A 72,089-nucleotide genomic window follows, 5' to 3' on the forward strand; every position below is an offset into this window, starting at 1 on the left:
ACCTTGAAATTTTAATTTTTTAAACACTCAAAAAGATACCTACGGTATGATGCCAACTATACAAAATTCAGGAAAAGATAAAACTACTATCACTGGTGTCCACTGTTTAGGGAGAAGGGATGGATGAATAAGCAGAGCATAGAGGATTTTTAAGGGAGTGAAAGGATGGTATATGATACTGTAATGGGGCATACATGTCATCATACATTTGTCAAAACCCATAGAATATACAACAGCAAGAGTGAACGTTAATGTAAACTATGGACTTTTGTTGATACACCGCTCTATTACAGGATGTAAAATGAGCGAGACTGTTTGTGTAGGGGATGTGGAGGTTATGGGAACTCTCTGTACTTTCCACTCAATATTGCTGTGAACCTAAAACTCATCTAAAAGCTAAGAATTATGAAGTTTTCTTTAAAAATAGGTATTTGCTGAAACTACTATTAGCATATATCAACATAGTAATGCTATTTTCAAGACATAGTCACCTTAGAAATTAATATAAAGATCCAAGTATCAGAATATGGGTATTGAAAGATGTAGTAGCATGGAACAGACCTTCAAACTACAGAGGGAAGGCTAGGAAGGGTGAAGGGGAGGCCTAGGAGATGAACCAGAGGACTTGTATGCATGCATATACATAACCAATGAACACGGACAGTAGGGTATGAGAGCATGTGATGGGGGCAGAAGCAGGCAGGGAGAGATCAAGGGGAAAAAAGGAGACATATGTAATACTTTCAACAATAAAGAATTTTAAAAAGAATAAGGGTATTATCCCCACAATAAAGTGAAGCATATGGAAAGACATAAATAAAGCCAATAATTTTAATTGTATACTAGGGCAAGAAAATAACTGATAAATATGGTTGAATATCTTGTTTTATCATTATAAGTGGGGAGTTAATGCAATATCAACTGAATCATCCATTTAATTAAATGACACTTTTTATTCTAATTTTAATACAGAAATTGTCATACAGATTTTATCTAAAAATTACCTTGAAACATTAATTGGATGAAAAGGAAAGTTTATAATTGCCTGATATTGCACTAGTAATTTATGTATAAATAGCTATTAAATACTCACCAAGAGTAATAATAGTAACCAACACTGCAAGCAATTATGGATGATGCAACTGAAACCAGTGCCATGTTATATTACAATATTACTTGCTTTAAAAATAAATTTTCAAGTCAACACCAAAAATTCATTCAAGGCTATAACTGCTGTGCAGAAAATTTTCATGCCGCAGGACTGAGACTCCTATCCATAGAAAGTCCTGCTTAAAAGGCTACCCTTCAGTTGGAGTCTGAAAACCTGAATCTGGGGAGGGTTTCCTCATTTCCCTAACTGAGAAGAGTGGCCGCCTGTGCCTAAATACTTCCTACAACCGACAGGGTTTGTGACAAACACTTGCTTTCCTTCTGGGAATCTAGAATTTAGGTACATGCTATGGGGCAGATGCCCATGTGACTATAGTGACATAAAAACTTTGGCACTGAGTCTAACAAGACTGGTAGATGACACAGTTCACGTGTGTTGTCAGAATTTGACCCTGGAGTAATGAAGACCTCCTGGTAACTCCATAGGGAGAGGACTCTTGGAAGCTTGTGCCTGGTGTCCTCAAACCTTTGTCACACACACACCAATTCTCTTTGGGGACTTTACTTTGGACTTTTACTGTAATAAATCTCAGGTATGAGAACAACTATATGCTGAATCCTGTAAATTTTTCTAGTGAATAAACAAACCTAGGTGTGGGTTTAAGAACCTCTAACAAAATTGCATTATGTGGAATTGTTATTATTTGGGTTGATATATTATACATGATTACAGTCAGAATCTGATTTCACAGAATACCTGTCTTTGATTTTGTTTCGGTTTGTGGTGATTTAGGAGATTCCTGTAGATTCGTAGCTATTGGAATAAAGGCAGAAAAGGGATGAATGAAACAATGATGTCAGAAAATAATATGAAACAAGAAACAATACTTTTACTCAGAATAGAAAATACAGGATCCTAATGATTGACAACAAGTTCTATAGCATGAACGTTCCAATAAAGAAAAGAAAAAAATCACACTGACAATTCTCTCCAACTAAACAGGTTTGAATTCCTTTTTACAATAACTGTAGAAAAGTAAAAATGATCACATATTCCAAAATAATGTTCTAGTGATTACAAAATTCTTTTTATTTGTTCCTAATCTTTTTTTTTTTAAATGTTATTAAACTAAAACCATGGCTCACCTATTAAAGGCAGTTCTTGACAGGTCAAGTCAAAAAGTCAAAAAAATTGTACCCAAAATGTACATATCCATGGATATTCTATGAAACTCAACATGTATGGCCCAGCCAGCATGGTTCAGAGATTGAGTGCTGACCTGTGAACCAGAAGGTCAAGGTTGGATTCCCTGTCCGGGCACATGCCTGGGGTGCAGGCTCAATCTCCACTACAAGGCCTACAGTAGGCAGCCGACCCATGAATCCCTCACATCAATGTTTCTATCTCTCTCTCCCTCTCCCTTCCTCTGAAATCAATACAAATATATTTTAAAATAACTCAACATGTATGGAAAAGTACTGGTCTTTGCTCTTGAACTGTTGTTGTTCTTTCCTGCTCCTCTGACAAAGTCCTATTCTTCATGTCCAATCTAAATGCCAGTGCACTGACTGGAAGCCTATGAATCACCTAGGATTTCTCTCTCCCTGATAACTCTTCACTTGCAATCATCACGAAATCATATGACCTAGACCTCTCTACTCCCTCTGCTGTTACTTTGCTACTGTCAACAGCCCTAGTCAAACATGGGCTCTTAACAGGTGGCTGTGACATGGGGGGAAATACTAACAACTGTTATTGTTCCTCCTTAAATTATTAAGATTTTGAAAGCAAAATGAATAAAAAAGACAGAGACCTATAAAAACTCCAACATTTTAAGTGGAATAAATTGAGCTTCCTGACACATTTAGCATGGATGGATGGAAACTTCATAATGGACTGATGCTAGTCCAAAAAGTCAAGAGCTATTTTCGTCTCCTGGTCTCTTTACGTGGTTTCTTCCATCTATTCTCTACATGAGGGTTCATCAAACTAGGGCCCACAGGCCAAATACAAGCTGCCATCTGGTTTTTCAAATAAAGTCTCACTGGAACATAGCTGTGCCTACTCAGTTGCAAATTCTCTAGAACCACCCTCACACTGCAATAGCAGACTTGAGTAGATATGGCAGACCACATGGACTAAAATCAGGCCCTTTTCAAGGAAAACTTTGCTATCCCTGCTTCATATCACAACCAGAGGGCCCTAATCAAACCTAATCTTGTTACTTTTCTGCTCAAAACTCCAATGCATCCCTGTAGTAAGTACTGCTGGCTCCCTGCCTCAGTCTTCATTCTTGCTGGAGAACCACATCTCTATCTGGACATTGACTGTCCTGATACACAAAGAAGGTGGCATCTCCCCAGCTCCAAAAAGGGAAGTGATGATACTGAGCTCATCACAGTACCTACTTTACCAATAACTGGTTTAGGAATGAGCATGTGATATAACTCAGGCCTATAAAACTTTAGAGGGAGTCAACTGAAAGTCTGTCCCTTTTCTCCCTATTTAACAGAAACATACAGGCCAGGCCAGTGTGGTTCAGAGGCTTGAGCATTGTGCCCTGCACTAAGAGGTCACTGGTTTGATTCCCAGTCAGGGCACAGGCCGGGTTTCAGGCTGCTTCCCCAGCAGGGGCAGCAGGTAGCAGCTTATCGAAATGATGTTTCTCTCTCACTGATGTTTCTATCTTACTTTCCCTTTCCCTTCCTCTCTCTCTAAAAATAAATAAAAACATATTTTTAAAACAATTACAGGAAACACATAGCTCAACATCACTAATCAGGAACATACAAATGAAAGCCATAATGAAGTACCAGCTCACGCCTCTCAGAATGGCTGTCACCAAAATATAAATGGAAAACAAGTGTTGGCGAGGATATGGAAAACAGAGAAAGCCTCATGCACTGTCCATGTGATTGTAAATTGGTACAGTCACGGTGGAAAGTAGCACAGAGCTATTTCAAAAAATTGGAAATACAACTGCCATTCCAGTTCTGGGTGTTTATTGTACAGAAACATACACAGGAATTTGAAAAGATAGCTGCACCCCTAATGTTCACTGCAGCATTATTTACAGTAGCCAGGATATGGAAGCAACCTAGGTGCCCTCCATAGATAAACGAATAAAGAAGATGTGGCATGTGTGTGTACATATACAGAAAGAAATATTACTCAGACATAAGTAAGAATGGAGTCTTGCCATTTATGGCAACATTGATAGACCAAGAAGGTGCTATGCTAAGTTAAATCAGAGAGAGAAAGTCAAACACCATAATGTCTCTCTTACAGGTGCGATCTAAAACACCAGAAACAGACCCCATGGCCACAGAGAATAAACTGATGGTTGCCAGAGGGTAGTGAGTTGAGGATTTGGATGAAAAGGAAGAATATGAATAAGCAGTGCAAACTTCCAGTTATAAAATATATAAGCCACAGGGATCTAGTGCACAGCACAGGGAGCGTGTCCAAGTTGCGATAACTTTGCACAGTAAGATGGTTATCATTTGCTTATCATTGTGAACACATCGTGAGAAACATAAATTACTCTGTCATATACCTGAATGTAATCTATTGTGGGCCAACTATATTTTAACAAAAAAAATTTATAAAAGAAAAAACATCTAGGCCTTTCTGTGGTACTGAAGACTTTCATAAGCCTGCCTTAGCTACATATATACCTCATTCCCAACCATTCCCTTAACGCACATTGGGCCCATCTAAAGGGTACTGCTCCTAAATCCCTCAAAGCTCATGTGTACACCTTAGCCCTTGCTCTGCTGCTCCTGCTGTCAAACATGTAATCTCTATAAAGATTCCTCCTGCCGAACATCACCGTCTGTCTCGTTACCTGGCAAACCTATTTGTGTTCGTTACTTTAAAACACATCCACCAATGCAGACTGGTGCAGCCTCTGTGGAGAACAGTATGGAGCTTTCTCAAAAAACTAAAAATGGAACTCTCATTTGACCCAGTGAACCCACTTCTAGGAATATATCCCAAGAAACTAGAAACACCAACCAGAAAGGATATATACACCCCTATGTTCATAGCAGCACAATTCACCATAGCTAAGATTTGGAATCAGCCTAAGTGCCCATCAGCAGATGAATGGATTAAAACACTGTGGTACATCTACACAATGAATACTACGCTATTGTAAAAACAAATAAATAAATAAAAGGAATTCTTACCACTTGCAACAGCATAAGTGGAACTGGAGAGCATTATACCAAGCAAAATAAGCCAGTCAGAGAAAGATAAATATCACATGATCTCACTCATTTGTGGAATATAATGAAAAACATAAGCTGATAAACAAAAACAGATCCAGAGACAGAGAAGCACTGATCAGACTGTCAAACCTCTGAGGGAAGGTAGGGGAGAGTGGGGGCAAGGGGGAGAGATCAAGCAGAGGACTTGTATGTATGCATATAAGCCTAACCAATGGACACAGACACCAAGGGGTGAGAGACGAGAGGGGGTTTGGGGGGGAGGGCATTGGGGGGTAAGGACACATATGTAATACCTTAATCAATAAAGAAAAAAACAACAAAAACATACGCACTTTTTAATTTATTTTTGAAAGTTTTAAAAGAATTCATTAGAAAGACGAGGAGAGACAGGGAGAGAGAAGGAATATTGGTTCCACTTATTTATGCATTCGTTAGGTGATTCTGATATGAGCCATAACCAGGCAGCAAAACCACAACATTGGCATTCAGGAACAGCACTTTAAGCAACTGAACCACCATGCCAAGGCCTCACCCACATGTTTAAAACTTTAGTTCTCATCATGGACTTAAAGAGGCTGGCATCCTACATGCCAATACAAAAGAATAAACAAGGATAATTATAAGCTCCTAGTGCACTCTGGCAGCTAGTAGCACTGAATGAAGTAATGTGAATAATAGAAATGACAATGATACTAACAAGCTCTTAGAGGGCAAGGACTGTGTTGTTAACATGTTCCCATTCTGCAACATCAGAATAACACTGAGCACCTAAAAGACACCTGAGAGTTAAATAGCAGACCATTCAGTGGACAAATGAATGACTTATTTTTGACATTTTCTTTGAAAATTCTGTTAAAAAAACAACAACACAGAAATGAACCAGGGACAGCTCTCTCATATTATGCACACCTTCAAGGTCAAAACGCTAGTCCATCCTTATATTTCCTATAACTTGCAAACCAACCTACACAAGTCCTCTGCTAAAGGTCCACTAAGTCCAAGGTGTCCTCAAACATTTCCAATTGCACAACGATCTAGTGCCACATCTGGGTAGCACACTGGCATTTTTGTTATTGTGAAACACCTTTGTACTTTTTAAAAAAATTATATTTCATTGATTTTTTACAGAGAGGAGGGGAGAGGGAATAGAGGGTTAGAAACATCGATGAGAGAGAAACATTGATCAGCTGCCTCCTGCACACCCCTTACTGGGGATGTGCCCGCAACCAAGGTACATGCCCCTGATCGGAATCGAACCCGGGACTCCTCAGTCCACAGCCCGACGGTCTATCCACTGAGCCAAACCAGTTAGGGCTATTATCATTTCCTGAGTCCCAGGTTGGGCTCTTTGAGTAGTTATTATCATTACCTACTGACCAATGGCTACAGAGCATCATATTCTAGAGAAATTACAATAATCCAACTAATGAAGTCAACATATCTCATTCTGTTTTGAGTTCTGAGCAATGAAGCTGATAATAGTGAGACCTTGTTGGTATAATATGTCAAATCCACAATGCTTCTCAACAGGCATTTTCTTTCTGACTTCAGTACTATGGGTAGAAATCTTTAAGGAACAATCTCATTGGGATGTTGCACACTGGCTAACTGCTGTAACTCTCATGGTTTGCCGTTTTTTTGTGGTACCCAAAATTATTGTTGCGTTTCTAGTTTTAGTTACTTTTTTAGTGAGACAAATCACTATGTATTACCAAGTGTTCATTTACTACATGTAATCCATTTGCTATAAAAACTAAAGGTAAGATCCATTTTTAGAAAAAGTCCAATTTGTTATCATGTGAATACAGTAGAAACATACAACATCTTAAATTATGATTTTTTTCTTTTTTACATAAAGGTATCATATAGGATTTTAGGGGTCAGTTCTAAACAAATGAATTTCTTTCCAAATAATATTGCACCAGATTTTAAATTACCTACAATTAACTTTGTTAATAATACTGAATACTATGCTGTTAAGAAATACATTGAGAAAAACTATATATGCAACTTACATATTGTTTTGTATTTTTACAGTGTTCTTCCATTATCAAAACTTTCCTACTCTTACTTCATCTATGTTAGGGGCACCAAGAGTAATTCAGTATTTGAAGTCTTACCAAGATTGCTACTTTGAAATGTTTCGGGTCTTCTTTCTTCTTTATATTCATAAATTAGTGGTTGCTTCCTATGTACAAAAAATGGTGATAAATAATATTACTCTCTTAATATCAACACAAAATATCTTCCAAATATACTAAATTCACAGAATATTTCACATAATATCAGAACTAATATTAAAACTTTAATTATACCATACACTTTAAATACGTAAGTTCTACAAGTGTTTTATGAAGCATGTAATTAAAGAAAATAAGGTGTAATAGTCATGACTTGAGGGCAGTATAGTTCAGTGAATCAGTTAGAGTTAGTTTGACATATCATAAATGTCTTGAACTCACACATCCTAGTTCTATAACCCACAGCCATTTGTTCTCAAATGAGTCATTTTTCTTTGTCTCAAGATCCTCCACTACAAAATAAGAACCTTATTACCTTATTTAAGAAGGTTGTTAGGAGGATGAAATGAGATAATACAGCAAAATGACATGCTCAGAAAAACAGTGAAAGAAAGAAAACAACCTAGTTATGAACTTTATTTGTCGAAACTATTTTGGAATCCCAAATCAACCCCAATGTGGGCTATTCATGGCTTCTAACATTCAAATGCTGCAGTTTTCAGATGTTATGAATTCTGGTTGTCACCTGTCCTCACCTGGTGGTCTGTACCTCATGCATCTCAGCTGCTATGTAACTGGCAGCTGAGTGTTTGTACAAACACGTCGCCTCCTGCAGTCAGACAGCACCTCCCTCCCTGTATTTCTGTAGCGAATCACCAGCAGCAGAAAGGAAACTAACAGAAGCCAGGACAACTATTCTTCCTCTACCTGCTCGCACTGTGAGCCAGCAGATCTTCATGAGAACGACGCTTACTCTCCCCGTCCACCCCAACTGGCTTGGAAGATGCAATCCTACTGGTCACCCACGGATACTGATGAGTCATGGATGGGCCCTTAGCAATTTTAAGGACCAATACCCTACTTTTGATTCAGAGCTTTCTGTTGACTGGCTTCCATGTGAGGCATAATTTAAATTTTGAAACCTGAGGTAAAGTTTCATTGTTATGGCAAAGAGATCATTTGAGGGGACAACCTCAATTATGGAACCTCAGGCAAGCTGGTGCTCACCTTTCTGGAAAGGCCTTATGCGACCTTCCACTCCCTAAATAAAGATGCTCCACGAGATAGAGAGTGGCCTTGGAGTACAGATCTGGTAACACAGGACAAAGGAACGTCTGGTCTTCTCCTGCAGCCTTATTTGAATCTCTCTGGCAGCTTAGGATGGTCCCAACTAACACCCTCTTCTTCTATCCAAAGTGCTTCCTGTTTCACTGTCCCCAGCTTCAATAAATGTACTCTCCAAATAAAATTTTTAAAAGAACAAACTATTGTACCTTTTTCTCTGATCATCTTTTGCAGCTCTGCTTTCTAGTAATTCCACCATTTCATCATTGTTTGCAAGTTTAGCAAGTGCAAGTGGTGTGAGGTCACTCTGTAAGCAGCAAAAACAATTAATAATTTAAGAAATTACATATATCCAAATTGAATATTAAAAATTATGAAAGATCCTCTGAACTTACACGTATAATATAGAAAGTAAATAAAAAGCATCCAATTTTTTCCCTGGCCAGTGTTACACAATGGCTGGAGTGTCAGCCTGCACATGGAAGGGTTGGGAGTTAGATTCCCATTCAAAGGCAAGCCCCTGGGTTGCAGGTTGGATCCCCAGCCCTATGGGGGGCGGGCACCCAATCTATGTGTCTATGTGACTCTCACACATAGATGTTTCTCTCTCTCTCTCTCTCACTCTCTCTCTCTCTCTCTCTCTCTCTCTCTCTCTCTCTCTCTCATCTGTTCCCTCCCTCCACTCTCTCTCAAATCAATGGGGAAAACTATCCTCTGGTGAGAATTAAAAAAAAAAAGCCCCTTTCTTCTCACCCCTGTGCAGTCACTGACTGTTCTTCCCTTTAAAATGCCCTCCATTCTACCTTCAACAGATTAACTGCAACATCATTTGTCAAATATGACTTCCAACATTTACAGTACGGGTTCCCAGAATCTGTTTTCCTATCGTGGTATCCTGTTGTTATTTTGTTGCCTGTGGACTGGGGCTTCCTCTTCCCTCTTGCACTCACCCAGCTCCCCTTGCTGGGTACTAGGCCTCCTCCTCCCACCCATCCCCAGCAGCACCATTTCCTAAGCCCCTGGCAGCACAGCAGCCAGTCCCCAGCATCACTTCACTCCCCCAGGCCTTCAGCCTTAGTGGGCTCTGAGCCTATCGCCCACTCCCAGGCACTAACAGGAAGTTCTTCCTTCTGGGGTGGAAGGGTAGCTGGAGACAGAGCTTTGCGCCCTACCGTGGACACTACATTTCCCCAGCCCCGACTGGGCTTTGGAGTTGTTTCCATGGTGACAGGGCCTGATATATTATATTCAGTATATGTATGTGAGAAAGAAAATGCTTGTGCCCAGCTGGTGTGGCTCAGTGTTTGAGTGTAGACCCAAGAACCTAGAGGACATGGTTGATGAGAGGTCAGGGCACATGCCAGATTTGTCGGCTCAATCTTCAGTAGGGGATGTGCAGGAGGCAGCCAATGGGTGATTCTCTCTCATCATTGATCATTGATGTTTCTCTCTCTCTCTTCCTTCCTCTCTCAATACAAACATACTTTTTTAAAAAAACGCCTTTAACTAAACTAAAAACATGTATTTCGAATATTTAATAAATAAGGTTACTTGAGCTATACCTTGTTTCTCACTTCAGTATTTGCCTTGCACGCAAGCAGCTTTTCCACTATAGCTTTATTGTGACCAAGGACAGCATAGTGCAGGGCGGTGTTGGCATCGTTGTCCATTGCATTCGGATCTGCACTATAGTCTAGCAGAATAGCTGCACATTTCACATTCTGATATTGTAGGGCCTGTCAGTGTTATGCCAAGAAAGAGATTATAAGTTCTAGGAATCAAAATAAACATTTCACAAGTTTCACCAATGACTTTTAGATAAATGAGATGAATTGAATTTTATTCTAAATAATTAAATGAACCCCATCTCATGTTGACATAGTTGGCGAGTGCATACCTTAATCAGAGCTGTCTTTTTCTCACTGTCACGGAGGTCCAATAGGCACTGTCTCTCTATTAGGAGTCTCACTATCCTTGAACGGCCATAGGCACAGGCCACATGGAGAGGAGTCCTATGGGAGTCAGAGGACTCGTTAGGAAATTAGAGGGCACTATCTCAAAACATAAATTATCCATGTAATTGTAAACATTTATCCCTATGATTCAAAACAAATATGTCGTTTTCTTCTGAAAACAGTACAATATTAATTCTTGTTTCTCTCCACATTAATAAAGGAGCAGCCTATTTGACTAGAGGGAGGATGACCTGGGAATTCAGTTCAACTTCAGTCTGATCCTATTTTAACTGTCACTTATTAGCTATCACTTGGCCTTAATTTCCTCATCAACAAAATGGAGATAAAAATAATTATCTCCCAGGACACCACTGTTTGCTTAATGGGAATCTATGCAAAGTGTTTACTATAGTTCTTAGCACACACAAAAAACTGGCAAAATAATTGTTAGATAATATTAGTATCATTATTACTATTACTGCCACTTTATAAAGACAACATTTCAATTAAGTAAAATGATATCATTACATCTATTCTGCAGACCTGTTTTAAGGATCAGAAAGAAGACAGTATTTCAATGATTCTAACACGCTTTTCTTCTCACACTTTAACATCTCTGACTTTGGAATCCAATTTTTAATTCAGAATGTGTTAAAACTTATTGACAGCATTAAATAATTTTAGTGATACATAAAATACTGGCATCATTCCATCCATGGTACCTTACATTAAGTGAAATAATGGTGAATACAACAGAGCTCTTGCAGTTCTAATCAATGGTTAGCATTTAAATAAATTTTAGTTCTTAAAAACCTTGTGGGGGAAAGAGACTAAAAAAGCAAAATAATAATTTTTTAAAGTAATTTGATGTTCAAGAAAACTTAAGCCAAAGGAAATGCAGGATTCAAATAAATAGGATGATTCATTTTGTCCAATATTTGAATGTACAGATTGTATGGAAAACAGATGTTCCCAATGATCAATATTATTTGATACTATTATACTTTTCAAAAGGGCAAGAAAAGGTCTTACAATTTCCTACCTTCAAAAATACTTTTGTTTGAAACCAGGGAGAAAAAAGCTTCAACTGTGACTAAGTCCTAATACTTTCATTTTCAGTTTCTCATTTTGCTCATATTGGCCAACATGAACATTTTAAGGATGAAAAAAGGGCCTGGTAGATAGACTGGAAGGGTCCTGAGTAGACTATGTCTGCTCCATAATAGATATTCAGGTTATGTTTCATGTAAAGATGGATTGAAAGAATGAATAAACATAGTGGGAGAGTTCAATATTTTTTAAGAAAACTTCTATAAGTTAAAATGACACTTCTGGAATAGGAATAATCACTTATATGTCCTATTTTCTTAAAGAAATAAGCCAGTTAGAGAAAGACAAATATCATGTATCTCACTTATATGTGGAATCTGATGAACAAAATAAACTGATGAACAAAATATGTCCAGAGGTATGAATGCATGGAACAGAGTAACAAATCTCAGGGTGGGGATGGAGGAACAGGAAGAGATTAACCAAAGAACATCTATACATACATTCATAAGCCTTGGACACAGAATGTAGTATGGGAAAAGCCTGTGGTGGGGTGGAGGCTGGTTTGAGGGGGACAAAAATGGAACAAATAGGAGACATCTGTCATAAATAAGACAAAAATAAATTATTTAACTTAAAAATATTTTTAATTAATTCTAGAGAAAGAGGGAGGAAGAGAGGGGAATGAGAGAGAGAAAAATATCTATGTGAAGGAGAAGCATCGATCAGTTCTCTCCCATAGGTACCCCGACCAGGGATCAAACCCACAATCTAGATATGTGTCCTGACCTGGAATGAACCTGCGACCTTTGAGTGTACTGGAGGGGTACCAGACAACACTCCAACCAATGGAGTTATACTGGGCGCCATTTTTGATTTTCATAAGTACACAACTAAAATGATTAATCTATAATCATTTACATATTATGTATAGTAAAGCTATATAAAGTGAAACACATATGTGTGTAATTAGATGTATGCATACACTCTACAGGCACAGATAAAAAGCAGCCCAAGTGCCCATCAGCAGATGAGTAGATAAAGATGTAGTACATTTTCACCGTGGAATACTACGCTGCTGTACAAAAGAAGGAACTCTTATATGCTTGGTGACAACATGGATGGACCTGGAGATTATTATGCTGAGCAAAAATAAGCCAGTCAGAGAAAGACAAATACCATATGATCTCATTTACCTGTGGAACAAAATAAATTCACAAACAAATAGGACCAGAGGCATGGATACATGGAACAGACTGACAGATCTCAGAGGGAGGGAGGGAATTGGGGGGACTCAAAGAGATTAGCCAAAGAACATATATGCATATTTGCATAGCCCATGGACACAGACAACTATGAAGTGAAGGCTGAAGGGGGCTGGGTGGAGAGGCACTAAGAGGGGGGAAAGGAAGGGGAACATCTGTAACAGTGTCAACAATACAAACAAATGTGAAAAAGATTCCCTTTCCTTCTGAAGATGCCAATCCTCAAAAGAATTTCAAAAATAAGTCCACAAAACAGGAAGTGAGCAATCAATTTTATCTGTGCAGGATTCATATTCTTGCTCTTCCCCAGGATTATATCATTCATAATAATATTTACTGGAATTTTTGTACATGTTCATTGCAGAAATCAGATTTTTTAAAGAAATGCTCATTTTTAATACGAATGCTCAGAAATAAATTTTTTCTTATTTTGCACCTACTTTTGGCTAAGACAAGATCATAATCTGTTTGTGTGTATGTATAACCAAATTGATTTTTTTCTTATTATTATATTGCTCTTTTAAGCAGTGCTGAATGAAACAAACTATGTAATTTATCTAATTATTTCATAAAGATACTTTAGTATAAATAGAATTGATGGGTGTAGGGAATATACATATATTTTTAAATGTGGTACTCGGTACCAAATTGCCTATGGAAAAGTCAAAAGCAACTTAAACTTTAAGCAGCAGTATAAGGATAATCACTGGTCATCTTCACAAACCTTGTGGATGGAAAATATTATTTTCCTCTTTTAACTTAAATTCCTTTTCCTACCAAGGATACTAAGTATTTTTCCTGTGTCCATTGGTCACTTGCACATATGCAAAATGTACTTAATCTACTTTCAAGTTAGTTTTTTCTTGTTGATTTCAAAAACTTCTCTGTAACATGAAGACATTTTTTTTCTCTGATACACATTCATTGCAAATATTTTGCTACTACTTTTTCTGTTACCCTGCTAATATTATTTTCTGACAGAGGGTTTGAATTTTTTATATTGCTCAATCAATCTCCCGAAATCTTGCTTTTGAAGTGTTTGTAATCATTTAAAAAAAAGTATAAATAGCCCTGGCTAGTTTAGCTCAGTGGACAGTATATCAGCTAGGCACTGAAGGGTCTCAGGTTTTACTCTTGTCAAAGACACATACCAGGGTTGCTGGCTCAATCCCCTGTGTGGGGGCATACAGGAGGCAGCCAATCAATGATTCTCTCTCATCATTGATGTTTCTATCTCTCTCCCTTCCTCTCAGAAATCAATAAAAATATTTTTTTAGTAAAGAACATAGGTGTACACTGATATAAAGTGATTATTGGATTTTATCTAAAAAAACTTTTAGCCTAGTAGTTGATCTACCATGGGAATTCTCTCTCCCTTTATTTAATTTTCTAAGGTGTGTAACATTATGGTATAAAAATGTGTACATCAAATATAAAATGCTGTATATATTCAATTTCATTTCAATTATTGATATATAGTTCAATCACTTAAAAGTTTTCAATAAAGCCCTAACCAGTGTGGCTCAGTGAATAGAGTGTCAGCCTATGGACTGAAGGGTCCCGGGTTCGATACCTGTCAAGGGCATGTGCCTTGGTTGCAGGTACATCCCCAGTAGGGGGTGTGAAGGAGGCAGCTGATGGATGTTTCTCTCTCATTGATTTTTCTAACTCTCTATCCCTCTCCCTTCCTCTCTGTAAAAAACTAATAAAATATATTTTTTAAGTTGTCAGGAAAGTGTTCTGTAAGAGGAATTATGAGTGGGTCTTTATGTTTTGCTGCTCATAAAGTTTGTCTGAGCGCTATCCCCCAGGTTAGGTGTCCAGCAGGGAGGTGCTGCGGGGTCCCAGGAGGGAAGTGAGCCCAGAGCCCTGGCTGACAGGAGGCTGCTCTCCAGCTGCTGAGCCAGGCAAGGGCGTGCCTCTCCCACGTCCACCCACCTCCTCCCAGTAGACCTCAGACCCCCAGCCTTGCAGTCCCAATTACCTGCACTTCTTATCTCTTGAATTCAGGTCACTTATCCCGAAAAAGAGGATTTGCTTCAGTAGCTGCCGCTTGCCCTCTCTGGCTGCTTTGTGGATCACATTCAAATTTTTGTCTTGAAAGTTGGGCCTTCTGGGTTCCATGCCACTGTGCCCCTGGCTTGTAGGGGAGGCATTGGCCCCACTAGTAGGGGAAACCATGACCCTGCTGGTAGGGGAAACCATGGCCCCCCTGGTAGGAGAGGTCTTGGTCTGGCAGGTAGGGGAGACCGTGGCCCCACTGGTAGGGGAGACCATGGCCCCACTGGTAGGGGCAACCATGGCCCCAATGGTAGGGGCAACCATGGCCCCACTGGTAGGGGTGACCATGGCCCCACTGGTAGGGGAAACCGTGGCCCCACTGGTAGGGGAGTCCGTGGCCCCACTGGTAGGGGAGACCGTGGCCCCACTGGTAGGGGAGACCGTGGCCCCCACTGGTAGGGGAGAGCGTGGCCCCACTGGTAGGGGAGACCGTGGCCCCACTGGTAGGGGAGACCGTGGCCCCACTGGTAGGGGCAACCATGGCCCCAATGGTAGGGGCAACCGTGGCCCCACTGGTAGGGGCGACCATGGCCCCACTGGTAGGGGAAACCGTGGCCCCACTGGTAGGGGAGTCCGTGGCCCCACTGGTAGGGGAGACCGTGGCCCCACTGGTAGGGGAGACCGTGGCCCCCACTGGTAGGGGAGAGCGTGGCCCCACTGGTAGGGGAGACCGTGGCCCCACTGGTAGGGGAGACCGTGGCCCCGCTGGTAGGGGAGACAGTGGCCCCGCTGGAAGGGGAGACCGTGGCCCCGCTGGAAGGGGAGACCGTGGCCCCACTGGTAGGGGAGACCGTGACCCCACTGGTAGGGGCAACCGTGGGCCCAGTGCTAGTGGCAACCATGGCCCCAGCAACAGGAGTGTTCACAGTCACCATAGTATCCTTCAAAAAATGAGACGCCTTTTTCCTGGTGGGGGGTCTAGGCTTCAGAGAAGCCTCACTGGTAGGGCAGACGTTGGTCCCATTGGTAAGGGAGATCTTGGTCTGGCTGGTAGGGGAGACCATTTTCCCACTAGTAGGGGCAACCATGGCCCCAATGGTAGGGGAGCGTGTGGCCCCACTGGTAGGGGCGACCGTGGGCCCACTGTTAGGGGCAACCATGGCTCCATTGGTAGGGGCAATCATGGCCCCACTGGTAGGGGAGACCGTGACCCCACTGGTAAGGGATTCCATGGGCCCAGTGGTAGGGGCGACGATGGCCCCGGCAATAGGAGTGTTCACAGACACCACAGCATCCTTTAAAAAATGAGACGCCTTTTTCCTGGTGGGGGGTCTAGGCTTCAGAGAAGCCTCACTGGTAGGGCAGACGTTGGTCCCACTGGTAAGGGAGATCTTGGTCTGGCTGGTAGGGGAGACCATTTTCCCACTCGTAGGGGCAACCCTGGCCCCGCTGGTAGGGGAGACCTTTGCCCCAGTGGTAGGGAAGACCATGGGCCGGCTGGTAGGGGAGACCATGGCCCCGCTGGTAGGGGATACCTTTGCCCCACTGGTAGGGGAGACCGTGGCCCCGGCACTAGGCGCTTCCACATCCAGCCTGACAGCATCCTTCAAAACAGAAGACACCTGCTTCATGATAGAGAGTCCAGGCTTCAGAGAAGCCTCACCCTCCGTCCACTTTTCGCACCTTCTGAGCCCAAAACTAGCTCTCTAGCCAACCACCTCATGCCACAGCATTCAAGCATGGCAGTTTGGCAGTTTGACAGTTTGGCAGTTTGGAATCTCCCAGCTCAGAATCATAGTGACCAAGCAACAGCCTCTGACATAACTGCCCATGTGCACAGAGCCTTGTGGTTAAGGGCAGCCAGAGCCCATGCCCAAGGCCCAAGCCTCTCAAATCCCAGGAACTGCCTGCGAGCAAGTGTGGGTTCTGTTCAAACATCCCTGGGAGTCGGCTATGTGTTTCCAGATGCTTACAAAGGTGACTCATCCCCCGTTAAAAAGCAGTCTGTGCCTAAGACAAGGGCTAGGGTGGTATGGAACTTCAGGATACTCAAGGTCTAGTGCCCCAGAAAACTCCCCTTAAAAACATCTCTAAATCTCCTTGTGACTCAGTTTATTTCTCTTCCTCATCCTTTGTGCCCCAGCCAAGCTCCAGGGAATGTACCTGATGCAAGAACAGGCGGACGTTTTCATGGCTTCAGAGATTGTGGCAACATGTGTCTGCAAGTGTAAATTTATGAGAAACCAGTGCCTGTTCTGCTTATGAAATGAAACCCCTTTCTGCAATCCTCTTAATCTCCTCTTGGGCCCACCTCTTACACTTATGTACTATTTCCGTCAAATAAATGTTTTACTCAATCGAAGATATATTTTGGCACATGGTGTTAACCTTTAAGAACTTTTTGTTAAAAATGGCTATTCACCTGTCACAAGCCACCTTTTCTCCCCTAGTTGAAAATGTCACTTTACTGTGGATTAAATTCCCAAGTTATGATTTTGGTTTTGAAGTTTTCTGTTGTTATCCATTGAATGGTCTGCTTCTTTTTGCATCAGTGATACTGCTGTAATAAACCCAGTTACAAATAACTAGAGAGGAGCAAAGGGAAGGCCGAATTCTATAGGCATGTCTTTTGCGCAGCTTTGCCAGAAAACTGCAATTTAACACTCCCCAGGGCTAGTCCCCACAGATGGTGGGGGGAAGGGACTGGACAGGGGAAGAGTACTAGTGACTGCATGCCCAGGCAAGTCTAAGTGAAATAGGGAAAGTACTTGACTGTCAGTAACACCTGAGAACAGGTCATGGGCTAGAGTTGGTGTGGCCATCACAAGTGGAGGAGATTTGAGACACTTACTTCCTAAACAAAGGAGTTCTCTCTCTTGCTAGGCCCACACTCCTGGCCTGTGGGACTTTCATGCTCCTGCATTTGCCCACATAGGCCCAGGCCATGTGGCCCCCACACACAATGGACTAATGGACTGCAAGTAGCCTGATGTAATGCAGGAACCAGCTCCTCTGTGGAAAAGAAACTCTGGACACTGGCTCTGCTGCAAGCTCTGCCGAGTCCCCAGCTGCACATTTTCTAGGCCTGGATGCAGGGAAATGGGACTTTGCAAACCCAGGGATGTAAATCATTCCTCCTCCTGTGTGAGTCTCAGAAATTTCTTTTTCTTCAGATATTGTAAGGACCCAACTCCAAGCACCCAGGGGGAAGGGGACTGATAACACTGGGTGGTTACTTTAGGTCTCTGAGTTTGTAAGGCCTGCCAAGCACCTGCCATGAGCTTGTCAGGTTTAGTATGTGGTCACTTTTTTGTTCACACTTGACCTGTTAAATATTTGTTTATTGTCTACTTTCTCCCAACTAGAATGTACCATCCATGAGAAAAGCAATTATTTTCTTTGCTATTTATCTTCATTGCTTTTAGAAGAGTAGATGCTTAATAGTTTCTCATTAACTAAATGACTGAACTGTGAAATTGCCTAACATATGTCTAATTTATATCTTTATGTCTCTACCACCTCTCCACATGGAAATACTTGAAGACAGCTGTATAGGGGAAGAGGAGGAGGTTACTGCAACCCTATTTACAAATTGTAATGGATTTTAACTGCTGTATTTTCAGATCTCCCCTCATTCTCTCAGGAGACTCCCCTGCCCAAGGCCACTGGGGTTATTTCCACTCAGTCCTTGGCTGTTAAAAATAGGAGTGCCCAGAAAGACCCTGTGCATATTCATTACTTCTTTTCATCACTTAATCTCTGTAATACATTCTTAGAAATGTGATCTCTGCGTCAAAGTTGTAATTCCATATGTAAATTAATTAGCTATTGCCTAACACCACTCCCATCCCCATCCCCCCACCGCCCACCCCACCCCCACCCCACCCCTAGAACTCATGCCATTACTATTTTGGATTTCCACCAAATATGTGAGAGGCTACAGCCTCACATGCCATCTGAGTGTGGTTAAGCTTTGGGGGTGAGAAGGTTGTCAATCTGATCCTTAAGTAATGGCCTCTGCTGGGTGCACCTGTTCCCACCCCTACTCCAATCCCTCCAGCCACTCCCAGGTCCCATAGAGGCAAGCTGATCTCCAACCAGAGGGCAAAGGAACAGCAGGTGAGTCCCCACCCCGTGCACAGGTGGAATGCCTGGGCAGCTCCCCTCCCCACTCTGAAGCTGCCTGCCCCAGGTGGGATGCACAGCCAGGAAGGGGCATTTGCACAGCTGGCCAGACAGAGGAAACACAGGAAGGACTGAAGTAAACACTTAGAAAGACAGTTTAGAAAGAAATCTGGTCCTCGGGCTGTGGCCAACCCATCTTCTGGCCCCAAATCCCTTTGCCATTTTCCACTAATATACTGAGGCCACAGAGGGGTCAATTCATCAGGGGTCACTCCTGAGAGAAGGGGCACTTGGTGCAAGTAAGGAAGGGATGAGCCAGGAAGGCACAACTTTACCAGAATTTTTGAAACAACAAACAAACAAACAAGAATAAAACACCTCTTTTCTTCAAGGTTATCAAGGTTGTAGTGCAGAGGGGGCAAGTAAGAGGAATTGAGGTACAAATCCAATGAGGAGGACAGATCAGCCCTGATTATTCCCAGTGGTTCTCCAGCTGCGTTTCTCCCTGTGTGTCTCCAACCAGGTGTCCCCCTTGTACCAGGATGAGAAGCTGAGCTGATGCACTTCCTCCCTGAGGCGGGGACCTCAGCTGGGTGCAGCCTAGTCCATCTCTTTGCCTACCCAGCAGGAGTCCAAGGCCGACCAGCACCCTGCCCGCACCCCCACCAGGTTCCCCTCCAGCCTGGGATGTAAGCACTGCAGGCAGGCCTGGGAGCAATGGGAGCTGCAACCAGCACCCTGGGGCTCTCCCCTCAACATGTGTCAAGCCCCTGGGGTCCCAGGCCTCACACAGCGTTTCAGAGGACCAAGCGCTCCCACCTCCTCTTAGACCCGCTCCCCACGGTCCCACCACTGATGTCTGCACTTGACCCAGCTCCATGGAAGTTTGGGGCTGAGGCTGGACTTCCCCACACCAGATTTCATCAGATTTGACTGATTTCCCAGAAAATTGCTACAAGTTCCCATGAGGAACAGGGAGGAACCACTGTCTGTCCCCCAGGTCCAGAAGCCCAGCCAACTGGAAGGGATTCCTGGGGCATTTCTGGGCGCTGTAGATTAAATGCAAGTCTTGTACAATTTGAGTTGCCTGCATTGAGAACTTTCAGACAACTATTTCTTCTTTTTAAAAATAACTTTTCTTCCAAATTGTTGGGTTGTTTTTGTCTTAAAGGAAGATAGAGGGAAAATATGGACACCAGGCAGAGGTTTGTAATTTAATGGCTTGGAAATTAATGTCCAGGGTGTGGTTTTATAGCATGAAGAAAAGTAGTAAGATGCCTGATACACTGGAAGGCCTCAGATCAAGGGCCCCACTGAAAACTTTGCTCAGTGTACCTCTCATTTTCCTCTGGGGAGGGGCTTCTTATTATTCATACCATGTGGAAGGCTAACTGTGCTGTTTCCTAGACATTCACAGCAAAGTGGTTCAAAAGAATATTCAATGTGACCGTTAGAGAAAGAGAAATGGAGTAACAGAGGAAAGTAACAGAGAGGAAAGGTCACATGAGTTTATTACTCCCCAGGGTATTGTTTCTGGTGGTATAATGTGGCTTAAACAAGGCAAGGATCCCATACCGCTTCCAACTTTGAAGTCTAGGCCTTTGAATCGAAATTTCAGAAAGAGAGCCTTTGTCCCCTTGCATAAGCCCCCAGTGGCAATTTTCCTCTGGCCTCACTGCAATACTGGAATGGCACAGTAATGCTGGCTGGCAAAATTAACAGAGGTTCCACTAAGAAATGTGTCATGTTTTCCAGATGGTATTTCCTGTGTGAAAGGTCAAGGAAATTGAACATAATCTGTGAACCATCAGTCCGTAATAATTCTTACAGTATTATTCAATACTTGTGTCTTTTCTGGGTATTTGGGAGACTTGGGTTCATCCTGCCTTTAACTAGAGGAAGGATGGTCTTGAATAAGTTGCTTTAACCTCTCTGAACCTGAGATAATTTACCAGTAAAGTGAGACTATTGCACTACATTATGTCTGTCATTAAAAGAGCAATTAGCGAATTGCTATAATTCTTTGAATTTGTCCTGCCTGGAATGCCGATAAAGTTAGAATTGCTGATTACTAACCAAAAAGAATGGAGAAAATAATAATGACAACAGATTTTGTTAGATGCTGAACCACCGATACTTTAGAGGCCTTTTGTTTCTCTGAATACAGTCAATTTCTGGCCTATAGATGGCAAATTTTCATTCTGTTGAAAAACTGAGTTGATGTGCACAAGTTTGGGCAGGTCAATATTAGGTTTCAAAATACTTCAATTGTTATTTCTCAAGAAATATAACTTTGTAATATGAATGACTTGGTGATTTAGTTACTTTAAATCTTAAACATAATACTTACTGAGTGAGGATAGTGTCTACTACATTTTTTGTATTTTTATATCCCAAGAATGTATACTAATTACCCACTCTATTTTTTGCCTTTTTTCAATTAAAATAAATTTTTCTAGATATTTTCATATTTTTCTCCCAATAACCTTTTTATAAAATTATTGTTATAAGGTACCGTTTAATATGCCACTTTGAATTTTTTAAACCATCCTACTTTCAAAAAGTTTTATTATTTTCATGTACTCTAATCATCCTCAACCTTATTTTAATTATTTTTATACCTAACACCTTTTAGTGATTCCACAAATCTTATAATAAACTAAGTTTGAATTTTATATTCTAGTAAAATAAAATCAATTTTATAGAACTTCATCAGTTTATTTTTATAGCTAATAGAATTATCTTAGTAATTATCCCTGAAAATAGAACAATTCTTATTAACATGATTAATATTTTAGTATGGAACATCTTACCTAATAATAGACAAACATGCAAATTGACGGTCTGTCTGCTACACCCACCAGCCAATTGGACTAGTATGTAAATTAATCCAACAAAGATGGCGGTTAATTTGCATACGTAGGCACTCAGCGGTCTGGGTCCCGGGAACATCATCGGCACCCAGGTCACTCAGAGGTAGGCCCCGTGTGGGCCCTGAGCAGCCTAGGAAGGGCCAGAGCCAGGGGGCTCCTGGGCAGAGCCAAGCCTTCTATTGGAGCCGAGGGGGCCCCTGCCCATGCCTAACAACTCAACCAGAGGTATTAGGCCTGGGCAAGGGCGGAGCTGGCAATCCCGGGGAGCTGGGGGTATCCTGCCCAGGCCTAATGCCTTTGCCAAAGGCGTTTGTCCTGGGCATGGGCGGGGCCGGCAATCGCAGGGAGCTGGGGGTCCCCTACCCAGGCCTAATGCCTCGGCCAGAGGGTAGCAGCTTTGTATGCTGGGTGGATGGGATGGATGGTTGGAGGCACCTACATCCTCCTGCAGAAGGAGGAGGAGGAGGGGGAGGAGGAGCTGGACACTCTGCAGGGCATGGCCTCTGCTGTCCTGGTGAGAAGCAGGGTGGAGCTCCTTTCTTGAGCCTCTGGCAGCCCCTGTCAGGTCTTTGTAGCCCCGTCCCCTGCCCCGTGTCCCAGAGGATCAGCAGCCTTTCCTGGGAGAGGAGCCCTCTTCCCGAGTTCTGGGCCTGGGGGCAGGGGGTCCTCCCCCTCAGGGTGTGAGGAAGCAGGAAGGTTGTCGGTGCGCAGAGAGGAATGGCTTTCCGTGTCCTGGGGACAAGGCTCCCGATGCCCGTGGTGAGCCTTCTTCGGGAGGCATTGAAATGTCCACCTGGAAGTTTACCACCAACGTCTGGTGCCCAGTCTCATTCCCATCCGCTGGCAGTGGCGGGGGGGTACACGGTGCTCTGGGCTGTCTCTGTCCTGGAGGAGCGGGTGCCAGGGCTTCCCAGGACAAAAACCTCTCGTTCCTATGTTGGAGGGAGGAGTCCAAACAGGTGAGCCCCGTAGAGGTTTCCAGGCCCCGGCAGAACTGAAGGCATCTGGTGCTTTATCTTTTACTAGAGGCCCGGTGCAGAGATTCATGAACTTGGGAGGGGGAAGGGGGGGCCTTCAGCTCGGCCTGCACCCAACTGACAGCTTAGGAAGAAGCCCTGAGCGGTGCTCCCCTTGTGGGAGGGCACTGACCAAGAGGGGGCAACTAGTGCATTGAGCGTCTGCCCCCTGGTGGTCAGTGCACATTATAGTGACTGGTCTTTCTGCTGTCCGGTCGATTTGCATATTAGCTTTTTATTATATAGGGTTTATTATATAGGATAAGATAGTATTTATAAATGCAGTAGTCATTGCTGTGTGTGGGAGGGGTATCGGGGGGTGAGTGGGAGTAGGAATAAGAGATCAGAGTTTTTAAAAAGAAAGAAATACTTGGCACTTAGCCTCTTAGAGGCAGATTCAAGAATTCAGAAATGTGTACTTTAAGCTGTGTTTAATAGGGGGTCATCAAATTGTCTGCTTTTCCTCATTTCTGTTGCCTTCATCTCCACTAACACGTAGTGAAAGGGTAACATATTGATCAGATACGTGGTTGCAAAATAACACTAATGCAGCTGTCCCAGAACCTCCTGGCTAGGGCCCCCAGAGCATGCTCCAGTGAGATTGGCTTATTTTTGGGAAAGCCTTAACACAGCTTGTGATGCAGCTCATGAGTTCAGTGGAAATACAACACAGTAGGATTAATTCTGGTTTTTTTGGACCCTGACAGTATAGGTTGTAGAGCAGCGGTTTTCAACCTGTGGGTCGCGACCCTTTTGGGTGTCAAATGACCCTTTCACAGGGGTCGCCTAAGACCATTGGAAAACACATATATAATTACATATTGTTTTTGTGATTAATCACTATGCTTTAATTATGCTCAATTTGTAACAATGAAAATACATCCTGTATATCAGATATTTACATTACGATTCATAACAGTAGCAAAATTACACTTATGAAGTAGCAACAAAAATAATTTTATGGTTGGGGGTCACCACAACATGAGGAACTGTATTAAAGGGTCATGGCATTAAGAAGGTTGAGAACCACTGTTGTAGAAGGAAAGAGTAGGATGTAAGCCATTTTAGTTAGTTTTTATTTCCAGCTGGGAAGTTTCTAATACTCCATGAAAAAGAAGTTGATGTAACTTGGGTACCCATTGGTACCAACTCCTTGACCTGTTTTTTTCATGGTGTCATTATTTGGAGCTGTATGTCTGCTGATTAAGACAGGCATGAATTTGCCTTAGACAATTAATAGTCTCTTGATATGAAGGTGATAAACCTTGAAGAACATACTGAGTTGAGTATATCGGCCAAAGAAGAGTTCACAGAGGAGAAGGGCTTTGACGTAGGCAACAGGTTGTTGCTCCAAAAGAATGAGGAAGACTGCCCTGAGTTGTGGGAATCCTTTCCTCTGGATCTTGTCGGGAGGGAGTGGGTGCTTGTGACCTAGCAGGTGTGGATTCTGGTACTCACACACAGGATTACTTCTGTGTCCAGAGCCTCGGAGGGAAACGTACTCTCTGTGTGGCTCCCAAACCCTCTTCCTGGTTTCTTCTCATCACCAGCTGTGCTCTCTGCATAGGCTTTGTTCAGGTTGAGGGGACCCTAGGAAATTTATTAATTGATCTTCTTTTCCAACCAGGAAGAAGATTCCCTTCTTAACATATGCGAGGAGATTGTGGAACGATGGTCAGAAACTCAGAGAGTTGTCACCAAAGTGAAAAAGAAGGTAGTTCTGATGTCTAGCCTGCATTGTGTTCTCCAGTAACCCAGTGGTTCTCAACCTTCCTGATGCCGCGGCCCTTTAATACAGTTCCTCATGTTGTGGTGACCCCCAATTTCATTGTTACAAATTGAACATAATTAAAGCATAGTGATTAATCACAAAACAATATGTAATTATATATGTGTTTTCTGATGGTCTTAGGCGACCCCTGTGAAGGGGTCACGACCCACAGGTTGAGAACTGCTGCAATAACCTTTACTATTAAGCTGTCATGGAGAGAGTTTTTAGTTTTCTCCTGTAAATACTCATTATCCCTAAGATAATTTAATCTGTCAAACACCCAACAGCTTTAACTTTTTAAGTGAATATTGGTTTCCTTTTCTCTTTTCTACTTTTTCACTTCAGCTAACCAGTGATCTTCATTTTGGTTTATGCTTTTTTTCTTTTTAATCCTCTTTTCACTGCCCCTTGTAGATTTGCATTGCAGGGATAGGATCACCTATAATTTCCCACTTTTTTGGCTTGATAAACTCTTTTCTGTTTTTATTTTTATGTTTTAATTAAATATTTATTGTTGAAAGTATTACCTATGTCCCCCCTTTCCCCCCATTGGCCATCCGGATCTGGGCTTTTGTTTGCTGGGAGCTTTTTGACTACTGCTTCTATTTCATTAGTTCTTATTGGCCTATTCAACTTTTGTAGTTCTTCGTGATTCAATTTTGTGATATTGTGTTTTTCTAGGAACTTGTCCATTTCATCCACATTGTCTAGCTTGTTGGCATATAGTTGTTTATAGTGTTTTCTTACAAGCCTTTGTATTTCTGTGGTGTCCACTGTTATATCATCTCTTTTGTTTCTGGTATTATTCATTTGAGTCCTCTCTTTGTTTCCTGGTGTGTCTGGCTAACGGGTCATCAATCTTGTTTATCTTTTCAAAGAACCAGCTCTTAGTTTCATTGTGTTTGTTTTGTTTGTTTGTTTTTTTGTGTTTGTTTTGCTGTTGTTTTTTGTCTCTGTATCATCTTTATGCTCTAATCTTTATTATTTCCTTCATTCTACTTACTCTGGGCTTTTCTTTTTCTAATTCTTTAATTAGTGAGGTTAAATAGTTTATTATTAATTTTTGTTATTTTTTGAGACAGGCCTGTAGTGCTATGAACTTCCCTTTCAGGACTGCTTTTGCTGTGTCCCAAAGATTTGGGATTGTTGTGTGTTCATTTTCATTTGTTTCCAGGAAGTTTTTGATTTCTTTCTTGATCTCATTGGTAAGCCAATCATTGTTTAATGCATGCTATTTGGTCTCCATGTGTTTGAATGTTTTGGGGTGTTTTTACTGTAGTTGATTTCTAATTTCATTCCACTGTCATCTGAGAAGATGCTTGATATGATTTCAGTCTTCTTGAACTAGGGACTTGTTTGTGTCCTAACATGTGGTCTGTCTTTGAGAATGTTATATGTGCTCTTGAGAAGAATGTATATTCTGTGGCTTTTGGGTAAAATGTTCTATAAATATCAATTATATCCATTTGATCCAGTGTGTCACTTAGAGTTACTGTTTCCTTGTTAATTTTCTGTCTAGGAGATCTATTCGGTGAAGTCAGTGGGGAGTTAAATTCCCCTACTATGATTATACTGTTATCGATGTCTCCAATTAAAGTCCTCTAGAAGTTTTTTATATATTTAGGTGCTACTGTATTGGGTGCATATATGTTTACCATGGTTATACCCTCTTGTTGGATCAATCCTTTTAGTATTATGTACTGACCTTTGTTGTCTCTTGTAATGGTCTTCATTCTGAAGTCTATTTAGTCAGATATGAGTATTGCCAACCCAGCTTTTTTTTTTATTTATTCCATTTGCATGGAATATTTTTTTCCATTCCCTCACTGTAACCCTATGTGATTCTTTTGCTCTGAGGTAAGTCTTTTGTAAACAGCATATAATTTGGTCATATTTCTTTATTTCTATTCAGCTACCATATGTCTTTTGATTGGAGAATTAAATGCAGTTACATTTAAGGTTATTATTGATCAGTACTTATTTATTGCCACCTTAAGTCTGTATGCCTGTTTTTCTCTCTATTTCTTCTCATGATAGCTGTCCCTTTAACATTTCTTTGCAGTGCTGGTTTAGTGGTGACAAACTCCTTTTATGTTTTTGTCTGGGAAACTCTTTATTTCACCATCTATTTTGAATGATAACTTTGCTGAATATAGTAATATTGGTTTCATATTCTTACTTTTCATTACCTTGTGAACTTGGTCATTCCCTTCTAGCCTGTAGAATTTCTGATGAAAAGTCAAGCTGACAGCCTTATGGGAGATGATTTGAAGGTAGAAAATTGCTTTACTCTTGCTGCCTTTAAGATTCTCTCCTTGACTTTAATTTTTGGCATTTTAATTATGATGTGTCTGAGTGTGGGCCTGTTTGGGTTCTTCTTGCTTGGGAGTCTGTGCCTCCTGGACCTCTTTGACTTTTTCCTTTACCAGGTTAGGGAAATTTTCTGCCATTATTTCTTCAAACATATTCTGTATCCCTTGCTCTCTTTCTTCTCTTTCTGGCACACCTATTATATGAATAGTATTACATTTCATGTTGTCCTGTTGCCCCCTTAAGCTGACCTCCTGCTTTTTAATTGTTTTTTTCATTTTGGTTCTCTGATTGAATTTTTTTATGCCATCTTCTAATTCACTGATCCAATCCTTGGCTTCCCATACTTTTCTGTGTATTCATTCCCCTGTGTTCTTTATTAGTGCTATATCATTCTTCATAGTTACTATATGTTTTCTAATGCTTATGATCATCTTTGCCATCATTATTCTGAATTCTATGGCTCATAATTTTTTTTTCTCAATTTCTATTAGCTCTTCTTCTAGAGAATTCTCTTGTTCTTTCATTTCGGAGTGTTTTGGGGTTTTTTTTGTCTCCATTTTGGCTTCCTATTGGGTTTGTGACTATATATTAGGTAGATCTGCTACCTTTCCCAATCTCTTGTGTAGGACAGTGTCAAAAGGTATTTTTGACTCATTAGATCAGGCAAAGACTCAAAGCCTTCAGAGACACACTTCTGCCCTAGACCAATTGTATTCAGTTGCAAGAAGCCTCAAGCTCTCACCCACAGGTGGGGATGAGAGGTTTTTCAACAGATTGGGGCAGAAGCAATTGCCTAGAGCAGGGGTGGGCAAACTTTTTGACTTGAGGGCCACAATGGGTTCTTAAACTGGACTGGAGGGCCGGAACAAAAGCATGGATGGAGTGTTTGTGTGAAATAATATAAATTCAAAGTAAACATCATTACATAAAAGGGTACGGTCTTTTTTTTTTAAGTTTTATTCATTTCAAACAAGCCGGATCCGGCCCGCGGGCCATAGTTTGCCACCCCTGGCCTAGAGGCTAATTGTTATTCTCAGTCTCTTAATGGGCCTGAGAAACTCTACAGTGTGGAGGAAGGGGCTTTCTAATACAGCAGTGGTTCTCAACCTTCTGGCCCTTTAAATACAGTCCCTCATGTTGTGACCCAACAATAAAATTAATTTCGTTGCTACTTCATAACTATAGTGTTGCTACTGTTATGAATCGTAACGTAAATATCTGATATGCAGGATGGTCTTAAGAGACTCCTGTGAAAGGGTCTTTCGACTGCCAAAGGGGTCGTGACCCACATGTTGAGAACCGCTGTAATAGAGTGAGGCAACTGCCTTCCCCACCAGGAAAAATACACTTGGATAGCAAAGGTCTGCCTGAGAAATTTGTCCTTAGGAGTGTGATGGAATGACTCAGCACAGGAAACCAATGTGTCTGCCTTCTGAGCTCTAACCCCAGAGCCCCCAACCCTGGCTTCTGCTCACACAGCTCCAGTCCACTCTGCCCTCCCTCTGCTGAAGCCCAAGTTGAGTGGCTGCACACAAAGTTTTGTGTGATGGCCCTTTAAGAGGGTGCCTGCATCTCTTGCTCTCTCTCCTTGGCAGACAGCAACCCTTCTGCTTTTTATAGTCGGATGTTATGTGGGTATCTTTCTCGGTTCTGTTGCTCTCACCTGGGGCCCCAGTTTGGGGTTTAGACACCAGAATTTTCAGTGGCAACCCCCCAAAGCTGAGATATCTCCCCAGATGTTCAGTTGCTGTTTGTGAGAGCACAGCCAGTCCCTTCACACCTCTGCCCTTCCTACCAGTCTCTATGCAGTCTCCACTTTCTGTCCTTGGTTATCAGGGTTCTCTCCAGCTAGACTTCAGTTGATTATTCAAGATGGTGTTTTGTGTTTTGTTTTTTGGGGGTTTTTTGTATTTGAGTAGTAATTCCAGTTTGGTCCTGGGAGCATGTCTGTGTAGAATCCTCTTACTCTACTGCCATTTTTTTGTAATTATGTGTTGTTGTTGTTTTTGTGGGTTTTTTAAAAAAATATATTTTATTGATTTTTTTTTAAATATATTTTATTGATTTTTTTACAGAGAGAAAGGGAAAGGGATAGAGAGTTAGAAACATCGATCAGCTGCCTCCTGCGCACTCCCTACTGGGGATGTGCTGGCAACCAAGGTACATGCCCTTGACCGGAATCGAACCTGGGACCCTTAGAGTACGCAGGCTGACGCTCTACCCACTGAGCCAAACTGGTTAGGGCATTTTATTGATTTTTTACAGAGAGGAAAGGAGAAGGATAGAGAGTTAGAAACATCAATGAGAGAGAAACATCGATGAGCTGCCTCCTGCACACCCCCCACTGGGGAGATGCCTGCAACCAAGGCACATGCCCTTGACCGGAATTAAACCTGGGACCCTTCAGTCCACAAGCCAACTCTCTATCCACTGAGCCAAACAGGTTAGGGCTGTAATTATGTTTTAACAGAATATTGCTTAAGTCATTGCTTACTGTGCAACAGCCTATGTTTTTCATAGGGCATAAGTCCAGTTTTCAGTTAAGTGCATTATTAGGGTTTCATCTCAAGAAGTAAAGAACAAATTAGTTATTTGGCAGAAAAAGTACCACAAAATACTTTTCAGGTGATTTAGAGTGTATTATCCTCGTTAAGTTACTGGTTAAGTATATTTACCTGAGGTCACTATATTTATAGTTTTACAAACTTTCATCTCTGCTGATATCAAATTCACAACTGACAGTTGAATGAACTAATTGGGTTCGGGATGTAGTATTGGTTAGTTCTGGTGTTATTAGGACAGTGGCTTCCTTCTGATTAAATTCAGAACCCATGTATACTAATTAGTTAAAGTGTATTAGAGCATGTTACATTTTCTAAACGCACTTATTTTGTGTGTGTGTTTTTCTTCTCTCAGTCCTCTTCAAGTCCTTTGTGGATGGACACTTGCTATTTATAAACATTTAATTTTTGAACAATATACAGCTAAAGTAATACATTTTAAAAAGGGGAACCTGAGTGACATTATATTAAAAATGTGATACATAAATGTGGAAGTATAGATAACACTTAAAATGCAGAATATCATGTTTTAGTATAATAGTGGCAGGTTTTCTCTTCCCATACAAGGACAATGTAGAATATTTTATGGAATGTGATCAAGTGGCAAAGTAATCTCTAAAGTATAAGTAACTTAGATACAAAGTCTTATTTTTAACTTTTATTTATTAAATTCAGAAAGAGGGGAAGGGAGAGAGAGAGAGAGAGGAACATTGATTTGTTGTTTCACTTATTTATGCATTCATAGGTTGATTCTTGTATGTGCCCTGACCAGGGATGGAACCCCGTGGTTGGCTATGGCGTCAATGGTATGATCAACTGAGCTACTCAAGGCTAATATGATATTTTATACAGACACCTATTTCTACTCACAAAGAAATGGAATACAAAAAGAATATAACTATATCCTAAAGTTATCTGCACTTTAATAATATCTTGATGGAACACTATGATTTTTCTTTTACTGAGAAGTTTATTTTAACATATTTCATGTTATCTACATTCAGTTTAAGTGCTTTTTTAAGTATTTTTTAATTGAAGCAGATAATGAATATCGCAATATATGTATTCTTTTTTAAAAAATATATTTTATTGAGTTTTTACAGAGAGGAAAGGAGAGAGATAGAGAGTTAGAAACATCGATGAGAGAGAAACATCGACCAGTTGCCTCCTGCACACTCCCCACTGGGGATGTACCCGCAACCAAGGTACATGCCCTTGACTGGAATCGAACCTGGGACCTTTCAGTGTGCAGGCCGACGCTCTATCCACTGAGCCAAACCAGTTTCGGCAATATATGTATTCTTTAAATTAAAAAAGTGACCTGTAAGCTTTATTATGAAAGCTTTTCTTTTTTAAAAAAATATATTTTATTGACTCTTTTTACAGAGAGGAAGGGAGAGGGATAGAGAGTTAGAAACATCAATGAGAGAGTAACATTGACCAGCTGCCTCCTACACGCCGCCTACTGGGAATGTGCTTGCAACCAAGGTATATGCCTTTGACCGGAATTGAACCTGGGACCCTTCAGTCCGAAGGCCGATGCTCTATCACTGAGCCAAACCAGTTAGGGCTGAAAACTTTTCTTAATAGTCAATTAAGTTAAACATTCAAATGGTTTATTCTTTTGTTGTTGTTAATACTCATCCAAGGATATTTTTCCATTGTTTTTTATAGACAGTGGAAAGGAGGGAATGTAGGGGGAGAGAGAGAATGAATGAAAGGGAGAGAGAAACTTTGATGTGAAAGACATTAATTGGTTTCTTCCCACAGGGCTGGGGATTGAACCTTCAACCCTTTGGTGTATGGGCCAATGCTCTTACCACTGAACACCACCAGCCATGGCCAAATGGTTCATTCTTTTTAAAAAAATCACCTGGATTTAAAAATGCTTTTGAATGAGTCAGTATATGTATGCATCAATTATATATTCTGATCAAGTTTTTTTTCCAGTCATGTGACTTCATTTGGATAGCCTAAGAAACCAGTACATTTTATTCTTCACTTTAACATAATTTCTGCATTCCATGGGAGGGTTTCATTTTCTTACTTTTATGAAAAACTATTTAAATAAATGTATATCATGCATTCAACATAATGTGAAAACCATTTCCATATCCATATATGCATCATGATAAATCAATAGTTCCTTTGTGAATAATTTTTTTATTCATTCATTGTGAAAGGAACTTTAAAGATGAAAATCAATGGGATTTTATTTCATTTTAATCTCTGCTCTTTTTCATTGTGTTTTTGATGTACAAATGAGAGAATTTGCCTTATTAAATATGTCCAAATAAATTACTGATTCAAAAAAAGTGTTGTGAGATATAGTCTTCACAATATTTTTACAAAAATAATTTTATTTCATACTCGCTTCTATAAAGAACTATGTACAATGTGTCTATAACCTAGAGTTATTTTTCTCATTGTGCTATTATTCCTTCTAAATCAAAGGAGCATATAAAAAACATTAAAAAGTTTAGTGTTTGTTATGAAGTCTCTATATGCCCTTCAAACCCTGGCTGCCTTCTCTCCAGGGCTTTTTGAGGACATGAGGTAGTGCAGAGTGAAGGGACAGGCACTTGATAGATATAAACATATACTTAACATTTTCCTTTGTTTTTTATTTAATCATACTTTATGTAAAGGACCTTTATTCCATGTTCTTTGTGAGCAGAGCTTTGGGAATTCTATTCAGTAGATATACTGACCCTAACAGAATTCCAGAGCCACACCTTGAGAAAAATTTGGCTTTGCCTTAACAGTGGGTGGGATGGCCAATCTGAACACAACTTAAACTTTCCTAATATGCAAAGTAAAATAAAGTTTTGGTTTTGCCGTATGCCCCATATTTTCTATTATAAGAATAGCTCATTTTAAAATTTATTGTTTATTCAAGTTTTGTCAAAAGTCCAGGTGAAAACACATAACATTTGCTTTCATGTGTATGTAGGTATGTATAGCCAAAGGAAGTGATCTCTATCCACTTTTCTCTATCAAGTTAGGATCACTAATAAGTTATGTACATTTGCCAGATTAGTTTTTCATAGAATGTCTTTGGAGAATTAGTCTAATAACATTTTTTCTTTTTAATTTTTAAATTGAGAGCTTATTTTTGCCCTAGCTGGTTTATTTTTATTGATACATAAATGTTCAAGTATAGATAATACTTAAAATACAGAATATTATGTTTTAGTATAATAGTGGCAGGTTTACTATTGATAGAGTGTTGCTGTGGAATAAAGGGTCCAGGCTCAATTTCACTCAAGGGCATGTACCTTGGTTGCAGCTTAATCACTGGCCCTGCTTAAGATGCATGTGGGAGGCAACCAGTCAATGTGTCTCTTCACATCCATGTTATTCTGTTTGTCTCTCCCTCTCCCTTCCACTCTTTCTCTAAAAAAAAAAGAAGAAAAGAATAAAAAGAAGACGAAGAAAGAAAAAAAAATAAAAAGGATATTTTTTCCCATAGCTTTTTAAAATCCATCATTGACGATATTATCCATTTTGATATTAAAAGTTTTAACATACAGATACTTACTCTTTCACTCAACCAATCTTTTAAAAAACGTTTTTAAATGATGAGAGAGAGAGAGAGAGAGAGAGAGAGAGAGAGAGAGAGAGAGAGAGACATTGATTTTGCTGTTCCACTTGTTTATGCATTCATTGTTTGATTCTTGTATGTCCCTTGACCAGGGATTAAACCTGTAACCTTGGCATATTGGGCCAGCAGCTTAACCACCTGTGCTATCTGACCAGGGCTCAACCAATTTTTATTAACTATTGTATGTGAAGCTAGTTCTTGGTATGAAATTTCGGCGTGGGGGGAGGATTGTTCCTTCTTTCTTTTATTTCACAAAGTATTTCCCGTTTTTACTTTTGCTACCATTAAACTCAGTACTATGTTCAGAGCTCAATTGCAGCAACTATCCCTAACCTACGTTTCTAATAGAACTGTCGGTCCCTGTCTCTACCACATGGCTTTTAATATTTATCTTTGTGTACATGTATTTTAGAGTGAACTATCTAAAAAGAATTTATAGTAGGTAGAATATAAATAAAACAAAGATTATTTTTACCTGAAGTTATATTTTTTAACTGACTGCCTTCCAAAAATTTCCTCTTCAATTATTATTCATGAAACCTCCTAGAGCAGACAGTCCTTTTAGAACTGTCCTATTTATTCTCTCTATATAAATTTTCAGTTTGTTCATTCATCATTCAATAAACATTTAGTGAGTGTCAAAGTGCCAGATGTATGCTTAGATGCTGATCATGTAGAAATAGAAAACCCTCAAGGATCTTATTTGTTAACTAGTGGCATGGTGCATGAAATTTGTGCACAGCATGGGGGTTGTCCCTCACCCTGGCCTAAACCCTCTCCAATCTGGGATCCCTTTGGGGATGTCCGAATGCCAGTGGGATCATGCCTAAACTGGCAGTCAAACATCCCTCTCAAAATCCAGGACTGCTGGCTCCTAACAACTCACCTACCTACCTGCCTGATTGCCCCTAACCACTCTGCATGCTGGGCTGCTTTCCCCCAACTGCGCACCCTGCTGACCTTCTCTCCCCCAGTTGCCCCCCCTTTCTGGCCTGATGGCCCCCAACTGCCCTCCCATCCCAACTTCATGGCCCCCAACTGCCCTCTCTGGCCAACCTCATGGCCCCCAACTGTCCTCCCTGACTGGCCTGCTTACCCACAGCTGGCACCCCCACTGGCTTTCTTGCCCCCATGGACCCCCCTGCTGTCCTGATTGCCCCCAACTACTCCACCTGCCAGCCTGTTCGTCCCCAACTGGCCCCGTGATGGCCTGCTCTCCCCCAACTCCCCCCCACACACCAGCCTGATCACCCCAACTGCCCTTTCCTCTTGGCCTGATCGCCCCTAAATGCCTCTGCCTGGTCCCCACCACCATAGCTTTGTCTGGAAGGTCTCCCTGTCTAATTAGTATATTACCCTTTTATTAATATTGATAGAGAGATATATAAATAAAATAACCATTTCATAAATGTCTAGAGATAGATAGAGCACATATGGAGGATACTTAACTCAAGCTTTGGGAGTGAAGGGTGGTGTCTATATGAGACTTTTAGGAGGATTTCTTAGGATTAAAAAGGGGAGGGGGAAACTGCATTCAGCTGGAGGGAAATTATGTGTAAAGACAGAGGCCAGAAATAATGTGGTGTGTACTTGATAGAAAAGGCAAATGTTCAGGTATGACTGGAGCTTCTAAGAGAGAGAAACGTCAGTGCTCCAGAGAAAACAGGCCTAATTATGAAGGACCTCATCTGAAGGTTGGATTTATCCTGAAATTGATAGAAAGCCATTCAAGAGATTTAATTAGAGGAACATTGGGATCCCTTTTGTGTTTTAGATGATTTTCACAGTTGTGTAGAGAACAGATTGGAGGGGATTAAAATGGGATCAGGGAGACCAGGTATGCATTTTTGCTCTACCAGTCTAGCTGGCTAAGAGATATGCAGGACTTGTGACTTAGCAGAAGGGAGCAGGTGGCAGGTAAAGAGAGGTGAGTTCAAGATGACTCCCAGGCTTCTGGCTGCTTAGGTTAGTGCCATTCATTGGTGGAGAAAGAGGATACAGAAGGCGGAGGAAATGATTTCACTCAAACAGTGTTGAGGTTGTAGTGTGTCTGGGGTATTTATGTGCCAGTGACCATGGTAAGCAATTTGGATATGTAGGGCCCTGGAGCCCAGGAGAGATATCTTAGCTGGGGATGAAGGTTTAGATGTGTGGAACTTACATGCTTACTTGAAAACTATAGTCAAAGCTCATTTATATATTTCCTTATGTAGTTATACACATGTAAGTTCTAGTCATTTTATCTAAAGTATATGTAAGTTGCACCTACCATAACTTGTATGCTCTACATGCTCACTCAGTTCATGGTGATGGCTGTGACCTAGTCTAGTCATACAGTTGAATTAGTTTAATACAGGATCATGGAAGACAGCTACAGTAATGTTAATAGTAGCATAATAGCAATTCAGCAGATTATACCCTTGGGTATGCATTCTAAACCTAGCAATAAGCCGGTTTCATAGGTAAATGGTATAAATGTTATATAAGTATATGTTAAATAAATAAATAAACAAACAAATAAATAAATAAATACTGCACTTCCTTTCCCTCTTAGAAGAGTTGCTAGCTTGTTCAGTGAGTCAGTGATCTTGGCCTCATCTTCCTTTCACCTCTCCCCACCCAAAAATGACCTATTAGGTGTGGTAGCCCTTCACTCATAAACAACTGAGTTAACAGTGAATCACCAAACAAAATTCAGAAGATGCTAACTGTAGTATTAACTACAATGAGAATAATTTAAAAAGGAGAAAATGGACTACTTTTGATCATAATGTAAAAAAACTACGTATGATTTGTGATTCATTCTGACCCTTCAAATAAATTATAAGACTTTGTGTTATAAGGGATATAGCATCTAAAATCATAATTGATATGCCCAGCTGGTGTGGTTCAGTGGTTGAGTGTCAACCTATGAGCCCGGAGGTCAAGATTTGATTTCTAGTCAGGAAACATGCCTGGATTACAGGCTCAATCCACAGTAAGGGTGTGCAGGAGGCAGGTGGTGGGCGATTTTCTCTCATCATTGTTGTTGTTGTTTTTTTTTTTTAAATTAAATCTTTATTGTTCAGATTATTACATTTGTTCCTCTATTTTTTCCCCCCCATAACTCCCCTTCTCCCAGTTCCCGCCCCACCCTCCGCCCTCACTCCCCACCCACTGTCCTCATCCATAGGTGCACGATTTTTGTCCAGTCTCTTCCCACATCTCCCACACCCCTTTCCCCCCCAAGAATAGTCAGTCCATTCCCTTTCTATGTCCCTGATTCTATTATAATCACCAGTTCATTCTGTTCATCAGATTATTTATTCACTTGATTCTTAGATTCACTTGTTGATAGATGCATATTTGTTGTTCATAATTTGTATCTTTACCTTTTTCTTCCTCTTCCTCTTCTTAAAGGATACCTTTCAGCATTTCATATAATCCTGGTTTGGTGGTGATGAACTCCTTTAGCTTTTCCTTATCTGTGAAGCTCTTTATCTGACCTTCAATTCTGAATGATAGCTTTGCTGGATAAAGTAATCTTGGTTGTAGGTTCTTGGTATTCATCACTTTGAATATTTCTTGCCACTCCCTTCTGGCCTGCAAAGTTTCTGTTGAGAAATCAGCTGACAGTCGTATGGGTATTCCCTTGTAGGTAACTGAGTTTCTTTCTCTTGCTGTTTTTAAGATTCTCTCTTTATCTTTTGCTCTTGGCATTTTAATGATGATGTGTCTTGGTGTGGTCCTCTTTGGATTCCTTTTGTTTGGGGTTCTCCGCGCTTCTTGGACATGTAAGTCTATTTCTTTCACCAGGTGGGGGAAGTTTTCTGTCATTATTTCTTCAAATAGGTTTTCAATATCTTGCTCTCTCTCATCCTCTGGCACCCCTATAATTCTGATGTTGGTACGCTTGAAGCTGTCCCAGAGGCTCCTTACACTATCCTCGCATTTTTGGATTCTTTTTTCATTTTGCTTTTCCGGTTGGATGTTTTTTGCTTCCTCGCATTTCAAATCATTGACTTGATTCTTGCGCTCCTCTGGTCTGCTGTCGGGCATCTGTATAATATTCGTTATTTCAGTCCGTGTATGCTTAATTTCTCGTTGGTTCCCCAATATAAGATCAAGGGTCTTATTAGTTTTCGTGTAGATCTCATTAAGTTTATCGACAGCTTCTAAACAGTTCTTGAGAGACCTTAAAAGTGTGGTTCTGAACTCTATATCTTCCATTGACAATTTTGTCCTGTTTCTTTGTCTCCGCATTTTGTTATGCTTCCTTGGTGTACCCCCTAGTGGTCTTTGTTCGAAGTCTTATAGTTAAATCTTGATTGTTGTAGCTAATTCCAGGGAGGGTTTGACCTCCAGGCCAAGTGGCTATGAGAATCAGCTGTGTCAGTAGTGAGAGAACTTCTGTCCTCTAGGGAGGTGCTAATCTAGCCTTTGCCTGAGGCTATCCGGCAAATGCCTCTGTGCAGGGCTTGGCCGGGGCGGGTCGCACAGGATCAACAGGGTGGGCCGGAGAGAGCAGTTATGGCGGCTCTCAGTCCTGTCCCCAGGGGCTCTGCCTCTCTGAGTCCCAGCAACCGCTGCAAAGCTGGGAGAGAAAGCTGCACTCGCTCTGACCGAAGCCAGACAGTCCCGCTTCTCCCGTTTGAGTCTGGGTCCCTAAAGGCTCACCTGGATCTGGTGCTCAGAGTCTGCGACTCCCTCCTGATTGAAAACAACAACCACGCCCTCCGCCGCCAGCCCGCTCCGCGCACTCCGCACCTCAGAATTTGACTTCACCACTGCGCCTCCTCTGAGTGTCCGTGTGCGTTTCTCTTTCCTCCTAGTTGTAGGACTTCCACTCTGCCAGCGTTCCTGTCTCATCATTGTTGTTTTTATCTCTCTCTTCCTCTCCTGTCTTCTATGAAATCAATAAAAATATATTTTTTAAAAGGTGATGTTTTAAGAAAATTTTAAATCATAAGTGCCTTGATAGTTATGACAGTGAAAAAGTATTTCACAGAAAACAAAACAAATAGACACGTGATACCAAAATTTATGATTTCTTAATTAAATGTAGGAATAGTGGCCAGGGGTATATAATCATAGAGGATGGGAGAAAACAAATCAGGTCCTAAAAATTCTTACTCTAAAAAATCACAAGGGAGGAACACTTAAATATTTTCAAATAAAAAATGGCCAGTGAAAGAAATTGAGAACAAGTTGTAAAATTCAGCACCTGCTTCAGTGTCATGACACTTGCTTCATGTAAATGTAATATCTTATTATAGAAATAAAATTTTAAATCTGCTAAAGTTGGTAAGTGTAGTTGCAGTTATTCTGTGATAGAGCAGGTAGTGCTTACAGCAGTGAAATCATAGTGAGTGGTGGTTTCTAGAGCCAAGACCACACATTTTTCAATAAGAGCTAGCTGTGTATTCAGGACCATGCTAGGTAATTTGAGAAACAGAAAACAGGTATAAAATGAGCTCTTCTCTGGAGATGTTTATTATTTTCCTATGGAGATAAGTAATTTATTCATATAAACAAACTAGAGAACCGCTTAAGATGGTATGTCAAGGATGGCTGCTGTGCTTTGCATGACTTTGGGTGTACCATTTATATCATGATCTATGTGAGTGTCATCCCCTGGACTTGCGCAGCACACAGCCTGCTCGGCCATTCATGGCGGACCTGGGGATTACTCAGTCTTCATTTTCATTTATTTCCCTGAGAGTAAGTGTTGTAAACAATAAAGCTCCCCATGGCTTCCCATTTCATTTAGAATAACATCACAAAATCTTAATTTGACTGGTAGCCAAATTTGATCTGGCCCCAACCAAGCTCTCCTGCTTTATTTCTTGCCAAGTCACCCCCCACTTGACATTTGAGGCTGGTCTAACTTTCTCATGGCTTCTTCTACAGTCCGCCACCATCATGCACTCCTTGTCCAAGCCAGAAACCTGAAGTATCACCAATTTCTCCGTCTTCCTCACACTAATCAGTTTCTCTTCTAAATATCTCCCTTGTCTCCTCCCCTTTGCCATTGCTGTTTTCCAGGCTATCTTCACATTCAATGTAGGTTCCTATAGCAGCTTCCCAAGTGGTCTTCCTGCCTCTAATCTTGCCTATGTTTATCCTTTCTTCCCAGCGTAATCAGAGGGAGCCTCCTTTACAAAGTGCAAATATGATTCTTTCACCATACTGACATTAATGTTCAGATTCAATTCAAAATACTTCAGGATTTTGGTTTCTGTTAATTTCTTAGCCTTCTTCTCCAACCTTCTCTCTCCACTCTTACACTGTAGTCATACTGCAGTCTCAGTTTTGTCAACATATCAAACTTTTTTGTTTTGAGCTTCATTTATATAGTTCCTTCTGGTTGGAATACTCTACAGTCCACTTACCTCTCTACTCCCTCCAAATTTTTAGCAGGAAATCTGCCGAAATACATTCAGATGTCAAGTTAGATGTCACTATTCCTTGGTTGCCTTTTCTGTGTTCTCTAAAGCCTGCTCTAGTGTATGTTTTCAGAGCACACTCTACTTCTCATTTAGTTGCATACACCATAATGTGTTGCATTTGTTTACCTCTCACAGCCCCTTTATAAGTTCTTTGAGATCAAAGACAATTACGTTTTTAACACCTTGCTTATTCTTAATATATACTTATTTTATTTTCAATTACAGTTTACATTTAATATTATTCTGTACTAGAGGCCCAGTGCACGAATTTGTGCATGGGTGGGGTCTGGCTGGCACAGCCACAAAAGGAGCGGATCAGGGCCAGGCTTGTCAGGAGGAGGAGATGCAGGAGGTTGGCCAGCCAGACCACCCTAATTGGGGCCCAATCAGGGCCAGGCCAGCTGGGGGAAGGGGCGCAGGTGATTGGCTGGTGGGCCCCACCCCCAGTTGGGATTGGGGTGGTGATCAGGTGCGGGGCCAGCTGGGGAGAGGGGCTGCAGGCCGATCAGGGTGGTGGGCCTCATTGGAGATGGGGCTGGCCAGAGGGAGGGGCTGCAGGAGGTTGGCTGGCCAGCCCCACCCCCTATTGAGGTGGAGGTACAATCAGGCACAGGGTGGGCCCATTGGGGCTGGGGCCAGCTGAGAGGAAGGGCCGCGGAGGGTGGCCACCAGGCCCCACTCCCAATTGGCCAGTTCCTTGGCTGCAGTGGGCATCATAGTAACCAGCCATTCTAGTCATTAGGGCGTTCTGGTCACTGGCTTTGTATATATACATTACTTTCAGATGTACAGCATAGTGGTTATTAAATCATGTATTTTACAGACTGGTTCCCCCAATATTTCAAGTACCTACATGGCCATATACATAGTTATTACGATATTGATTAGTCCCTGTGCTGTAATTTACATCCCTGTGACTATTCTGTAACTACCAATTTGTACTTCTTAGTCCCTTCACCTTTTTCACCCAGTGCCCACAACCTTCATGCCCTCTGTCAATTGACACTCTGTTCTCTGTATCTGTTTCTATTTTTTTGTTTATTTTGTTCTTTAGATTTCATATGTAAGAGAAATCATACAGTATTTATCTTTCTTTACTTGACTTATTTCAGTTAGCATAACACCCTCTAGGTCTATTCATGCTGTCACAAAGGGTAAGATTTCACTTTTTTTAATGGTCAAGTAGTATCCCATGTGTATATGTAGCACAGCGTGTGTGTTTTTTTTTAAATATATTTTATTGATTTTTTACAGAGAGGAAGGGAGAGAGATAGAGAGTTAGAAACATCGATGAGAGTGAAACATCGATCAGCTGCCTCCTGCACATCTCCCCACTGGGGATATGCCCACAACCAAGGTACATGCCCTTGACCAGAATCGAACCCGGGACCCTTCAGTCCGCAGGCCGACGCTCTATCCACTGAGCCAAACTGGTTTCGGCAGCGTGTGTTATTTTTAATCCTCAACCAAGGACATGCTTAGAGAAAATGGGAGAGAGAGGGAGGGAGAGAGAGAGGAGGGAAGAAGGGAGGGCGAGCGCATTGATGTTAGAGAGAAACATCAATCTGTTGCCTTCTGTATGTGCCCCTACCAGGGATGGAACCCACAACCTGGGTATGTGCCCTGACCAGAAATCAAATGTTCAACCTTTAAGTGCAGGGGATGATGTCAAATCATCTGAACCCCACTGGCCAAGGCCCAACAATTCCATTTTAAGGTATGCACTAAAGGGAATTGAAATCTGGCACTCAAATGGATATGTGTACACCAAGGCTCATAGAAGCATTATTTACAATAACGTAAAGGTGGAAATAACTTAAATGTCCATCAACAGATGAATGGACAAACAACAGTTGTATATACATACAACAGAATATTATTCATTTTACAAAGGTAATGAAATTCTGATTCATGCTGTAATAGGTGAACCTTAAAAACATGGTAAGGATGAAGTAAGCCAGGGGGGAAAAATGACAAATGTTTGATTCCATTTATATGGGATATCTACAGTGGACAAATTCAAAGAGATAGAAAGTAGAATAGAGGTTACAAGGCACTCGGGGTAGGAAGAAATTGGGAGTTAGTGTTTAATTTGTATAGAATATCTGTTAGCAATGATAAAAGAAAGTTCTGGAAATGACAATGGATGGTGGTTACACAATATTATGACTGTACTTAATGCCACAGAATTATACATTTAAAAATGGTTAAAATAATAAATGTTAGGTATATTTTACCACAATAAAAATAAATTAAATTGAAAAGCAAAACAAAGATAAGAAGGAACCAGGGAATGTAATGAACAAAGTAAACTGGTAGACAAAATAGATCCAGAGACATAGAAGCATGGAATAGTCTGAGGAATCTGAGGGAAGGTAGTGGTAGGACATGGGTGGGCAGACATTAACCAGGGGAACTCATATGTATACATGCATAGCCATGGGACACAGACAATAGTGTGATGAAGACCTGCAATGGACAGATATAGGGTGGAGGTGCTTATTGGGGAAGGGGAGAGTGGGGGAGACAGCTGTAATACTTTCAACAATAAAGATAAATTTATATAAAAAAAGAACCAACCAGGGAAACCAGAAATCTTTACTATGATGGAAATAGGACCAAAGACCCAGTTTACAGGCACTTGTTTTTAAAGAAACAAAGTTGAGATGTTAAATATCTTTATAAACAGAAGATTGAGGTAATATGTATATGAACTATATATATGTAATGTGAAAATGAATGGGTAATATTTTTGTCTTTGAAAATGTTTGACAATCCCTAATTAATATGCAGTAGGCATGCAGAATCAAAGTAATTAGGCCTATGTGGCATTGAAAGGAATTAAAGGAAAGAGCTAATAATTAAAGGAGAGAATTAATAATTAAGAGGGATTATGTGAGGCTATTTTATATTCTCCACTTGATTATTAGGTTCTTGAGAGTAGGAGCTGCCTTAACTCATGTATGTAGTTCTATTCCTTGCCACTTGGTAAACCCTGATCAGTTTTTTGAATGAATGGTTATGGGCAGGATTAGCAAGGTTGTTTCTGTTTGGGGCATAACTGGATTGCAACGTAGGTATTAGCAGCCATGTCTCCAGTATGGCACTGGACCAAGAAAAATACCAAAGGAGCTCAAAACTATAAAGTTGGGAGTAGGGGAGGATTGTAAAGATGTAGCCTATAAGTTAAAGTTCAAAAATGCTTTCACACTATTTTATCAGTTTGTATAGAGTACACTAAATTATTTTACAAATATTAGAGTACAATATGTGAATTATTTTAATATTAGGTATTAGGTAGATGTTGGCTCCTTCAGTAAACACCCCAATGAAGTCATTAGCTGCTCCCTAGAGTTATTATAGCAACTATTTCAGACTGCTGCAATTTGTGGATTCTAAATTGTCATGCCTTTGCTCACCAAGGATCAATCACTATGGATTCCTAATGGACAGTGCTTTGTGCCTGCAAAGTTTACCAGTCTGTGCAGTTTAAACTTGCAACTGTGGCCTTCTATAAGATAGTCTAACCAGGCAATTTAGGCATAAAAATGATCACTAAATGAAGTGCGAGACTATGAAAAGCCACAAGTCACATCATTAAATGTATTTGAGATAAGCATCATTATTCTCTGTTCATGTTACTTGGTAATACTATTTATGTTACTTTAATCCTAAATGTTATTGTAAATGTTTTCTTTTTATTCTATTTTTTTAAATTTTTTATTGTTTAAAGTATTGCATAAGTCTCCCTTTCCCCCATTGACCTCTCCCCAGTCGCCCCCGCCCCTCAGCATATGCCCTCACCCCTCTACTGTTTGTGTCCATTGGTTATGCTCATTTGCTTGCATTAATTTCCTTTGGTTGCTGTCTTACCCCCTCACCCCCTGCCTTCCCTCATAGGTTGGACAGTCTGTTAAATGCTTCTATGACTCTGGTTCTATTTTTGTTCACCAGTTTATGTTCATTATATTCCACAAATGAATGAGACCATGTGATATTATCTTTCTCTGACTGGCTTATTTTGCTTAGCATAGTGCTCTCCAGTTCCATCCATGCTGTTGCAAATGGTAAGAATTCCTTCTTCTTTTTTACTGTAGCATAGTATTCCCTTGTCTACACGGTTTTCTAATCCACTCATCTGCTATTGGGCACTTAGGCTGTTTCCAAATCTTCGCTATTGTAAATTGTGCTGCTATGAACATAGGGGTGCATATATCCTTTATGATTGGTGTTTCTGTTTTCTTGAGATATATTCCAAGAAGTGGGATTACTGGGTCTAGGGAGTTCCATTTTTAATTTTTTGAGGAAACACCATACTGTTTCCATAGTGGCTGCACCAGTCTGCATTCCCACCAGCAGTGCAAAGGGGTCCTTTTTCTCTGCATCTTCTCCAGCACTTGTTGTTTGTTGATTTGTTGATGATAGCCATTCTGACAGGTGTGAAATGTACCTCACTGTTGTTTTGATTTGCATCTCTCAGATGATTAGTGACTTTGAGCATCTATATATATAAAAGGCTAAGTGACTAGCTGGTACATATGATGAACACTGACCACCAGAGGGCAGATGCTCAACGCAGGAGCTGCTGAGCTGCAGTGACTTGGCAGAGGTAGTTCTCCAGTGATGCACCCTGGAACCAGGGAGGAGGGAGTCTGATTCCTCGCAGAGCCGTGTGATTCCACCTTTGGCCATGGTTTATGTTGTTGCTGGGGCAGTGTTGGCCCACAATCTGTTTTACTGTACACCTGCATTTGCATTTTGTTGGGGGCCAGATGTAATCTGGCAAGGTCCTTGCACCTGTAGGGGCTAGCAAGGCTGGGACCCTTACCCACACAGTTTTCCCAGACTTGTTTGGATGGCGATTATCAGTAGAATGAGAGCAACATTTGTAGAATGAAAACAGCCTTTCATAGCTTACCAATAAATCTGTAACTATTTACTGAGATATGCTGTACTGAGAACTTGTCCTTCTGCTGTGTCTCTCCCTTAGAGATTAAGAGGAACAAAGACTACATTCTTCTTGACAGACCTCCTATTCAGTGTGTTGTGTATGAATAGGATTGTACAGCTAATAAACTCGCTTCAGTTCATCGAGAGAGCTGGAGTCCTCCCGACCCCGCTTTCCTGTCTTTCTTTCTTTTCTCACGTCCCACCTCCCTGCCTCAGCCCAGCTCAACCTGTCAGGCTGGCCCTGACAGATCTGGCCCCCAAACAGGGACTGAGGAGGGAAGCAGACAGTGAGGAACTCCTCCGGAGAAAGAGTGCACTCGTTAAGGTAAGGGAGGAGCAATTTTTTGGTAATCGGGAGTAAAGTATGGGGCAATTAGAATCTAGAGAAAATGCCCTTTATGGGCAAATGTTAAAGTTTATGCTCAATAGTAGAGGAACTAAGGTTAATGACAAGCAAGTAGTAAATTTTTTAAAATTCATTCAGGAGGTCTGCATTTCCTTATCGCACTTAATACGGGATTGTTTGCATCCCAGGCATGACCATAATCAACCGTCTCTTAAGCCAGAACAAAAGGAGAAGCAGTGTGATAGCACAAAACAGGAGTCTAAAAAAGACAGTATATTAAAAAGAAATAATGTAACTTTTAAAGATAATTTAACTCCTCAAGATGAGGAGGATTTTGAGGAAGCTGCTGTTTTCGGCATGATGATAATACAGGTATTGTTCAGGCAAAAGAGGAGGAAGAATATTTTTCTGCTGGAACTGAAGAGGGCAGTGATATAGAGGAAGTGTTGGAATGCTTTTTAGAAACATTAAAGCTTCTTGGCAAGAAAAAGAGAAACCGCGGGGGCCATTCCCGCCTCTCTCCGCTGCTTTGTGAGGCACCAGTTTCAAGGAAAAGTCAAACACACAAGTGTTTTACTTGTGGAGGAACAGGACACATGGCAAAACAGTGTCCTCCTAATAAAGGGATTAATAAAGGAAATGGCAGAGGTCCCAAACAACCTGGACTATGCCCTAAATGTAAAAAAGGAAAACATTGGGCAAATGAGTGTAAATCTAAGACAGATATCCAGGGAAATTCTTTGCCTCAACACAAGTCGGGAAACTACCAAAAGGGGCCAGCCCAGCCACGGCAAATAACAGGGGCATTGTCTATTTACCCTCCTGTCCCTGTGCTGTCTCAAGGCCAGCAGGCTACACAGCACCCAGCCCACCCCAGAGAGCAAAATCGATACAAGAGCTATTCTGAGCAACCCCCGGAAGTGCCGGGCTGGACCTTGGATCCATAGGAATAAGACATTCTGTCTGCCCTGGGTGCTGCCCTTGCCTACTGAAATAAACAAAATATCATTAGATTTAAAACCTCCCACATAAGGAAGAAATGATGATTTCCTTGCATTTCTGATACAGCTTCAGCAAATGCCACCGGATCTTAAATTTAAAAATACGTCTGGGATTTCTGTACACGTGTAAAGAGAAAACTGGCTTGGAACTGTGGACGAAAGGGGCCACACGCTGACCTGACAAGCTCAGAGAAGGCCTGCGTGGCAGCCTAGCAGACTCAGAGACCTAAAATAACCACAAAGGATGGTCTGAAATTAAACTTTGACTAAAAGCAGTTATGGTGGGCAGTTATGTCCTAGACCAGTATCTTCACTGACAAGATCAACTTTGATCTTTACTGAGCCCATTTGCCTTTTTGCCTCTAAGATAACATTCCTTTGAAGTGTCTGGGTAACTTGTAACTTCCCTTTTTCTAGAACCCCTGGGGCATAACCAAATGTTCTGGGTGCCAGGGCAGATACTACAAATTCCTTCATTATCATGTTGATTGATCCTGCACCCACCTAAGTATGTGTCCATCATTTTACTTTTTATCCTATCACAGAGGTTTCCCCTGCTTCACTTAATCCCACCTCCTTAAATCTGTCACCAATGAATTTCATGTATAAATACGAATATAACCCTGCCATTCTCCGGAGCATTATCTCAATTCATTGAGGTTCTGCTTCCCGGCATATGTCGACAGTTTGGCTCAAATAAACTCACAAAAATTCTTTACAGGTTTCAATGGTTTTTTTACGTTAACAGAACTAAGGCATGCATTGTCCGATTTTGGACATTTAGATAGAGTTTTGAGCTGAAATCTCTTTACAAATATACAAAATAAAACCCAAGACTGATTATTTCCTAATAAAAATGGAAAATTTAATCCAAAGGACAAAAGATGCTGGCTAGATTCTAGCAGCAGGATTGGCATTTCCATAATAAAGAACCGTTTTTAAATACTAATAAAAGATGTTAAAAGGTTAACTTCAAGGCCAAAAAGGAAATTCAGTAAAATTGTCTCTGTTACAAAAATTTGCTAAAGAATATGCCTTCAAATAATAAATTGGATTTAAATCTCAAGAATTATTAAAATATATTAATTATAAAAATCTAATTAGCCCAGGTAAAAGACGGCTACGCCCTCTATTTAAGGCTGGCTTCCCAAAGCAATTTCTAATAGAGGAAGGGCTAGCCTCCCTTCCCCCAACAGAGCAGGTAGGTCATAAATTTCCTGCCAGTGACAACTTTTAAAAAGAGGCTTGCTTCTCAGTTTCCCATTCTTGGTAGAAAGAATGTAACTAATTTGCATTTTAATGGTTACCTGTTTTCAGTCAATGGCACCCCAAGGCTTAGGAGTTTGCTAAATTGAATTAGATATTCTGAAATAACAAAATGCTAAAATATTAATCTAAATGTCCCTCATGAAAAATCTAGAGGACAGAATTAAATCTATTGATTATGTCTTGTATTTTTGAAGTTTATTCTTAAAAATGTTACTGATTAAGAAATACTAAATATTTAACTTGCCAGCTAAGAGTTTAAAGTTCTGGTTAAATAAATTGGGAGAAATCATATAATTATAATAAAATTTCAACATTTATCTAATTGAAAAAAGAAGATAAATTCTATTATCCCAACCGAAATTTTTAAATACAAAGATCAGTTTTAATTTAATTGATATCTCTTAATAATTATAAAAGGTATATAATCTTTAAATTATATATACACATATATATTTAATAGTCTTTTTAGTTAGATTTCAAAACTATAATCAAGGAATGACTTTAGGACATTTCATGGGCCCTGAAATGTTTTAAAAAGTTTACTCTCTTTTCTTAAAGGATTTTTTAATAAAGCCAATTTAATATACTTGAAATCACATAGAAAGCTTTATCAAATAAATATTAATAAATATATATTTTAAGTTTTTGCCTCTAAGAAAGGGCAAAACAAGTTATCTTATTTTATATTTCTTAAAATACAGCAGTAGAATTTTAAGATATAATTTAAAATAACAAAAGCTCATTAATAATTTTTAATATTTTACAATAGCATATTAACATTTATTCCAAACAAACTTACAAACTAATAGTTTGGCAGCAATTTAATAAGAACATAAAAGGATTTTATCCCTTCCACTGTGTGGAGGGCCCCCTGGGAAGGCACTTTAGCATTCTATATTGACCTCTCTTGCCTTTTTGCCAAGGGGGTCCCTCTTCCAATTGCCTACAACTGTTGCCTAAGCTCTCTGTTCATACTAAGGTTAAAGCCTCATGGTGGCTGGTACCATAGATCTGTCTCTTGTCCAATGGCGTAAGCTGGGCCCTCTCTAGAGAAGAAACCTGGGTTCCCCATGATCAATGCCGGGGCCCCGCCAGCAGGTGAGGGGATCCAAAGGCAGTTACTGGGCATGGAGGCCACAGGGGCATACGCTACCAAGGAGACAGAACTAAACCTCACATCACCCTACTTGGCGCAGAGGATGGCTGGTTAGTCATTGACGGGTAAGACCCCTCTGGGAGGGGCGACCTAAGACAGGCACAGTCGCAGGGGCCTCAGGGGAGAACTTGGGGGTTAACAGAGGTGGGGCACAGATTCTCACCCCCCCAACTATGCAGGAGCTTGAACACTCACCCCTTCTGAGGGAGGTCTCCTGTCCCCATGGCTGCTTCTCAATTCCCATGCCCAGCTCAAATCGGGACCCAGATAACAGAAAGAGACTTAGCCCAGCCGAGATTGATACCCAGATAACAGAGACTTAGCTAACAGCAGCTACCCTATATCTAAATCTAGCTTAACACCAGGAATGCTCAGGGCCTTCTCAAGGATGTAAAATAATCCTTTCCATTAATATTTACAGTGTAAACTAAGATTGTTATTAGATTATTAAATTTAACAGTAAAATAGTAGTCAAGTTTTCAGATTAATTAAATTTTACTAATTAATATAAGTAATTATTCAAAAAGTATTAACCAAAATTATCATTTCATGGTAAAATTACTTAACACACAATAAACCAAAAACAATCATATTTTTATACAAAAAAATTAAAATTAGAAGTTATCAAAACTACATTATAAAATTTCCAAAAACCTCCTAATATTAAAAAAACAAAAAAGGGGGATATTGGAATAATAACCTTTTAAGTAAATGCCTTAATTGCTTTAATATTTTTACTTGAAAATTAATTTTTTCATATATAATGCTAATAGCAAGACACCCATGGAAAACATACGTGGTGTCAAAATAAGCCAAAGGAAAATCGTTTGGACAAAAATTAAAAGAATCCCAAGTCTAAATTATAGATATGATTCCTTTATTAACCTTTGGTCGAGAATACATTTGTATATTTTCAGAAAACAACTCCAAGACCATGTGGATTCCTGCAACAGAGAGGAATTATCAGGACTGCTCCAGCCACAGAATAGCAGTGGCCCCATGAGACAACGAGAAGAGAAGCAGTCCAGAAATAAAGATGGTGAAGACGCCTTATCATGCTAGTAGTCAGCAGCTGTGCATCGCTGCAGGTTGCCCAGGACCAAACCAGATAGGGTCGGACCTGCATTGCCACCATTTGTCCACCATCCAGAACTGAAATATTACTGCTGACATGTACACATAAGAAACTGTCGGACACTGAAACATGAACTTGGCCTAAAAAACAAAGAAGGGGGATCTTTTGGGGGCCAGATGTAAGCTGGCAAGGTCCTTGCACCTGTAAGGGCTAGCAAGGCTGGGACCCTTACCCACACAGTTTTCCCAAACTTGTTTAGATGGCGATTATCAGTAGAATGAGAGCAACATTTGTAGAATGAGAACAGCCTTTCATAGCTTACCAAGAAGTCTGTAACTATTTACTGAGATATGCTGTACTGAGAACTTGTCCTTCTGCTGTGTCTCTCCCTTAGAGATTAAGAGGAACAAAGAATACATTCTTCTTGACAGACCTCCTATTCAGTGTGTTATGTATAAGTAGGATTGTATAGCTAATAAACTCGCTTCAGTTCATCGAGAGAGCTGGAGTCCTCCCGACCCTGCTTTCCTGTCTTTCTTTCTTTTCTCAATTCCCACCTCCCTGCCTCAGCCCAGCTCAACCTGTCAGGCTGGCCCTGACAGCATTCCACACCCTGTATAACAGCAACTTTGCAGACTGCCCTCTCGCACTCCAGGACCCCTATCTATCTATCCTATATAATAAAAGGGATATGCTAATTAGCCCGGATATACTAATTAGTTATGACTAGTCAGATGCTTAATAGTCACGATTGGTCAGGTGCGGCCCAGGAGTGGCCCCTGGTGGAAGTGGCCACCTGTGGGGGTGCACACAAGTCCTCGGCGCTGCCCAGCCTGGAGGCCACCCAGCTGGGTCACCAGCAGGCAAGCTGTGCCGCCTGGCCTGGGAGCAGCCCCCAGCGGCAGTGGCCATTGGAAGAGGCGCGAGCAGGCATGCTCTGCCAGGCCTGGAGGCCGCCTGGCTGAAAGAGTCACTGGAGGCTTTGGTAAAATTCAATAGTTAAAATCACTGTGCTCTGTGAGAGCTGAAATCCTCAAACACTAGGGACCCTAAATCATACAAATTAATAGGAAACAAGTGCATAATGCTTTGACCTAATTTACACACTTTAGTATATTTTACTAATTATTCTACATCCTTCAAGTAAATGCAGCAGCTGACTGAGGAGAGCAGGTGCTGACAAGCGACCTGCCTGGGCTCTGCTATATTGAGTTTGTGGTTCCCAAGGAAAAAGCCAGAAGGGATGATAAACCCTCCTCAAACCCAGCTAGCGCCTACCTAAGCTGCGGCAAGGGGAGGCTTGGTTTAAATCTAGCCTTTCCAGCAGTGAATGACGCCAGCCCTCCCTGGATCAGGCAGGTTCCTGTGGAGTGCAATCTCCACGCAATACAAGGGGGCCCCAGTTTCATCCCTGGCGATCTCGGGGAAGTGGGGAAGAAAGGGAAAAGGCATCATTCGGGCCGCTCTGGTGAGCAAGCAGAAGTAAACCATATCTGGAAGACACTCCCCTGCTACCCGCTTCAACCAACATGTAAGAAGAATCAAATAAACCAATACAAACACCCGACCCTGCCCTGGAGAGATCTGGGACTGAGGGGCGTCTGGTCCAGACATTGTGTACCTGCTTCCCACCCTCTTTATCCTAATGGACAGTTAACTCTTAGGTGGTTAAGGGGAGGAGGAGGAGCCCGCAGGAAGGGGAATCTTGGAACCCGGGAACCGCACCCCTGCCCTCCATCCAGACCTGACCTCTGGGAGCACAGGGCCAGACCCCACCCTCAGCAGATTTGCATATCCCAGATCCTCTGGTACTTCCAGGCACTGGGCATTCCCGCATCCATCTTCCCTGCCTCCTGGCTACTGACTCTCACTGTCTCCAGCCCAGAAATACTCTGTCCTCCCAACGTTTGGTCTTTATAGCCTAAATGCATGGTGGGTTTACTTGCTTCTCCACGGATTGTATTTGATAAGAACCCAGCGAAGTTGCTTAGCAACTGAGCTGCTCAGACTTCATCAGGGACAAGGAATGACACACCTTACTTGGCTTTGATAGCAAAGCAAACTTATTCTTTTATTTTTTAAAGTACATTCTTATTGATTTCAGAGAGGAAGGGAGAGGAAGAGAGATAGAAACATCAATGATGAGAGAGAATCATTGATCAACTGCCTCTTGCATGCACCCTACTGGGGATCAAGCCCAGGCATGTGCTCTTGACCAGAATTGAACCTGGGATCCTTCAGTCCTCAGGCTGAAGCTCTAGCCACTGAGAAAAACCAGCTAGGGCAAGCAATCTTATGCTTAAAGACTTGATTTTTGTCATAAACTAATGGATTTGAATCATATCAAACCAATATACATTTTTTAATGAAATATCTCTTCATTTCTACTAATGAAATTCTATCTTGAACTTTATGTTGTATAATCTATATTAATAAAAGGGTAACATGCTAATTAGACCAGAAGTCTACCAGACATCTGCCCGGATGTCCTTCCACCCAAAGCCATGGTGGTGGGGGCCGAGGCAGCGACACTTAGGGGCAACCAGGCCAGCAGGGGAGGGCAGTTACAGGGCAAACAGGCCAGTAGGGGAGGGCAGTTACAGGGCAAACAGGCCAGCAGGCAGATGAGCAGTTAGGAGCCACCAGTCCTGTATTGTGAGACGGATGTCCGACTGCCTGTTTAGACCCAATCCCACAGGGCATCTCCAGAGGGGTCCTGGACTGGAGAGAGTGCAGGTCGGAGGGACATCCCCCGCCCCCCATGCATGAGTTTCATGCATCGTGCCTCTAGTCTATATATAATGGTAAGTGACTGTCCGTATGTCTGGTGATTTTTCTAATTTTCTTTCATCTCTGACACTTATATTATAAAGAAAGGGTGAATAGTAGTTCAATGTGCACTAATCCATGCCCTGGGCACTAGTGTTTTTCATATGTCTCTTGGCCTTCTGTATGTTCTCTTTTGAAAAGTGTCTATTTAGGTCCTTTGCCCATTTTTTGACTGGATTGTTTATCTTCATTTTATTAAGTTGTATGAGTTCCCTATAAATTTTGGAGATTAAATCCTTATCAGAGATAAAATTGGCAAGTCTGTTTTCCCATGCAGTGGACTTTCTTGTTCTTCTGTTGATGGTTTCTTTTGCTGTGCAGAAGCTTTTTTATTTGATGTAGTACCAATTGTTTATTTTCTCCTTAGTTTCTGTTGCCCTTGGGGCTGTATTAGTAAAGATATTGCTATGACTCAGATTCATCACTGGGTAATTGTAACGCTTAAGTGTAATAAAAATATGGAATTTAGGAACTGCTACTTTTTCCATAGTACCTAGATTTCTCCTTTAAATGCAATTTGATCATCCCAAAGATATTTGTCAAATACTATTCTCGGTGCATGGGATATGTTGGTAAACAGAAGAGACAAAGAGCTCTGCATTTGTGGAGCTTATATTCTAGTGAGGAGACACAGACAATACTTAATAACCATCCTATCTAATAATAGACAAACATGATAATTAACCGTACCTCTGACACGCTTCCCATTGGCTAATCAGGGAAATATGCAAATTAACTGCCAACCAAGATGGTGGCCGGCAGCCAGGCAGCTGAAGCGAACAGGAGGCTTCTTTGCTCTAGTGATGGAGGAAGCCAAGGTTCCCCGCCTACCGCTGCCGGCCTCTGAGCTGCACTCTAAGAAACAATGTTGCAATTATAGAAGCTAAACAAACCCCAGAAACCTGCTTTCAGCCAACCGGGCCTCAGAGCTGGAACTGCAACAATGTTTCAATTGTAGAAGCCAAACAAACACAGATACCTGCTTTCAGCAGCTGAGTTCTCAGAGCTGGAGCTGAGCCTCAGAGCTAAAGCCAGCTCTCAGTTCCAGTGACAGCCATAGAAGGTAAATAAATCCCAGAATAAAAAAAAAATAAAAATAAAAAAAGGAGAGGTTGGGAGCTTCAGTCGCCCGCCAGCCTGAAAACGGCCCTTAGCCCCTCACCCAGACTGGCCAGGCACCCCAGTGGGGACCCCCACCCTGAAGCGGGTGTGACCAGCTGCAAACAGCCATCATCCCCTCATCCAGGCTGGCCAGGCACCCAAGCGGGACCCCCACCCTGATCCGGGACACCCTTCAGGACAAACCAGGCAGCCCCCACCCATGCACCAGGCCTCTATCATATATAGTAAAAGGGTAATATGCAAACTGACCCTAACAGCAGAAGGACTGGAAATGACTGGTCACTATGACACACACTGACCACCAGGGGTCAGACGCTCAATGCAGGAGCTGCCCTCTGGTGGTCAGGGCACTCTCACATGGGAGGAGCTCTGCTCAGCCACAAGCCAGGCTGATGGCTGCCAGTACAGTGGTGGTGGTAGGAGCCTCTCCTGCATTCTCAGCAGTGCTAAAGGTGTCTGACTGCAGTTTAGGCCTGCTCCCCGCTGGCAAGTGGACATACCCCAAGGGCTTCCAGGCTGCCAGAGGGATGTCTGATTTCCATCTTAGGCCCAATCCCCCGGGGAGCGGACCTAAGCCAGCAGGTGGTCATCCCCTGAGGGGTCCCAGACTGTGAGACGGCACAGGCCGGGCTGAGGGACCCTCCCCACCCTCCACTGCACAAATTTTTGTGCACTGGGCCTCTAGTAGTATATAAGTAAATAATATAGATATTATTAAGTTAAATGGGCTATAAAAACCACAAAGTTTAGCAAAGTACAATTATGATATTATAGAAGTTGGTAAGGCTTGGTCTCATGGAGAAGATAAGATTTTACCAAAGTTCTGAAGGAGTTCAGAGGCTCCCTGAGGTAACTCTTCCAAGCAGAGGAAACAGCCAGTGCCAAGGCTGTAAGTCAGGGGTATGCCTGGTATATTTGGGGAACACAGAGGCCCATAAGGCTGAAGGTAAGTAAGCAGGAAGAGAGGGAAGTTAAGTGAGCAGGAAGAGAGGAACAGGAGATGTGGCAGGAGGAGTAATAGGAATGTGAAGAGGTGGCAGATCTTATAGGGTCTTGTAGGCCATTTAAAAATCTTTAGCTTTTATTCATAGTGAAATTGAGGGACCATTGTGGGATTCTGAGAAGAGGAATAAACCTGATCTGCCTGATGTTTAAAAGTCTCACCTCCACTGCTTGAGCATTAACTGGCAGGAGCAAGGATGAGAGCAAGGAAGCCATTAGGAAGCTTTGGGAATCAGCATATATTTTGAAGGTAGAACCAACAGAATCTCCTGACAGAATGGATGTGCAGAGTGAGGGAATGAGGAGTCAAAGCTTTTGGGCAAACACCTGGAATGATGGAATTGTCATCAACGTGGGGCTGTTGGGGGAGAGAAAACAGAAATTCACTTTTGAATGTGGAGATGATGCATCAACTGGTAGTAACTATTTGCTTATTATATAGGGTGTCCCAAAATTCACGCAAGATTTGCAATTGAATTTAATTTCAAATCTTGCGTGAATTTTGGGAAACCCTATATATAAGGCTAAGGTAGTCAGGCTAAGTTAACTACTTGAGAAGATGCTATTATTCTTCTCATTTTAAGAAATTGTGACCACAGAACCAGCTTAAACTGGTCCTATGCTGTTTCTAACTAGATTCGAAATGTTTAAACCTTGGATACACCACTCAAGAGTAACATTTGTGCACCAGTAACTACTCTCCACCCCCATGGATCTAAACTACCCATATTATTAGGTCCTGAATCCCAGAACCCTTTCTGAAGGAAAGTGTCTATTGTCCAGGATGATTTGGTGCTAAAGCCCCTTAAATCTTGCCACTTGACCAGCGGGACAGATTTGGCACTAGCCTACTATTTTCTTGGAAGTCAATTTGCAAATAAAATTTCTTTTACCTCCTAGGTTAATTTTATTCCTAAGAATCTTAATTTTTGTTGTTGTTGTTGCAATGGAATTTTTTGTTTAGTTTCTCTTTCTATTAGTTTATTATCAGGGTATTAAAAAGCCATCGATTTTTCAGTGTTAATTTTGTATCCTGCTACATTTCTGAATTTATTTATTAAATCCAGTCATTTTTCAATGGAGTCTTTAGTATTTTCTCGTACAGTATCATGCCATCTGAGAATAAGGAGAGTTTTACTTCCTCCTTTCCAATTTGGATGCTTTTTATGTCTTCTTCTTGTCTGATCATGGTGGCTAGGACTTCCAGTACTATGTTTAACAAGAGTGGTGAAAGAGGACATCCTTGTATTGTTCCTGTTCTTAGGGGAAATGGTTTTCATTTTTGCGCATTGAGTATGATGTTGGCAGTAGGTTTGTCCTATATGCCTTTTATTATGATGAGATATGATCCCTGTATTCCTACTTTGCTGAGAATTTTTATCAAGAAAGGGTGTTGTATTTTGTCAAATGCTCTTTCTGCACCAATTGATATGATTATGTGATTTTTGTCTCTCAATTTTTTATGTGGTGTATTACATTTATTGACTTGTGAATATTGTACTATCCTTGCATCCCTAGAATAAATCCCACTTGGTCATGGTGTATGATCTTTCTAATGTAATGCTGAATCTGATTTGATAGAATTTTGTTGAGGATTTTAGCATCTATGGTCATCAAGGATATTGGCCTTTAGTTTTCTTTTTTTTTTTTTTTGTCATGTATTTATCTGGTTTTGGTATTAGGGTAATGCTGGCTTCATAGAAAGAGCTTGGACATGTGCCTTCCTCTTGAATTTTTTTGAATAGTCTGAGGGGCATGGGTCTTCGTTCTTCTTTGAATGCTTGTTAGAACTCCCCTGTAAAGCTGTCCGGACCAGGGCTTTTGTTTGCTGGAAGATTTTTGATCATGCTTCAATTTCTTCAGTAGTTATCAGTCTTTTCTGTTTTTTTATTCTTCTTGATTGAGTTTTGGGAGCTTGCATTTTTCTAAGAATAAGTCCATTTTGTTGGAATAGAGTTGTTCATAGTATTTTTTTCATAATCCTTTATATTTCTGTGGGGTCGGTTGTTACTTCACCTCTTTCATTTTTGATTGTGTTTATTTGGGTCCTCTCTCTTTGCATCTTGGTGAGCCTGGCTAGAAGTTCATCAATCTTGTTTATCCTTTCAAGGAACCAGCTCTTGATTTTGTTGATCTTTTATATATATATATATATATATATTTTTTTTTTTGGTCTCTATGTTGTTTATCTCTGCTCTGATCTTTATTATTTCCTTCCTTCTGCTTATGCTGGGCTTTTCTTGTTGCTCTCTTTCTAAGCCTTTGTGTTGTAGGGTTAGCTAATTTATTACCATGGTTTCTTGTTTTTTGAGGCAGGCCTGTAGAGCTATGAACTTCCCTCTCAAGACTGGTTTCACTGTGTCCCATAGATTTTGGATTGTTGTGTTTTCATTGTCATTTGTTCCCATGATGCTTTTTATTTATTTTTTTATCTCTTTGGTAATTCAGTCATTGTTTAATAGCATGCTATTTAGCCTCCAGGTGTTTGATTTTTTTCACATTGTTTTTATTGCAATTGAGTTATAATTTTATGCCATTGTGATCTGGGAAGATGCTTGATATGATTTCTATCTTCTTGAATTTGAAGAGACTTTGCCTGTGTCCCAATATGTGGTCTATGAAAATCACCCATGTGCACTTGAGAAGAATGTATATTCTGTGGCTTTGGGGTAGAATGTTCTGTAGATGTCCGTTAATTCCATCTGATCTAGTGAATCATTTAGGATTGATATTTCTTTTCTGTTTTTTTTTGTTTAGAGGATTTGTCCAGTGGTGTTAGTGGGGCATTAAAGTCCCCTACTATGACTATACTGCTGTCAATCTCTCCCTTGATATCTTCCAGTGTTGTTGCTTTTTTAAAAATGTATTTTGGTGATCCTATATTGGCTGCATATATGTTTACCAGAGTTATATCTACTTGTTTATTTGCGCCCTTTAGTATTATGAAGTAGCCTTCCTTATCTCTTGTTTTGACCTTCATTTTGAGGTCTAATTTGTCGGGTATAAGTATTGCTACCCCAACTGTTTTTTTTTCATTTCCAATCATCTGAAAAACCTTTTTCCATCCCCTCATCATCAGTCTGTATGAGTCCTTTGTTCTGAGGTGGGACCCTTATAGACAGCAGGTATATGGGTCATGTTTTCTTATCCACTCAGGTACCCTATGTCTTTTGATTGGGGCATTAATCCATTTATGGTACATTTGAAGTTATTATTGATAGGTACTTGTTTGTTGCCATTTTTATTTTTTATGCCTGTGTTCCTTTTTCCTTTCCTATTTCTTCTTTTTATAGCAGACCCTTTAGCACAGCGGTTCTCAACCTGTGGGTCAAGACCCCTTTGGGGGTCGAATGACCCTTTTATAGGGGTCGCCTAAGACCATCGGAAAACATGTATATAATTACATATTGTTTTGTGATTAATCACTATGCTTTAATTATGTTCAATTTGTAACAATGAAAATACATCCTGCATATCAAATATTTACATTATGATTCATAACAGTAGCAAAATTACAGTTATGAAGTAGCAACGAAAATAATTTTATGGTTAGGGGTCACCACAACATGAGGAACTGTATTAAAGGGTCACGGCATTAGGAAGGTTGAGAACCACTGCTTTAGCATTTATTGCATTGCTGGTGTATTGGTAATAAACTCCTTTAGTCCTTTATTGTTTGTGAAGTTTCTGATTTCACCCTCAACTTTGATTGATAGCCTTGCTGGGTATAGTATTTTTGGATTCAGACCCTTGTTTTGCATGACTTTGTATATTTCATTCCATTCCCTTCTGGCCTGATGTGTTTCTGTTGTAAAATCAGTTGGTAGTCTGATGGGAGATCCCTTGTAGGTAACTTTCTGTGTTTCTCTGGCAGCCTTTAAGAACCTTACTTTGTCATTGGTGTTTGCCCATTTAATTATAGTGTTGCTTATTGTTGGCTTTTTGGGGGTCATCTTGTTTGGAATCTGTGTGCTTCTTGGCCTTGTGTGAGTTTTTCCTTCCCAAAATTAAGGAAGTTTTCTGTCATTATTTCTTCAAACAGGTTTTCTACTCCTTGCTCCACTTCCTTTCTTTTTGGCACCCCTATTATGCAGATATTGTTTCATTTTGTGTTGTCCCAAAGTTCCCTTAGGCTCTCCTCCTCTTTTTTTAAGTTTTTTTTTTTTTTTCTAGGTGCTACTCTGCTTGGATATTTTTTTCTACCTTGTCTTCTTGCTCGCTTATGTGGTCCTCCGCTTCTTCTAGCCTACTGTTGATGCTTTCTATTTCGTTCTTTATTGCAGTGATGTCATTCTTCATTTCTTCTTGTTTCTTCTTTATTTCCCCTTAGTTCTTACACATATTGTTGAATTTGTCTTCCATATTTTTCAGCATCCTTATGACCATTGCTCTGAATTCTTTGTCTGACATATTGCTTGCTTCTATTTCATTTACTTCCTTTTCCAGTGACGTCTCCTTTTTCTGTATGGTGACAATTTCTTTGTCTCCCCATGTTCACTTCTCCCTGTTTTCTGGTTATGTAGCTCTCTCTCTCCTGCATTGACTCTCTTTAGGGCATCTCTGACCTTTCCATCCATGGATTGCCGCATAAGCTCTGTTTATTTTGCCAATTCTGGGTGGAAGTTAATTCAATTCAGCTGTTCTTTTTATTTACTCTGTGAAAAAGGCACAGGATCCATCCGCATTTTTTGGCTACCACCTTATCTACCCCTGGACAAACTTTTTAGGGATCCGTGGCCATGGAGGCTGGAGTGTTGGTGTTTGTGAGTTTGCAGCTGAGGCTGCTTGTCCCTGGGCGTTATGGTTGTAGGGTACCAGGAGGTATCCAATATCTCACCGGATGAAGGTAAGGCTGGGCTTCCAATCACAGCCACTCTCCCCTTTAAGATGACATGGTCTCAGCCAACCAGGTTGTCTTTTTGACTTATTCATTTTTTTTTTTTACTAAATTTCTCAGGAATGTTTAAAAAAATACCCAAGTTTCCCTTCCTGCCTTACTTTCTCTGGTCCTTCCTGGGACATACCAAAGAAAGCAAAACCAGATTTTGAGATAGCCAGAGGGTAATGAGCAAGAGGCTGGAAGACTAGCATCCCCCAGCCCGAATGAGCAGCCCCTAGTGAAATGGATATGTAGCCTCAGACTCAAAGCACTCTGCCTTCTTCCCAGGGTGATCAAGAATTACCCAGTTATCCTGGAGGACTCAGTGCTCAATTTCATTGCTGAAAAGCATTAGTGCATCCCAGCTCAGGGTGTCCTATGCTATCAGCTGCAATGGGAGGTGGTAGTTCTTGTGAAAAGCTTTACAGACAAAAGAATCTGAGAAAACTTCCAGGTGCATAGTGTGGGCTGCAGGGACTGATGACACAGCATTATCCTGGTGTGGTAGTTGGTGAAACTCTCAATGTGTATTGGGTCAAACTTGTCTCCTTGTACTCTGTGCATAGAAGTGCTATATTTAACTGTTCTGTCCTCCACCTGCTATAGGGTGGGGGGAGCAAAGGATTGGGAACAACACTAACCAAGTTCGAGTTTTGTCACAATCCTGGTTTCTAACCCAAATGCATGGCCTTGGGTAAATCATCTCTTGATTTCTTCAGCTGCAAAATGAAGGCATTAAATAAGATGAGGTTTGGGCGCAAACATTTCTAGGATTCCGTTGCTACAACTACAGCTACCCCACAGAAGTCTTTGAGTGGAGTATGATTTACCAATCTCAACTATCTGAGTATAAAATTCCAATGACTTTTCTCAGAGAATGACACCCAGGTTCATAACAATTAATTCATAATTGGCAGATGAGGTCTGGGGAGTAATTTTGTCAGGAAAATTGAGTTGCTCTTCTCACTTTATGATAGGTATTTTATTTCCAGTTGACACCAGAGGATAAGGAAACTCAAGATGGCCTCAACGGGAACCTTCTCTATTTTAAAATTACCTTGTAAGTACCATTGTCCATCATAGACACTGGGGAGCAGGACAGTGAAAGAATTCCACTTATTACCATCCACAAAGGGCAGGGTCTTCTCTTCCCTCCTCCTTTAGGAAACTTGTTGGAAATCATTTTTCTTCAAGCCTTCAGACCACCTTTTCACTGTTACTCTCTTATTCTCTCTGTCCTAATGTTGCTTAAATTCCAGGGTCAATTTATTAACATCCTTAACATAGTGTGTCAACTCTTGCCCTTCTCTCTCCCTGTCTTACTCATTGATCTAAACAAAACCTGGTTAAGTCATAGCTCTACTCACATCTTTAGTATTTTCCTCACAAGGTTATTCCTAAAGGCATTCAAATGTGTGCTCATCTTAAAAAAAAAATCCTCAGTGGAGCTGACCTCAATTCCCAGGTACCCCAGCTCCACCCACTTCAACTTTTATAGAAAAGCTTCTAGGAGCAGGCTACATTTGTGCCTCCAGGTTCTCTCTTCTCCCTCTTTTTTGAATTCACACAAATCAGACATTTGCTCTCTACTTTGCCAACACTCTTATCAGGGTTAACCACAACCTTATCTTTGCTGCAACCAGAGTGGGCCACTCTCTTCTCCAAGCAACACTTGCTTTCCTGGGTAGCTTTGCTTGCCCCTTCCCTCACTTGCCATTCCATCCAAAGATCTCAAGTCCTCTGTAGGTTTCTCCTCTTCAACTTGTCCTCTTAACTTTGGAGTGACCTAAAGCTCAATCCCAGACCTCTTCTCTTTTCTGTCTATACCCACATCCCTGGTGATTTCATCTAGTGCCATTCTTTCAACACCATCTAAACATAGACTCCTTTCACCCCCCAAATTACTTCTAGCCTGGACCTAGGCCCTAGAACAAGAGTTAGAGATCCATTTACTCAACTCCACTTGGATGTCTAATAAGCATCACAAACTTATTGGTGGTGATGGTATTTGCAGGGATACACCCCTCACAACCCCCCCACACACACATACACACACAAGCTCATATTAATGTCAAATCACTGGCTGCTCTTTGTTCTCCTTGCTTCTCAACTTTATCCCAGAGCCAAGGGGTTACACAGTAGACCTCATCAGGCACTCCCCCTTCTGGTACCTGGTGGCCTGCCATGTCATTCAGAGCAAAGGCCAAATTCCTTACACAGCCTACAAGAGCCACCAGGTGCACCCTCCCTACATCTCTGCCCCCACCTCCTACTGCTTTACCCTCTGACTCCAGTACAGCTCCAGTGAACCCTTGGCTGCTTGTCACATATTTCAGGTCTGCCTCAGGGCCTTTACACTGGCTGTTCTCTCTGCTAGAATGCTCCTTCTCCAAGAGGCTGGATGTTCAGTCCTCTACTTGAACAATCTATCATAGATAGTCCCGATTAAATGGATAATATGACAACATAACTAGACTAGCCTAGTAAAATAAATAACTCATTACCAGATAAAGACAAAAGCCTTTATAAACTATAATAGAGGCAACCCCAGCTGCCTCGGCCAACCCTTGCAGCCCCTTGCAGCCTCAGCCAGCCCTCACAGCCCCAGCTTCATCCAGAAGGTTGTCTGGAAGATTGTAGCTGTTCCGTCTAATTAGAATATTAGCTCTTTATTATATAGGATAATGTAAAGCAAATTTTTACACAACTTGAATTAAGCACTATCAATGTAACATCATCTCTTCCAAAAAAAAGCTCTTTTCCTATATATTTACTTTTGTGGTGTTTATGTTTATATTTAGGTAAGGATAGCATTCAGATGGTAGAAGAAGCATGAGTTCAGCAAGAATAAGAACACATCTGCAATTTTATTTATATTTTTCTCTTTATCAAGGTACAGCAAGGTTAGAAACTTATGTACTAAAAGACAATGCAACATCAACTTTAAATGGAAAGGATTTATAATTAGACAGATTTTTCTCATAACTGGTCATTCTCAAACTGTGTCCCATAGGAATCAAAGTTTCCCCTGGGGACACCTGTAGGATTGCATAGCTTCAGAGTCTCCATTCCCCTTTAGTGAGGCTGCTCTGTTTGTCTCTGCTTTATATAGTACAGATTCATGCAAAAAAATTTCAGTTCTAGTTTAAAAATTTTTTAAAGTATGAAAATCACTGATTTAACCCAAGTCACTATTTCACATAAAAGGCAATGAAAACATAGAGCAGCGGTTCTCAACCTGTGGGTTGCGACCCCTTTGGGGGTCGAATGACCCTTTCACAAGGGGCCCCTTAAGACCATCGAAAAACATATATAATTACATATTGTTTTGTGATTAATCACTATGCTTGAATTATGTTCAATTTGTAACAATGAAAATACATCCTGCATATCAGATATTTACATTACGATTCATAACAGTAGCAAAATTACAGTTATGAAGTAGCAATGAAAATAATTTTATGGTTGGGGGTCACCACAACATGAAGAACTGTATTAAAGGGTCGCGGCATTAGGAAGTTTGAGAACCACTGACATAGAGAGATTGTAGATTGCCTGAGGTCACAAAACCAATTATCTACAGGCCAAAAGTGGGCTCTAAGTCTTCTTACTGAACCTAAGTTTCTCTACCAACTACTTCTTCATATTCAGGAAAAATACATAGATTTTGAACTATAACTCAGAGAAGATGAATATGTAAAACTTTGTCATGCACCTCTATACTGTTTAGGCATGAGATCTAAAATGGTAACTTGTAACTAAGTTTTAAAGTAATAAATAAATATTAAGGGGCAGAAATTATTAACATAACATCCATAGTGGAAGTGAATACACTCAAATAATAAAGCCCAACATTCTTTTAAGCACATGACAAAAACTTGAAGGAGAAAATCTTTAGTTAAACCAAGCAAGCTGAAATTGAGGAAAGTCTTCCTTACAAGAACATTCATTTCCCCCAAATAAAACCTGGCTTACCAACTGAATGAAGAAGTTAATTATCCATGTTGTGAATTATGTGTAGCAACATTTAAAATACAAAACTGGTTTTTCTTTACTGACTAGAATACTTCTGTCCAACCTCTCTCAACCTTTGTTATTATGTACAAAGGACATAAACCTAATTTCAATTATGATTTAACCCCATCAGAAATTATAGGAGTACCTTCAGTTCTTTGTCCTCCAGTCTCCACATGAGGACTTAGATTCTCTCTACCTTCCTCATGAGAGGAGAAGAGATGTACATGATGGGTGAATTTGAGAGAAGTAAGTAAGAATAATTGCCTGGTACAAAACCTCTTCTTGGAAAAGATGTGTCTGCCCACAGTTACATGAATTCCTGTCCGTGGGCGTCTCAGCAGGGACAGGTGTAAAGCATTTGTTTTCTCAGATTACAACTGTGGGCAGAAGTGATAAGTGTTTGAAGGACCAATGTGGCCACATATATGAACCTTATCCTCCAGTTTGTTATGATGTGTTAGTAAACCAAGCTGATAAGTTCATCTCCATCTGCCTGACTCCTATGTTCTGATATAAGAATGGAATGAGGGCTGTCATTTGTCACCTACCCCACCACAGATACAAGAAGATGATTATACAACATTTATGGTAATGTTTTCTTCTTTCTTGAATTTATACACAATGTACATTGACCAAATCAAGTCCCACTCGAATCAGCAGAAAAGTTACATTTTATTTGTTTTTTTAAATTTAGTTTTTTCATGACCAACCAAAGTTATTTATTTAAGCTATCTCCTGCCATAGCAAAGAGATGGAAGATCAGTATATTATACAGTCATTTTACCTCAGGAAAGAAGTCAGCTTAAGGTCCCATACACTTTTCTGGTCTGTGTGCAGAGTGTGGTCCAAACCAGTGCTGTGGTCCCCACTGGGTAGTGGTCCAGATACTCTTTATTCACCTTCATAGCCAGTTGGCAGTGGATTCAGATGAGGATTATGGAATAGAGTATGGTTACCATCTCCCCAGGCAAAGGGCTTGGTCCTGATGTGGAGATGGGGGTAGGCAATGAACTCGGGTCTAAGTGCTCTCCTTGGTGTGACTTCAGATATGTGTGAGAAGAGCCCTCCTTGCCATGGGCATCACTTGAAATAGATCATGCCAGCTGTGGCCTCAACAGACCCATAAGTCCAAAAACCGGGGACTCAGCTGTAGTCACCACTTTGACCAAGGGAAAAGTTACATTTTAAAAAGAATTATACTGAAGCTAATACCATCAAAAGCAAAAGAAATACAAGTAGATGTTCATTCATTCAACACTAACTTATTGAAAGGCTACCATTAAATTATATCTGAAATTACAGGTTGGAAAATAATGTTGCATTCCCTTTCTGAGACCAATTTGATAAACACACATACGAAACACATGCATGTATACATTTTCAAATCCTATATAATAAAGAGGTAGTATGCAAATTGAACTTCACTCTGTCACACTATCATAATATGGCTGCACCCCACAGTAGAGACGGGATTCCTATAATGAGCCGTAACAAACGATCAGCAGGGACCTGAGGCTGCGTGGCGCTGGGCTGGGGTGGGGGACCTGAGGCTGCACCCCCAGCCCAATGGGGCTTGACAGGGGACCTCAGGCCACACACCCTGACTGATGGGGCTTGATGGGGGACCTCAGGCCATGCCCCTGCACAGGCCCAGGCCAGAGACCTCAGGCTGTGCCCCCCACCCTGCACCGGGCCAGGGGAGCTCAGGCCATGCCCCTCACCTGGTGTGGCTTGATGGGGGGCCTCAGGCTGTGCCTCCCACCTGGCGGGGCTTTACAGGGAAACTCAGGCCGCACCCCATGCCCTGGCGCTGGTCCCGGGGACCTGAGGCTGTGCCCCCCTACCCGGCGGGGCTTGATGGGGGTGAGGTCAGCTGGGTCTGGATCTCACCCAATGTGGGTGGGGCCAGCCAAGTCTGGGACTTGTGTGATTTTGAGGCACGCCCGGGTGGGCGGGGACTTGACTCTGGGTCCTGCATTGTGCCCCAGACTCTGACCGGAGGAAGATTTTCATATACATTTTACTAATTTTCTTTCATCTCTGACACTTCTATTACAGAGAAAGGGCAAATAGCAATATTAAAATATTTTCTCTAATTCCCTTTTAAGGTGCACGAATTTCATGCCCTGGGCCGCTAGTCTATATTATAAAAAGGCTACCATTAAATTATGTCTGAGATTATGGCTTGGAAAATAATGTTGCATTTTCTCTCTGAAACCAATTTGATAAACATATACAAACCACACACATGTACACATTTTCAAATTTAATATATTTTCAGTAGCTGTTATACTTTTAAGTTAAATTTTGATAGATAGCATTTTTATTTTAAATCTTATAGAAATAAACATAATATCAAATGAAATAAAATCAAGTCCATTTGCCATTAAAAGCATTGCAATTCATTATCTAATTGTGAATATATTAATGTGTGAAAAAAATATTAATGTGTGAAAAAAATACACTGGGCAATTTGTAAATATTAAAAACATGTATTTTGCTGCAAAAATAAATGAGGACAAATTTGTTCACCAACGAGCTGAAAAGTTAAGCACAGAGAAAATGAATGAAAAAAAGAATAGGAAGAAGTTGAGCTATTATCTGTATCCTTCAAAAGACAAAATTACTAAGGACTATTGTCTAAGTGAGCAAAGTGAAGTGCAGACCTGAGCAATTAAATAGAGTAACTTAAATAAACAAGTTTATTAAACTCACCTCTGCCTTATGAGAAATTAGGGGAACCACTGTGATAGTTTGAATAGAGTTAAAATTCACAGTAGAAAGGCACTGCCTTGGTGGTGTAAAGATGATGCCTCTATTTAGTCAGAAAGATATCTGACTCAACATTCTGTTGAGATGCAATGTTCTGTGTGCCATGTACAAAGTTAAAGTCTTAGGAATAGTAACTCTTTTAGCCTTCATGTATTTGTATACATAGTAGCTAACCTATCGAATACACATTTGAGAAGTGGAAAACAATTACCTAAATGAATCACTAAAATATTTTCTGGAAGTGTCAAACATGGATCAAAGTCTAAAAACAATCAATGTAAAAGTGACTCTTTCTATTTAACACAGATTTAAAGAACAATGATTGAGGAACGATTATGCCAGGAATTGTGTTGGAAACACAACTAATGAAAAACACTTTAACATAAAATATTTTGAATCAGAGAAATTTCATCTGGTATAAAACTGCCTAGAATAAATTTTCAAATTTTCAGTTGTTAGTAAAAGCTTCCATGTGCAAGAAAATCTAAGTGGTCTCTGGCCAGGTGGCTCAGTTGGTTAGAGCATCATCCCATACACCAAAAGGCTGCAGCACCTGTGATTCCCAGCAGGTACATGCCTAAGTTGTAAAGTCGATCAACTGTCTGGAAGCAACCAATTCATGTTTCTCTCTCTCACATCCATGTTTTTTTTTCTCTCTCTCCCTTCCTCCCTCTCTCCCTTCCTCTCTCACTAAAAAGCAATTAAAGGAACATATCTTCCTGTGAGGATGAGAAAAACAGAAAATAAAGAAAACCTAACTAGTGATATATCTGTTCAAGCTAATTTTAACTTTTGTATTTTATAATATCATTAAATAACACAATTGAATAAAACTGAAATTACTTCTGATGCATACAATAAACATCCAAAATTAAATTAGAATGTGAGCACAAAAGATAAAAATTATCAAAACAGATACGAAGTTATCTATACCATAAATGGAATCAAGTGGGCAAGGCTAACCTTAATGTTATGGTGAGAAAAGCAACACATCTAAATATTCTGAAAGTGGAGAAAATTAAAAGCACCAATTAGTGATACTTTATTATAATTATTGTGCTTAAAGTTGGGAAAACAAGGTAGGAATAGTCCAAAATGTTAAAACCTTAACAATAAAGGGGATTGAAAGGCAAATTCAATATTAAGGTGTTTTTAACATTTTACTCTCCAGAATCACAGCTTAAAAATCTGTAGAAATCTGTTGTTTTGTAATGGCCCATCCCACAACCCAACCTATTCTTTCAATTTAGACAGCATGTCAGCAGCTCTCATAGTATTACTTTATGTTTTCCTAGGGCAATAATTAAATTCCCAGCAGCTCTAGAAGGCACCTCTGTCTGTAAGTCTCAGGACTCTGTAAACAATAGCTGTATAACAAGTCTTTCCAGGCATTCTGCAGGGATTTGTGGCTGATCTCTGTATCTGGATAAAGTGGCGCTGTTTTACTCTCTATTAAGTCTAGCATGATTTGGTGAACCAATACCCCACAAGGAAACTATTCATACCTTAGAACCAACATTAAGTTTAAACTTTTTTTTCCAAATTATCTGGAAATATTAAAAAAACAAAAACACTTTTTTCTTTCCAAAAGATTAAAGACAAAAATTTTCACAAATATCTTGTCTTGTATTGCTTCTGCAGCTACACACTCTTTCTTCTTCATCTTCTAAAATGAGACATTATCTGATTTTTCTGGTGAGAACTAACAAGAACATTTTAGGTTTGCCTCATGCTTACCAATTTAGAAAAGTATTTGCCATTCATTTTCTTTTTGTACCCAATAGTCCAGTTTCAAAACTTCGAAGCACTTAGTCCGTATTTGCCCAAAAGATGATCTAAAAACCCTCAGCTTTGCTCATCTATGATGTGTTCCGATGAAGCCAAATGGAAAAACAAGGTTGAAGCCTCATTAGCACAGGCCTATGCTGTTTTTCTCTGCATTGAGACCATAAAAGCACCATCAAAACCACAAGCCCATGTGCACTGATTGAAATGGGTATTTTAGTGAGTGACAGCATCATGGTGAAGTGAGACCTCCTTTGTATGTCCCCTGAAATCTCTCAACCAGTAGGACATCCAGGACCCAACAGAGGTTCCTGTGCGCCACACACTGAAAAGTCCATGGCCAGTACTTCCAAAGGTGGGCATATTGGAATGTGTAGGAGAGGCAGGATGAGAGGGGGAAGAGGCGAAGACAGGGACAGACCCATCACTGCAGCAAGGCTGAACCTACAGGTCCAGCAAACACAGAAGCAGTGGTTGAGTCGGGGTGCAGCTCCCACACCACAAACCAGTGCAAGGCAACTGCCAGCAGCATTCCGAACTCTCCCTCCCCACAAGTCCAGATCCCTCCCCAGTTGCAGCTGTGCTCACACTGTTAGAGACCAGCAGCAGCAGCAAAGCAAAGTCTCCAGCCTCCAGGCCACAGTACCTTGCTGCCAGTGGCCATAGGGAATGAGGTAGCAGCTCAGTGGGCTCACACACTGGCTCCCCTCAACTGGCCACATCCCCTGTCGGGGGGGTGGTGCCCTGAGACCCAGGCCACCCGGATCCAACACCAGAACCCACTACCCTGGTCACACCACCTCCACTCCCAGGTCCAAGGCAAAGCCTCCTACACCTTTACTCACAGGCATCCCCTGCCCCAAGCAGAAGTAGTACAGGTAAGAGAAAACAAGAACTGCGCTATCCTACCATCTACTGGATAACTAAAGAAAGGCCTCAAATTATCAACCTGCTGAATTGTGGAAAGGAACATGTTCCCAAATAAGAAAAGTGTTCACCACTTCAAATGTGCCCGCAGAGGAACGACCCATCAAGCAGCACGGACCACCAAGGTAACAATTACACGGGAAGACAGTGACCATTCTCCAGAAAGGAACTCAAAATAATGGATGACTGTGATCTAAAGGAGAGAGAAATCAAAACAGCAGTCATGAAGAAACTCAATGAGATACTAGAAGGCAATTCAATGAGCTCAGGAATAAAATCAATGAACAAAAGAAGTACTTTACCAAAGAGATGAAAACTATAAAAAGAACCAAACTAATTATGAAACTAAAAAGCTCAATGAATGAGATAATGAATGGATATATTAATAACTGATACACAATGAAAACTAGTTGCTATGTCAACATGGCCTGACACTGCCATTTAGTCATCAGTCATTCAAGGGCTGGCAAGATACAGACATAAGTGAACTTTATTTAAAAATGCAAATATATAAAATAAAAATTCAAATATTTCCTTCATTTCACTATTTAGAAAATGTACAACTGCTCAGCAAAACATTTTATAAAAACTGAAATAAAAATGCTGTAAGTAGCAATTAAGAATGTTCTCTATGGAAGAAGATGACAAAAATTTTCACTTAAACACAGAAATTAATCAGTTTAGTATTACAAGTTTATTTAATTCATAAGAAAATATTCTAAAAGTAGGAATCACCAAGTTTTCTATTGCATGCAAAACTATTATTAGGATTTCCCACACAAGCTGTCTCCAGGATTTGCCTTGTATTAGTAGTGCTCATTCATCTGTTTTGTTGTTTCTACAAGAAGGAGAACTTCAGTGCTGATCTCTGCTAGCTGCTTCTGAGCCCTGTGAAGATTATAAACAACAGATGCTTAGTATTTTATTTTTCCCTAAGTGACTTGCATTTTTTCAAGTAGCCACATAGTAAATGGAATTTCCCATTAAATGGCATTTTAACAATAAAATGTGTCAGAGAAGAGCTACTCTATTCAAGTATAGACTCTTAATTGTTCTTAAAAAGTATTTATGTTTCCAGACAGTGGGGAGAGGGGGTCCCAGCTAAGTATTCCAAAGTGGGGAGGCTATCAGTGATGCAGACGGCTTATCAGGTAATACTTGCTGGCTCTGGAAGGGCTGTACTTACGAGATCCTTGAAGATGCCCTTGGACATATTTAGCAGCCACTTTAGAGATTAAAAAAAAGTCCCTCAAAGACATTGCCAAGCATTTGCCATTACCACACTGTGCAATACACTCATTACCTTGGAGATATTAATCATTTGACACCAAGGCATAATTTAGAGCAACAACCTCTAAGGGAGAACATGATAGCCTGGCTGGTGATCAAATGACCAAACACATCTCCAGAGGCCATTGCTTATAACATTGTTACCAAAGTGTTGGAGGTGGCATCTGCCTTTCTGTCTTCCCCACACCCTCCTCCTGCAGATCACATTATTTTTAGCCACTTTGTCAATTATACTGTAAATATTATTTACACCCCTATGTTAATCTTTGCCTATTTAACATGTATGGCTCTATGTAGAGTAGAAAAACTAAGGATAGTTTGTCTAAAGGCACCCTCTAGTGATAATAACAAAGATCACAATCAAGAAAGTAAATTTACCAAGTACCAGATTTTGTTGGACTAACTTAACCCATTGTGTTTAAGTTGTTATCTTAAATGTTTCTATTTAGGGGAACTCTGACAAGCTACCTACACTAATAAAAGAGAAACATGCAAATTGGTGTCCCTCCGCTATGCCCACCAGCCAATCAGATTGACTATGCAAATTAACCCAACAAAGATGGCGGTTATTCTGCATACGCAGGCACAGAGCAAAGACTGAAGGCTCCGGCCTGAGTGAAGACTGGACTGAAGAGGCTTGGCTTCTCTGCTGAGGCCGGACAAAAGACCTGGGTCCCGGGTGCCGGAGGAAAACCAGTGCCCGCAGCCAGGGGAAGGAAGGCCTATTGCACAAACCTTCAAGAAACTGGCTTCTAGTTTTATAATAATACTAGAGACCCGGTGCACAAAAATTTCTGCACGGGGGGGGGGGGGGAGCGGGGTGTGAGATTCTCAGCCCAGCCTGCGCCCATTTGCAGTCCAGGACCCCTTGGGGGATGTCCCCCTGTTGATTTAGGCCCACTCCCCAGGGGATCAGGCCTAAGCTTGCAGTCAGACATCCTTCTGGCAGCCAGGGAGCCCTCAGGGGATGTCCGACTAAAGGCTTAGGCCCCCAACGGATCGGGCCTAAACTGTTAGTTGGACATTCTTAGTGCTGCCACGGAGGTGGGAGAGGCTCCTGCCACCACCTCTGCACTGGCCAGCCATGAGCCAGCTTCTGGCTGAGTGGCACTACTCCTCGGTCTGACCTAAACCTTAGAGATTAGTACTTCATTTTACAACTTTTTCTCAGTTTATAGGCAGCAGCAAACTCAGACCACACAGTCGGGTGTGCAAGAAATGTTGCTTTCTTTATTGTTTAGTAACCAAACCTAACTTCAACTTCAGCCCCCATTCTGCCAAGTGAAAAAACAAAAACAAAATATTATTTAACTTAGGTTCCCCACCCGCTTCTCTGGAGTTGTACTTCCATGTCAGACAGTTTATATCTCAGGCAGAGGTGCCAAAAAGCCGAGCAGGGTCAAGAACATCTGGGCCTCAGTCTTCTGTCTGGGCTGGCCCCCACCCAGCTGCCCTTGACCCTCACCTCAGAGCTCAAGTCCATGCTGATCCCTGGTATATTCTCCTCATCTGGGCCTTGAGGCCTCTTGAGTCCAATTTGCTCTCTCCCTCCCTCCCTTCCATCTTATTTCTCTCACACAAAGAGGTATTGGGTTTTCTGGGGTGAGGTCCTCTGACACCTCCTCAGCCCCGTTGCATGGACACCATCTTGGTGCCAGGGTCACGGCCACAAAGCTGTGTGGCTGCTCTCAGACCCCCATCTCCTGCTGCCTTAGGGACTGACTCAGTGGGAGGGGAGGGTCACAGTCCTTTTTACATGGCCGCCAACAAACACTCAGTGTTCCTTCCCTCTAGTTCTCCTTCTCCTCCTCACCCCAGTCCAGGCACGTCTATGTGCAGGGCAGGGGAGGGTGGGAGGCAGGCGTGTCTCTGACCCAGCACACAGGCTTCCAGATCCACTGCTCCCCCAGGAGGCCTTCCACGCTCTGGACCTTGACACCCAGAACCTGTCTCCTCTCAGCTGCAGGTCTTGGTGGGGGGGCGGTTGGGGCACCACACCCTGTCACACACAGAGCCGCAGGGCGATCAGGGGGTTGGGAGCTCCCCCCTATCAGGCACA

This window comes from Myotis daubentonii, chromosome 1 (assembly GCF_963259705.1).
Source record: "Myotis daubentonii chromosome 1, mMyoDau2.1, whole genome shotgun sequence".
NCBI lineage: Eukaryota > Metazoa > Chordata > Mammalia > Chiroptera > Vespertilionidae > Myotis > Myotis daubentonii.